At 42.8% G+C, this 66,580-nt stretch overlaps 1 protein-coding gene across 1 annotated transcript; it reads left to right on the top strand.

The window, feature by feature from the left end:
- The first annotated feature begins 20,086 nt into the window (after positions 1-20,086).
- GMPS (guanine monophosphate synthase) lies at positions 20,087-65,659 on the top strand. Its single transcript, XM_063132065.1, has 16 exons — positions 20,087-20,322; positions 35,254-35,435; positions 38,993-39,107; positions 46,434-46,531; positions 46,790-46,893; positions 49,068-49,261; positions 50,770-50,935; positions 52,067-52,218; positions 54,456-54,629; positions 56,693-56,798; positions 58,011-58,126; positions 59,823-59,948; positions 60,489-60,604; positions 61,610-61,740; positions 62,760-62,932; positions 65,013-65,659. Exons 1-16 carry the CDS (start codon positions 20,296-20,298, stop codon positions 65,112-65,114), a joined length of 2,082 nt encoding a protein of 693 aa, XP_062988135.1. The 5' UTR covers positions 20,087-20,295; the 3' UTR covers positions 65,115-65,659.
- Positions 65,660-66,580: the final 921 nt, after the last annotated feature.

Raw genomic sequence — 66,580 nt, 5'->3', positions numbered from 1 at the left:
TCTTGGATCACATCTCCCATCAGCCCCAGCTAGCATAGTCAATAGTGAGGGATGATGAGAGTTGTAATCCAACAAGATACGGAGGGCCACGTATTTGGGGATAAGTCCCATTTAACACAGTGGAACTAACTCTCTTGTTAAAATGCATAGGATCCGACCATAAAGCAGACATGCCCAATCTGTGGCCATCTAAATATTGTTGTTGGACTACAACTCCCAATGGCTCTAGCTAGCATAGACAATGGGGAAGGATGATGGGACTTGTTGTCGAACAGTGTCTGGCAGATCATGTGTTCCCCATCCGTGCTTTACAGCTCCTCCTCCCCCCCCCCCCCCAATATATGCCAGGGCACTAAGACAGTCATAGGGACATAGGAAGCTGCCTTATACTGGGTCAGACCATTGGTCCATCTAGCCCTGTATTGTCGACATGAGTAGCAGCCTCTCTCCAGGCTTTCAGGCCAGGATTTTTCCAGCCCTACCTGGAGATACCAGGGATTGAACCTGGGACCACCAGTGCTCAAAGCATCTTCTCTGGCAGTGACCCCCGCCCCCCCACTCCCTCCACCATCATTCTGCTGCTTCCACCCAAGAGCCAATCTTGCCTTTCAGATGTCTGTTTTACAGCCCAATCCCTAATCATGTTTACTGGATTTCAGTTAAACTATTTCCCTTTGAGTGTGCTTGGAACTGCAGAGAGAGGGAGAGAATCCAATTCAATTTTAGTTCTGTTTATTTCAGTGGAGTTCTACTTCCAAGAAAGTGTGAGTCAAAGGTTGCAACCAAAAGGTCATTGTTAATTTACATGGCAGCTACTGTACTGTGCAGGGATGGGACGACCCACAGGTGAGTCCTTTTCTTGTCATGGAGATGTAAGGAAGGGGGAAGCTTCGCATGCTGAATTTCCACATGTTGTGTAGTTATTAAATTCATTTTTTAAAAACAAAACAAAACCCTAAAATATTTATTTAAGTGCCTCTTCTCAAGATGGTTTCCAAGATAAAAATTCAAAACAATAAAATACAACGGTCTAAACCAGCAGCATAAAACACTAAAAATAACAACAGTAAAAATTATAATATAAAAATAAGTATCCATTCATTTAAGAGCAGACTGGACCATCCAAGACTTTACAGTCCCTTTTAAAAACAGGGAGGAAACCACACGAACTAACTGATAGGGCATTCTACAAGGATGAAAAGATATTGAAACCCTGCCAGAACAGAACATAAGAACCATGCTTGATCAGATCAAGGGTCCATCTAGTCCAGAATTCTGTTCACACAGTGGCCAATCAACTGCCCAAAGGAAAACCCACAAGCAGGACAGGACTCCAACAGAACCCTCCCACCAATGTTCCCCAGTGACTGGTTTACATAGGCATACTGCCTCAGATTTTGGAGATATGAGGCCGCCAGGACTAGTGGCTATTGCTAGCCAGATCCTCCATGCATTTGTCCAACCCCCTTTTAAAGCCATCCGAATTGGTATCCCTCACTACATTTTGTGGCAGTGAATTCCATAGTTTTAACTATGTGCTGTGTGAAGGTTCTTCGTTTTATCTGTCCTGAATCTTCCACCAATCAGTATCATGGGATGACCCCAGTTCTGGTATTATGAGAGAGGGAGGAAAATGCCTCCTCACCCACTTTTTCCATACCATGCATAATTTTGTACACCTCTAACAGAAATGTCACAACCCTATTCAGGGGACTGGGTTGCTGTGCTAGAGCAAAGGAATGAGCTGTCTACATCTTGCACGAGTGAAACACCTCAGGGGCCAAGGCAGCTACCAAAGGCCCTAGCATCCCGGAAGGCTTACTGTTAATCCCCCACCCACCATAGTGTAGTAGGATCTACAGTAACTTGCCATTTCTCTCTCTGGATGGCAACGTGATTGGGGCCCTTCCAGAATGTCCCTTCTTAGCAGTGGCTCCTCTCTTCCTCCCCATCCAGATACAGGGCAGATAGTGGTTTGGCCTCTGAGCAGTGATTCCAGCTGCTGCTTTATCACCAATTTTTCACCTGCTTGGTGATGTATTGTGAGGGTGGCCATTGTAGGGCTACTTGCTCAAAGTTCCCTACATCCTGGAGACGTCCTAACGCTTGCACAGGCATTACAAGTATTGTGCTGTATTTTAAATTCCACTTCCACTGTGCATTATTTATTTATTTATTTAAAACATTTATATCCCGCCCTATATCAATAAGATTAGAAGAACACATTGGCACTAATGAAGTTTTTTAAAAAATCATAGGGATATCAGATAATTTGGTACAGTTGTCATTCATTCTTCTGTAATATGCTCTACTAAATTTTGAATAAGTTTCTTCTTTTCCAGACATATACTTAATAAAGATATTTCAATTACAATAGAAGTATGACCACATCGAACCATAAGCTATTGTGTCTCTTGAAACTACGGATGAAGTACCATCCATCTAATCCTAAGTACGAATGAATAAATGCATTTATTCATGAGAAAGTCCTTCACTGAAGAAGGATGTTTATAGCTGGGCTATTAATATATAATATTAGATGAGCTTTCCCCAACCTGGTCTGCACCAGATATTTTGGACTACAATTCTCAGGATTACTTACTATTGGTCATGCTGGCTGGGGCTGATGGGAGTTGAATTCCAAAAAATCTGGAAGTCCCAGGTTGAGGAAGGCTGGATTCGACTGTTCAGAAAGGAACATGAGTTCATAATCCAAAAACAAACCATGGTTCCTCTTCCCGGATTCTTTGTAGTTAGCAACCCATAGTGAAGGGTTTGCACATACTGACAACCCACAATTCAAGGACAACCCATACCTAACCCTACTTTGGGTTGTTGTTATGTACAAACCAGGCCATTGTTTTAAATTTTTACCTTAAGGAATAAGTGAAGTGATATTTTTGGCAGACTGAGCCAATGTTGTTATTATTATTATTATTTATTTATTTATTTATTTATTTATATAGCACCATCAATGTACATGGTGCTGTACAGAGTAAAACAGTAATATGCAAATTCCATTAAGTTAAATAGGGCTATTCCCAGCTAAGTGAACTAGGATTGTAAACTTACACTGCAATCCTATCCATGTTTATGCAAAAGTAAGTTGCACAGTATTAAATGGAGCTAACTCCTATCCTCTGTACACTTTGGCAACAGAAGTAACCCTCAGAAAGCATGTGGCTGGGGCAGGCACCTGCCATTTCTGTGCTTTAAATCTCCTCTTCTCACTTTAGAGGAATTCAGTATGACCTGCATTCTCCAACACATGGATTATGCCACTATCACATACAATTAGGCCCTTTGATGCTAGTGGAATTTCCAAGGCTACTCCAGAGTAAGGGATTTGCAGTGCACCGTCTCGAGCTTGATCGCTATTGATTATAATTAGAGCACAGTATCAAATAAGGCCTGCAAAGGTCCCAACTCCATTCCCCTGGTGGCCACTTTTCATCTTGAATCACTCATCACTGCCTTGCTATGAGCAGCATTCAGGTTGCCTTGCTGTAAAAGCAATATAACTACTTCAGCCATTCAGTGGTATTAAAGCTAATTTCCTACTAGGTACCGCAGCCTACACAGCCGGGACAACAATGGCCTTGATTTGCATGGCCTCTAATGCTGTGGGTGCAATTCTGTACTTGCCTTTGGCCTCCCTACAGGACTGCTGTTACTCTGCCCAATCTCTGAGCAGATCTTAATTCCCTGCCTGTAATCAAAGGCTGGAAAATTAATGTCTGTGATTGGAAACACTCTAATCTAGAGGAGGAGCAGCACGAAGGGGAAGCCCCACTGTTATACCCAATCACAGATCGGAGATAACAGTGGGGATTCTTCCTGCTGTTCTTCTCAAGCTCCCTAGCATGGGGAGAGGGAGAAGCTTTGCCTGAGACCCATTGGCCAGATGGGTCAGCCTGGTAGGGCATTTTAAAAACTAAAAAGTGTTTATAAATAGCTAAAACAATATATAACACCATTATACAATACAATCAATATACACATCCAATTACATTAGCTACTCAATGAAAAAAACAACAGCATAGCATCACATATAAACATCTAGGAAGAAGTTAAATATCAAATAAATTAAGAGAGCAATCTTATGCCCACCAGATAGTGTCTGGGGTGTGGTGGGGATAGTATAGTTCAGTTACCTGGCTCCAAGCTCAGAGACAGGCCTCTAAGCTTGGAGCCAGGGAACTGCGCTTCCTGCCCCCTCCCCATTCACCTCATAGCCAGTGTGGAAAGAACCACTCCATGCTTGAAAAGCAGAAAAGGGAGTGTACCTGGAGGGGAGGAGGTCATGGTAAGTATAGTATGCCGTTTGGCATGGCTACCCCAGCCTCCTTCCCTTCCCCTCTGAGGCACTGCTGCTAGACAGGTGTCTGTCTAGCAGAAATGTAGGGCAGTTGAAGTGTGAATCCACCGCTCTCCTACCGCCCTACTTTGGAAACCCATCAGCCTCTGAGTTTGAAGGCTGCCAATTATTTGTATAGGGTTATGCCCTATATAGCAAATAACACCACGTATAAACCTCTAAAAATGAGCTAAATATCAAATAGATTAAATTGATTAAAAGTACATATCATAAGAACAGCCATACGGGATCAGACCAAGGGTCTATCAATGGCCACCAGAAACCCCATGCTGCCTCCCTCTGTCAAGATTGCTTGCTGCAACCCCGCAGCAGCGATACCGTAGGGTTTGACGGCAGAAGAGCACCAACTTGGTGCCGTGAAGGCATCTCTCATGGCAAAGGGAGGACGAGCCTGGCCTCAGCCTTTGGCAGCGAGTCAGACACTGCATGGAGCTTACGTCTTGCTTCCTGCCAAAATACAGATTCCAAACCTAAGCTCTTCCACAATGGTTTGTCCAGACAGAACTGGTCAGGTTGTTGTTTTTATCATTCCAATTATAGGACGATTATGAAGGTGGTTTTAGCCACTAAGGGTGCAAGTTCAGACAAAAATAAATAAATAAATCCTACAACTCCCAGCATGCCCCAGGCTGCCTGGTGTAGGGCGTTTGCATCCTAAGTAATTTTTTTTATTTGCTGACTTGCATCAGGAATGGAGGGCATCACCCCATTGGACCAAATAGCAGCCGGTCTCTGTTAAGGAGCTGGCTTTTACTGAAGTCAGATTCCTAGAAAAGTAAGAGCTGGCTCACTCCCCCATCATCTTCCATTTAACATCTAATTGGATGCCAAAGTGCTCTCTCTCAGACCACCCGCTCTGCAATGAAGTCCGCCTATACTCTGGAATGACTCTACTCATGTAGGCAAGTTGTATCTAGATAAATTAGATTGACTTTATCATTTTACTTGGAATTTCGTGTGTGTGACTGTTGCAAATAAACTCCTTTTTTATTATTTGGATGTTTGGCTGTGTTGTTTTTAAAGGGAATTCTCACAAAAATCTTCTTGTGAAGGACTGCAGCATTGCAAAACGACCACTTGTGTTCTTCAAATTATCACAAGGTTTTTTTTAAAAAAGTTCTGGACAGGAAATCCAAAGCACCCTTTTTTTTTAGTGTTTTTTTTAATGTATGTAATGTACTATGGCCACTATCAGCATTGCCTTGAATTTTTGAGTGAGGTAAGACCTGGAATAGATCATACATTTCCTACACCATTGTTTTAACCCTAGACTTGTTTTTCTTTTAGAAGTAGCAGCTGGGGGCAGAGAGGGGGACTGATCCTCTCCCCACACTCCCCTATGGTATTCTCCACCCAAGCTGGTGTTTACCCCCAAATGGGCCATTGCAGCAAATGGCACCTTTGAAGGAGGAAAACATTTTCTGTAGGGAAATTGGACAGGAAAGTATAAATCCCACCCCAGTCTGGATTGGGCATAAATGTTCCATCTGTTCCAGGTCTGACAGACAACATTTATTTCTTTGAAAAGGAAGATAAAAGTATTGTAAAGAAATAAATATCCTGCAGAAGTTAAATGCAGCCAAGCAGAAAGGTCCACTTGAGGCACAGCGGCAATTCCATTATCTGAACAGCAAGCGACCACAATACTTATCTGTAGGCATAACAATAGTGGGGCCCAGTCCTATTATCAAAAATTGATATAGGCTTATCTAATAATTTAATTTAAGAGCCATGTTTGGTGTTTGATATTAGCTCTGTAATAGATCCAGATCTGGATAAACCGGTCAAGAATATGATTTTATAAAGAAAGCTGGTCTAATATAAACTGAGTGTAATTTCTGAAGTGGAACAGAGTCGTGGTGAAGAGAGCTATAAGATAGCTCTTCATATATATTATTTTACTTAATTCATTTTGTTAGGTTTGAAGCAGGTATGTGTTCTCAATGAATCATGTTGCATTTGGTAGATATCTCTAGAATATTTGTACTTCTGTTTACAGAAGATATTAATGTGAAAGGAAAGAATCAGCAACTCGGTTTTGTGACGGGTGAATTGTACATGCCTGGCAGTGAAAATGCCTGGCAGTGAAAAACTATACGCATCTACTCAGATGTAAGCCCTATGGAGTTCTGTAAGACTCCCCTCCCCCCAGTTAAGTGTGTGTCAGGGGTGGGCAACTTGTGGCTCTCCAGATGTTTTGGTGTACATCAGCCATAGCCAGCATGGCCCAAACATCTGGAGGTCCACAAGTTGTCTACCCCTGACCTTGAATTCCCTAAATGGGGTTCAAGAACTGCTTTTGCTTGATGGAATTTTGATTAATTCACAACTGAAAAATTAAGTTTTTATATGCATTTTGTTATGAGAGTATTTACATTAATCTGTGTAAAAATAGAACAGCTAGCATCCTCTAGTGAGTAGAACATAGAAATGCATGGTTATGATGCACAGCACAAAATGAAAAAAAATTAGTCTCCAAACATTCACATTTTGTTAGGAGTGTGCATCATCTGCAAGATCCAGTTCAGAGCTGGATTCGGCTCAAGACAAATTTGGAGGCTGCCCAGGTCCGAATCTTGATTTGGAAATCCAAACCTTCATGCTTCCCATTGACTATAACTGAAAATCAACAAAGAGCTATAACTTTTTAAATTTTTCATGGAAATTGGATGCAATTTGCAGGAATAGTTGTTCTTTATGTTGGGGGTTGTGCCCACGAAATTTAAGACAAATAGGTGTAAGGGGTTTGTGCTATGCACCTTTAAGTTATGGGAAATTACTGATCATATTTTAATTTCTTGGTAGAATTGGATGAAATTTACAGGGATAGTTGCCCCTCCTGAGAGGATTAAGCCTGCCAAGTTTCCAATGAGTAAATACAGAGATCTTTGCATTTACAATTTGGGCATTTTCAATCAAGGAAACTCCCCTCGTCCCCCAATACTGGTGTTTTAATTATATAGAGCTCCATCACACCTACTTTTTTCCCTGACACGCACCCGCAATTTTGACCTCCGTTTCATTAGCGCAGCAAGTACCGGTCAATTTCACGCTTGCCAAATTGTCTTTAATGAGAGCCTTTTCTTTTTCTTTTCGCTGTGTACCTGAGAATTGTTTGGTTCTGGATCCAGCGATCCAAAATAAAGAGTTCATTAAAGGGATATGCCCATCAGCAAAGTAAAGGATAAAACCTCCCTCCATAAATGCACAGGGGAGGATTAATGGAGAATCAGAGAGGTGTGTGTGTGCGAGTGCATGCATGCATGTTTATGGGGAGGAGGAATGGTTTGAGAGAGAGAATTTTTTTTATAAAATCCTTTAAAACTCAAACTTCGCATGCCTAAAGCCCTACTTAAGTGCTATCATGCTTTAAAAATGAGGGAGCTGTAAGCATTTTGGAGCAGTGAAAGCCCATTCGACCGGCTCAGGTTGTTGGACATGGTGTGCTGGAGGAGAACTGCCCTACCCTCCTCTTTTGTCAGCAAACACACGTTCAAAACACATGCCCCCAACAACAACAAAAATGCAAGGACAGCAATAAACGGGGGCAGAAGAGCGCTTTAATCCCGCATGGGGGAAATAAACCAGACTTTCCCTGCTCCAAAATAAGATGGAAAAGGGAGGGGAAGAGGTGAGATGAGTGCAGGACAGTGACATCATGTGAGTACTGCGTTGCAAAACCACAAACCCGGCATGACAAGAGTGCGATAAAATACTGGTGTGATGGACGTCTTGTGGAAGTGAATTCCATAGTTTAACTATGCATTGTATGAAGAACTACTTGCTTTCATCTGTCCTGAATCTTCCAGCTGTCAGCTTCATGGGATGACCCTGGGTTCTAGTATTATGAGAGAGGGGGGGAAATGTTTTCTTATCCACTTTCTCTACACCATGCATAATTTTGTACACCTCTATCAAGTCTCTCCTCACTTGCGTTTTCTCTTCAGTTAAGCAGTCCCAGATATTATATCTTTCTTCATAGGGGAGTTGCTCCAGTCCCTTTATTGTTTTAGTTGCCCTTTTCTGTACTTTTCCCAACTCTACAATGTCCTTTTTTAGGTTTGGTTGATGGCAAAATAGTGACAACAAGTGAGCCAAAGATTTCTCCTGGGGCAGGGAGTTCCAAATTTGCATAGTGCAAAGAAAAGGCCAGAAAATATGAAAAAAAAAAGTTGATACCTGAATCTGCTTCTGTTCCTTTTCATTCCCATCTGCTGTGCTGCATTTTTGTGATATTCAGTCTTTTATTGGAAATGGTTGTTTCCATGTGTGTGGGAAAAGGTCTGTAGAAAAATCCCTGCCTTCTGCTCTTATGCACATTGAGTTTCATGCCTGTTCAAAGCCATTGTTTTCAAGGTCTGCTTCTTTGTCAGCATCATTTGAAAAAAAATATGAAAGGACAATTGTCCACAACTTTCCCCACCCCACCTGCTGTTGCATATAAATTCCTATTCATTTTTAATTGCAGAATTCAGTCTGCAATTTTGTGCACATTTACGTGGGATTGAAGTTCCACTGAGCATGGTGGGACTTCCTTCTGAGTAAACATGCATAGGATTTCATTGCAAAATACTCGTTTTAAGCTTTCTGCTGTGTGTTGCTGTGTATGAAAAGACTTTTTAAGCCCATTGCTGGGTTTCCCTCATGAATGGTGGGGAGTAGAAGGCAGTGCTTCTAATTTTGTTGGGGGAGGGGAGGGAAGTGTTGGAAACACATTACCTCTTAACCTGGACTGCCCTGGAGCTTTATCAGCTTTCATGTTGATAACATAGTGTAAAAAGGATGGTAGAGTCATGCTAGACTGTGACAGTGAGTGTCCTTACGTCAAGGGAAATCAGGTTGTTTACCTGGGGCTTTTCTGCTGCCTGGTTCTTTGGTGTGATTGTTTTGGGCTGCATTACATAGGAGGAGAGAGGTGACAAAGGGTTTGAATTGAATGCTTCTCCTCCGTTCAGTTCCATTGAGTTCTGTTGAGACAGTGCTGTCTAGTGGCAGAAGATCCTCCTGTTTCCAGGCCATTACCACTTTAAAAGTGGTTTTCTTTTTCCTGGCATTTTGAAAGGATTCAGCGGGAAACATCATGGTTGCTGATGAAGTCATGAAATTGACCCAAAACTTCTGTGAGTGGCCAATCACAAGCATCAATAAATCGCTAGTTTAGAGAGCACAAAGAGACAGAACTTTGCGAATTGGCTGTTCCCATTAAGGCTACCTATTCTGTAAAGAGTAACATATGAAGCAGTCCTTAGACAATTTATTAAGATACTTGCATAGCAACCCATCTCTTGTGGGTGACAGAAAATGAATCACAGAGCACTAATGTTATAAACAGCTTTACTTTTAAAAAGTAGGAAATTATTTAAATTTGTCTTGGTCATATCACCTCATTCATCTTTTTGATTGGTTGTTCAATTAAGTTTCTGCTAAGGCTTCTCCAGTCATATAATATACATAATAATGTTTGAGTTGTCATTGTTTTTAAAGGCGAGTATAAAGCAGTTACCAGTTTCATTGTTCTCTTTTCATTTTTCTTTCGCTAATCTCTCTATTTTCAGTCTTTCTTTCTTTCTTGCTGGTTTGCGGCATGAGAAAACACCGACAGGCAGCTTATGTGAGATCACTGTGTTGCACAGCTGTCCTTCACATAAAACTCTGCACACATTTCTGCATACATTTAAAAAAAAAACACCATTTCTCCATACATTTAAAAAAAAACAACATTTCAGGAAGACCTTCCAATCCAAACAAAGGAAGAAACATTCTGCAACCTATGAGTCCCTTTTTTGGAAGATGGAAAATAACAACACAATTTACTTAAAAATTATCTCTTTTGAAGGTTATGCTGCTTGTATCTGAATCTCAGGCAAAAACTAAACATTGTAGGCGACACAGGGCTGTCCCTCCTCCAGCGCTGGCTCCAGGTTTTTGATGGCCCTTGAACAAAGCACTTTTAATTGCCCCCCTCCCTCAGTGAGTCTACCTACTCATCACTATTGCTCCTCATCTTCAAGCTAGCAAGCAGCCACTTGCTTGCTTAACAGGCAGAGAGCCAGTGAGCAAGTAGACAGCAGCATCTGCTGCTGGTTCTCCTTCTCACCACCACCGTTGCCTGGGCCAGACCGAGAGGCAGGTGAACAAGCAGGTTGTAATGGTGTAGCTCTTTTTCTAAAAAACAAAAAATTAATTTTTAAAAAATATACAACAACAACAAAAACACATGATACATAAATATAAAATTGCCTTGATATCGTATATTCATACTTAAGCTATTAAACATATTCGTACTCAACATAACAGTGCTCCCCCCACCTCGGGATCTCATTCCTGTTTCCAAAAACTCATAGTTTCATCTGTTGGTGGTTTCCCACTTCCCTTAGAAAACACAAACTCTAGGAACTTTTTCCATATACCCTCAAAATCATTCGTTTTTACTAAACCTCTTTTCATTTTAATATTACATGTCAATTTATCATTCATAGCAATGTCCCACACTTCTTTATACCATTCTTCAATACAATAATCTCCTTGGATCTTCCAGTTCGTAGCTACAATCAACCTCGCAGCCGTCAGCAGGTTCGTTATCAGTTCTTTAGTTTCTTTACTACATTTAAGTTCTTCTTGCAGTGAGAGTAATGCAATCCTTGGTGTGTCCTCTATTTTAAATCCCACAATCTGCTCAATCTCAAAGAACACCATCTTCCACAACTTTTGCACATGTTTACAATCCCACCACATATGTAAATACGTTCCTTTTTCACCACAACCCCTCCAACAATCTGCTGAAAGCTGATTATTAATCTTATTTAATCTAACCGGAGTTAAATACCACCTCCATACAAGTTTATAGTAATTCTCCTTTATTCTTACTGACATATTTCTCAATACTCTCTGTCTCCATAGTCCTTCCCAACTCTGCTGTCCTATCTGTATCTTCAAATCAGTCTCCCAAACCACTTTCCCAACACTATCCAACAATCCTTTCTCAGCTAGTATAATATATAGTTGACTCATTAACCCTTTTGTCCCTATATTTTGTCCCTTATCGATTTCTTTTTTTCAATTAATTTCTCAAATTTTGTCATCTCTCCACACTCTCCATTTTCTCTTATCCAATTTTTAGTCCATTGTTCCAATTGCCCATAGTTTAACCACGTTAATTTTAAATCTTTTAAAACTTCCTCCAACCTCTCTCTTGTATTCATCCCCCTTAACCATTCTCTTAATTTCATTTTATTTTTTTCTATTAAAACTTTGCTTAATCTATTCTTTAAGTCTTCAGGAAAATTCTTTAACATTATCACCGGTGTTAAGGAGGAATTACTTGAAAGCATCTCCTTTTTATATTTGTTCCAAAGTTCCCAATGGAACTTCAAAAAGTGGTTGTCCAGATCATTAAGCCATTTACCCTTCCCTTTTTCCTTAAAAAATACATTCTGCAATTTTAAATCTATATTACCTGATGTATTTTCTTTCATCCAATCTAAATCCCCTACCCCTAAAATTGCTTCAACAATATGTCTTAACCTATTTGCTATATAATAATACTTAAGGTTTGGGAGACCCAATCTTCCCTTCCTTTGGCTTAAATACCATTTACTTTTATTGATCCTTGATTTCTTCTCAGCATTACAGTAATTATTTATAAGATTCTGCCAACTTTTTAACTCTAAATCTGAAATTCTTATTGGTAACATCCTAAAGAAAAAATTAATCTTAGGTAAAATTTTCATCTTTATTAAAGCTATTCTTCTAAACCATGAAAGGTTCAGTCTCTTATACTTCTTTAACTTTTCTACTGTCTCTTTTTTCAATCCATTTAAATTCTCACTTTCCAAATCTTCTAAATTTTTAGTAATCTTAATACCCAAATATTTAATTTTTTCTTTACTTTTCAAATCTGAAGCCTTCCCTTCCCATTCCTTTTCTTCCTTTTTGGTATAATTAAATAACATCAATTCCGATTTTGCCCAATTTATTCTTAACCCCGTAACTTCTTCAAATTCTTTCAACTGCTGTTTAATTCTTTCCATTTTACCTATAGGATCTCTAATAGTTATTAATGTATCATCTGCAAACATATTCAACTTTATTTTGTTACTGTTACCTATCCCCTCTAACTCCCCATCTTCTCTTATTGCGTTTGCCAACAATTCCATCACCAATACAAACAGGACTGGCGAGAGTGGGCATCCTTGTCTTGTCCCTCTGGCTAGTTGTATCGAGGGAGGGAGGAAGCAGCAGCCAGGCACCTCTCCTCCATGCCTGGGTCCAGCTCCAGCTGAGAACCCCCTCCCTCCTGCTACCAACTGTCTCTGCAGAGGCCGCCAGTGAGGGCGGGAGCAGCAGCCAGGCACCTCTCCACCGTGCCTGGGTCCAGCTCCAGCTGAGAGCCCCCTCCCTCCTGCTACCAACTGTCTCTGCAGAGGCCACCAGTGAGGGAGGAAGCAGCAGCCAGGCACCTCTCCACCGTGCCTGGGTCCAGCTCCAGTTGAGAGCCCCCTCCCTCCTGCTACCAACTGTCTCTGCAGAGGCCACCAGTGAGGGAGGAAGCAGCAGCCAGGCACCTCTCCACTGTGCCTGAGTCCAGCTCCAGCTGAGAGCCCCCTCCCTCCTGCTACCAACTGTCTCTGCAGAGGCCACCAGTGAGGGAGGAAGCAGCAGCCAGGCACCTCTCCTCCGTGCTTGGGTCCAGCTCCAGCTGAGAGCCCCCTCCCTCCTGCTACCAACTGTCTCTGCAGAGGCCGCCAGTGAGGGCGGGAGCAGCAGCCAGGCACCTCTCCACCGTGCCTGGGTCCAGCTCCAGCTGAGAGCCCCCTCCCTCCTGCTACCAACTGTCTCTGCAGAGGCCACCAGTGAGGGAGGAAGCAGCAGCCAGGCACCTCTCCACCGTGCCTGGGTCCAGCTCCAGCTGAGAGCCCCCTCCCTCCTGCTACCAACTGTCTCTGCAGAGGCCACCAGTGAGGGAGGAAGCAGCAGCCAGGCACCTCTCCACCGTGCCTGGGTCCAGCTCCAGCTGAGAGCCCCCTCCCTCCTGCTACCAACTGTCTCTGCAGAGGCCACCAGTGAGGGAGGGAGCAGCAGCCAGGCACCTCTCCACCGTGCCTGGGTCCAGCTCCAGCGGAGAGCCCCCTCCCTCCTGCTACCAACTGTCTCTGCAGAGGCCACCAGTGAGGGAGGAAGCAGCAGCCAGGCACCTCTCCACCGTGCCTGGGTCCAGCTCCAGCTGAGAGCCCCCTCCCTCCTGCTGTCACCTGTAACTGCTGAACTTTCCAACTAAGATTGTAGTGCCTGAATTTGCTTTCCTTTTCCCCCTCCTCTTCCTCCCTCCCAATCCCCTTTCCTTTTGTGTCATGTTTTTTAGATTGTAAGCCTGTGGGCAGGGACTGTCAAGAAATACTTTTGTAAGCCGCCGTGAGAGCCTTTTTTGGCTGAATGGCGGCATAAAAATCCTTAAATAAATAAATAAAATAAAATCTTATCCGTTCTTCCATCATTTACTACTACTACGGCTGTGTTTTTGGAATATAACTGCTCTATTATTGCTCTAAATTTATTACCAAATCCCATTTTATTTAAAACCAACTTTAAAGTTTGCCAACTCACACAATCAAAAGCCTTAAAAATATCTAACGCTAAAATACCCGCTTTATTCTTTGACTTTCTTATCCCCTGTATTACATTCAAAACTCTACCTACTAAAGTGTGCATCTGTCTTCCTGCTATAAAACCACATTGGTCTTCCCCTACATATTTAGCTATAAATTTATTTAGCCTTTTAGCCAAAATAGTTGAAAAAAATTTTGCATCTTGATTTATTAACGAAATTGGTCTATATGAATCAGGGATTGTCAAGTCCTTATCCGGTTTTGGAATTAAATTATAGAATGCTCCCATGATTCTGGGATCTTCTCCCCTTCCATTGCATTATATAATTTCAACAACTTTGGCACTACTAATGTTTTAAATTTTTTATAAAACTCTGGTCCTAGACCATCTACCCCTGGTGATTTCCCTACTTTAAGCTGGTCTATGACCTCCTCTATTTCACTTTGCAGTATATTTTTGTCCATTATTTCCTTATGCTCTTTTTCTAATCCTTTCTTCAAAAATTTATCCACGTACCCTTCCATCCTCTTCATTTGGGTATCTCTTTCCTTATATAAATCTTCAAAAAATTCCTGAAATTTTTTTATTTTGTCCTTCATCATGTGACAATAGTTACCTTGCTTATTTTTTACTGGCCCTATCCCATTTTTAGCTTTTTCCTTTTGTGTGAGTTTGGCAAGCATCTTCAAGTTCTTGTAATGGTGTAGCTCTGAATGAATCTATCTATCTATCTACATTGTGGCTATGCTTTATTTTTCTTGTAGTTTTATATTATGATTTTAAGCTTTCATATTTTATACTTTATGCTGTACCTTGTGGTTTTAATTCTGTGAACTGCCCAGAGAGCTTCAGCTATTGGGCAGTACAGAAAATAAATAAATAAGTAAGTAAATGGTAATGCTAGAAACCCTCCATCTGGAGGCACACCTATTCCCCCCCGCCCCCCCCCCCCCCGGGTTTACCTTAGCTTTTTTTTACCTCCACGCAGCAAGCACTTCTCCCTTGAACTCTTTTCACTTGTTTGCTCTCCCCATTATGCCCTCCCCACCCCTCCACTTCTCCTTCCCCCTCCAGTTCATTTGGTTCTTGTCATTGATGGACATTCTGATCAAGTGGCAGCCTTCCCCCCTGGCTCATTGGAGCTCCTATGGGAATTAACCAAAAATGCTTACAGCTCCCTCATTTTTAAAGATAAAGGGATGAAACTTGGGACTGTGGGAACTCTGAACTAGGGCTTTAGGCATGCCAAGTTTGCATCAGATTGGTTCATCCCTTGATTTTTAAGGAATTTTTAATTCCTGCCATCATTCCTTCCCATTAACACCCCCCCCCCACTTCAATTCTACGCAGGGGTGGATTAAGGCAGAATCTGAGGGGGAGGGGGATGTTCAATGGAGTTTGTTTATTGCCTGGGCTTGATTTCCTTACTCAGGAGTAAATCTGATTGATTTCAACTGCATTTACTTCCAAGTCATACTAAAATCTGATGCATGCTTACTTGTGAGTAACCCCATTGAACAGAGAGAGACTTACTTCTGAGTAAACAGAAGTAAGACCTCAGAAGTAAGCATAGGGTTGCAGAGCACTTCTTTCCAGTTTTCTGTTTTAGACTTTTCTTAAAAAAAGCTTCTGAGTGACCACACTATTAAAAGTCAGTTCTATATGTGTTTACTCAGAAGTAAGTCTCTCTCAACATAGGTCCCAGTAAGAGTAGACCCATTATAATGAATGGGATTTAAGTTAGTCATGAATAACTTCAGTCCTATTAATCCCAATGGGTCTTCTTTAACTGGGACTTCTGTTGGATTTGAACATACATAGTGTGAGTTGGTCAAATAATAATCACACAGATACATTTCGTTTTGAAGTGGTGCGGGATGGGGGAGATTTAAAGGACTCCTGTGAAAGTAGTCAAAGGCATTGGGATGATTTAGTGAGATCTTTGGCCACAAGTGTGAAAACATTCAAAGGCAGCAATACAAAAACCTCCTGGGTCCACTTGAGACTTAAGAGACTGTTTGAAAGTATTTTCAGACTGCAGTTGAAATGTTTGATTTGCTTTTGGTAAGTTCAGCTGTTTTGAAAAGCTAGATTTTAAGTTTGATTGCTCACACAACCAACCAACCAACCAACCAACCTTGAACTTCAGCTTTGTTAACCTGCCAAATTGATCAAGCTTGAACTTTCAATTTGTTAAACATCAAACTACCATGTTGAAGTCGAAGATGAATCGATAAGTTACATTTGGGGACTAAACCCAAATCTGAATGGTTGAAAATATCATTGTATAGTATATCAGCCTTAATATGAAGTAGTGAAATACTTTAAGAAAATTGCAAAGGAACTAAAAGAAATGAAGCTATGATCTAAAAGTCCAAACAACTCCCGGTCACTCTCTAGTGTGACCAGGAAGGATGAGCCTGTGCAGATAGGGAGTGACATTATGAAATTGTTCCGGCCAGGGCAGCCAGTTCTCAAGGTCTGTTCCTGGCTCGGAACCATTTCAAGACTGACTCCAGCTGCAGGGAGAAAGGCTTTTTTAAAAGGGCAATTGCCGGAAAAGAAATGTGAAGTCTCCCCACTTCACCTCCCTTAGTTGCCCCAGGTCTCAACGGCCGTGTTCAGAAGACACTTTAAATCACGGTGGCTAAGCCAGAAAGCCAGGCTGTGTTCAGAAGACACCTTAAATCATGGGTTTAACCATGGTGAATTAGGCTTTCTAGCTTAACCACCATGGTTAAAGCCATGGTTTAAGGTGTCTTCTGAATGGGGCCATTGAATAACAGTGGAGGTTACTTCTGAGTCAATATGGACATAGGATTGGATCAGTTCTATATACTTGTGTAGTACGAGATGTTACAGGAGGGGAGTGGAAGGTGGGGGTCAGTGTCAAGGGTTGGCATGGTTGGGCAGCTGCCGATGGCCCACACACCAGTGGGGGCCCAGTGACAAGAGTCCCCCGCCCCAGGTTTGCTCCTCCTCTGAACCATTACAACCTGCTTATTCACCTGTCTCTCATTCTGATTGAGACAACAGTGGTGGTGAGAATGAGGTGCATAGGATTATACCCTAAAGCAGATACAAGGGTGGGGCAGAATTAGATGGGGATCTCCCAGTAGATCTAAAAATGATTTGCATTAGGGTTTCTGACTGCCAAGGGTTTAACATAGCACCTCCTTCTCCTCCTCAAATTAGGCTGCTAAAATCAAGAAGGGTTGTGGGGAAACTGGGCTGAGCATGACTAACTTAAATCCCATTCATTATAATGAGTCTACTCTTACTGGGACTTACGTTGATGATTTTACCCTTAGGGCTCCATCACACTGTGTCTGCGTTCCTGAGCCACTATTTCATTATGTGGATTTTGGTATTTTACCCCTGGCTCCAGTTGGTGGACCTTCACATTCTAATGAAAAACCAAGTAGGCCTTGCAAGTCTGAAGTCTGCCCATCCCTGGGCTAAGACATGGGTGTTGGGCCTCCCTTCCTTGGCTGAAGTTGGAATTTTCTGCCATAAATATTAGTGGAACCAATTTACGCCTATGGCAGAGCGTAAGTCTTGATCACCACATGCAACAGTAGTCTTCTTCTCATGTTCTATCTACATGTTCTACCAAGGCAAGGCATTGTGGGAGAGGGGGATTGTGGCCACTTGCCCTATCCCCAACATCTACACATTTAGCTGAAGGAAAGAATGGGCCCTCCATGTGTACACTTGCACACACACGTAGTATCTGTATTTGTGAACAGGAACCCTGATGGTGCCTGAATTCCTGATTGCACATACAGGTAGGCTCCATGAGTCTATTCTTGCTTTTGACTGAACATCTGGAGGCTAGCCAGGGGGTGAGGTCAGCGCACAGGTGGTCAGGGATAGGACCAGCCAGCATAATCCTGCTCCTACTCTAGAGCTTTTATTTATTTATTTATTTATTACATTTTTATACCGCCCAATAGCCGAAGCTCTCTGGGCGGTTCACAAAAATTAAAACCACAAAAAACATCCAACAGGTTAAAAACACAATTACGAAATACAGTATAAAAAGCGCAACCAGGATAAAACCACACAGCAAAGTTGATTATAAGATTAAAATACAGGAATTAAAACAGTAAAATTTAAATTTAAGTTAAAATTAAGTGTTAAAATACTGAGTGAATAAAAAGGTCTTCAGCTGGCGACGAAAGCAGTACAGTATAGGCGCCAGGCGGACCTCTCTGGGGAGCTCGTTCCACAACCAGGGTGCCACAGCGGAGAAATTATGAGGTGGTAGAATCCTGAAATAGTAAAGTTGACTGTGTCACTTCAGACTGTGAGGGATGTCACTTTTGAATGTTTCTCTCTAAATACTTGCTGGTAAAAATTTAGCATATCAGTGAGGTTCTAGCTCAGTTTGGTTCCTGCTATACTGGCTTTCTATTTGCAGGGAATTTTGTTGCTGTGTATTTTTCCACAAGTGGAGCATTAAAAAATGCCGTCCTCCCCCACAGTTTAAAGTGGTACAGTCCTTTGTGCCACCCAATTGTGCCACATTTAAAGGCCACATTTAAATTGCTACTCTTGGGGACCCCACTAGAGTGGGACCAGTTTGTCCCTATATTGGTATCAAGAAGAATGCTTTCTTTTTTCTTATTCAAGTGGATATCATCCAAGGTAAAGTTCTTTACTACTGGATTAAACAACTGCTGTTTGAGAAAAGAGGTGCAATGCACCCCGATAATGAATACCAAATTCAATAGTTGGGGCTGGAGTTTTCATTTAATGTGATGTGATCAAATTCCTTCATTTGTATTTCAATTCCTTGAGGATTTGCTTGCTCCAGATTTCTCCCTGGATGGAGAGCCAGCATTGTGTACTGGCTAGGGTGATGGATTAGGAGTAGGGAAATGGAAGTTCAAATTGCCACCTAACCAAGAAGCTCACTGGGTGATGTTCGGACGACACACTAATCAACTGGGGCGGGGTAGTTGGGTGGGTAATAGAAACAGAATGGGAAACAACCCTTGATTAGCATGTTGTGCGAACTCAGCCAGTATCTCTCAATCTAACCTGCTTCATAAGGTAGTTGTGATGATAAAGATGGGGGCAAGACTCCTTCGAGCAGAAACAGTGGGATATAAATGTATTATTATATACTTACCTGGAAGTATGTCCTATTGAACTCAATAGTACTTACTTCTGAGTAGATCCACATAGGATTGCTGTGTAACTATCTTTAGTGAGTCATAGCCTGTCTAGTGGGGTTCACAAGAACAGAATTGGGATTTAAAACTCATAATATATAATTTTAACATCTTGCCTTTCCTTGTGGGGCCTTTAAAAAAACAAGAAATTGTTGATTTGTAAGATAAGAAATCAGATGATGAAATGCAGAATTCGGGGTATGGAGTGCTTCTCAGTCCTATGTTCATGTTTTCTCAGAAGTAGCCCCCTCCATTATTCAATGAAGTATATGGTGCAATCCTATGCATGTTCAGACAGAAAAAAATCCTACAACTCCCAGTACTCGCCAGCCAGTTATGGCATGCTGGGAGTTGTAGGAGGTTCCCCCCCCCCCCGTCTGCACATGTATAGGATTGCGCCTTTACCCTCCGAGAAGTGTGCAGCTCTAACGCAAAAGTGGAAAGATGCAGATGTAGTTCTTTTATTTCCAATCTCTTTCCAATGACAGCTTTTGCGCCAGGGGCTGCGTCTCTTTCCAAACCCAATTTCTTCCCTTCCTCAGTGGGGCAGGAGCAGCCCGTGTGGAGTCCTTACGACTTTAGGGTGCCCCCCTTAAGACTCCCTTTAGAAGAAACCAGCCTCAATCCGCCGCCCCCCCCCCAGTCCCCGTCCCCCCCCCCCGGTTTTTCAAACACAGCAAGCCGCTTCTTCATGCACTTCTTCCCCTCCTCCGGCGGCCTCCTGGCGCCTCCGGCGGCCGTCAGTAGGCGGGTTCCGCGCGTCGCCTGCTTCTCTCGCTCCCTCCCTCCCTCCCTCTCTCTCTCACGCCCGTCCGGCCCCGAAGAAGGCGGGCCGCGGGGATCCGGCTCCTCCTCGCGGGAGGCGCGTATTCGGCGGGGCGGGCGGCCGGATTAGCTCATCTCGGCGGCGAAGGCAGCGCAGCGGCAGTATCCACGAGCGGCGGCTCGTCCGCGGCAGGCAGCCTGGTTCGCAATCTCTCCCCGTTTCCTCGTTCCGGCTTGCAGTTCTCGGCGGCGGCGCTCTTCTCCGTGCCGGCGGACGGGCGCGGAGCTCGTCCATTATTATTATTCCTCCCTCTCCTCCTCCTCCTCCTCCTCCTCCAGCCCTCTGGTGTTTCCCCGGCCGGCTCTATGGCTCTGTGCAATGGAGAAGCCAAGGTCAGTGCCGCGCCGACGGGAGGGACGGGAAGCCGCGAGAGGGAGAGGGGCAAGGCAGGCGGGAGGGGAAAGCCGCGCGGCTCCGTTTCCTCCCCGCGTCTTCTCCCGGCCTGCCAGCTTCCTTCCTCCCTTCCTCCGGGGGGCTTTGTGTGTGATGTGTGTCGGAGGCGAGAGCCGTGTGGGCAGAGTGGACCCTCTTTCCCGCTCCTCCTCCTCCTCCTCCCCGGGTTCCCACCGGGCTTCGCCTGCAACAGCAGCAGGATTTCTCTCTGGCGCCCCCCCCCCCCCTCCTCCTCCTCCTCCTCCTCCTCCTTCGGCGTTCCCGTTTGGCCCCTCTCTCCCCTTCCTCCTTCGCCGGAGGAGGCTCCATGCCGGGCACATGGGAAAGAAGGAGGAGGGATTGAGAGGCGGCGGCGGCGGTGGAGGGGGGTGGCTGGGAAGGAAGAGGAATGAAGGGCGACTGGCACTCGCCTCCCCCAGCAGCGCGGGCACCAGGGGAGAGGAAGCAGGCAAGCGCCCGGGCCCGTCTTAGCCCGCCGCTTGTGCGTAGTCCCTCCCCTTCAGGCACATTCCCGCTGCCACTTGTCCCACATGGCTTGCTGCTCCCTGCTTGCCTGGCAGAGCGAGGGCCCTTGTCTTTTTTGTGTGTTCCTTCCCTGTAAGGAGAAAGGCGACTAGCCACTGGCATGAGGGGGGGGGGTTGGAGTCCAAGGAGGGTGCTGCTGTCGAAGTAGACTCATTTCTCTGACGCTCCTCCAACCACAAGCATGCAGAAACCGGATGCTTGTTACGGGTTAGTTGCTCCCTATTTGGGCAGCTCATATTTTTATTGGTTTGTCTCCCTAATCTAAAAGAGTGGGTTCTTCCTCCAAATAATGTTCTGTGCTGGGTTACCACACACACAAACACACCCACCCACCACCACCACCACCTTTCTGAATCAGCTTTTTGGCAGCATGCTCAAGATTGCCGTGCGCATGAGTTCTCTTAAGAGCACTTAAACCCTGCTTATTGGGATATTGAAAGGATTTGGTGTGTGTCCCGTCCCCTGTCCCCCACACTTTTGAATGCCTGCCTGTGAAGTGTGGACTCAATTCTGTTTGAGTAATTCTGAGAACAGGAATTTTAAGAGTGCTTTTTTTTTAAAGAAAAGTGAATATTGGTGCCGTAAGAGATTTCAAAGGAATTGCTTGCCCTGGTTGTTTTTGTGGTTGCTTCCATGTTGTCTAATAGCTGGTTTTATTCCCTGAAAGAAATAAACATATAAACACACTTTTCCACATCAACTAAATAGAAAACTTTTCTTTTTTACGTTTCAGTACTGCAAATATGTTACAGTGTGTCTCATGTATTTAACTCCCGAATCATGTAGTTTTTAGAACTTCAAAGTTCTGTATGTTTGGGCAAAGTTAGATCTGATTGAAAAGCAAGTAAGTTAATATTCTACCAGCCAAATAGATACAGATGAATGATATAATCCAGTATTTTGAATAATTTCAGAACCTGCTAATATTGAGTACACCTAAGAAAATAGTACCTGGAGATGTTTAAAATGTCAAGATGATTGGTGTGGCTTATGTCTGTTGATTCAGACCTTGAGCACTACTCTTGTTTTGTTGATGGCTGGATGAAGCATGGTATATTTGGTTAAACAACATATGTGCTACTAGAGTTGAGTAGTGGTGGGCAAAATAGCACCCCTTTTTGGCCACCCTACCTGCCCTGAATTGTGGGGGTGCACTCTCTCTTCTTGGAATATAATTCTTTGAATAAGCAGTAATTAGAAGTGCAATAAACACATTTCTCTCTGAATGGATACATATGTGCTACGTGCAGACTAATGGCTTTCAAAATGTAGTTGGGAGTAGGAGTAGATCAAAATGAGGTGTCATTCTGTTGGTGTTAGAATAGTCCAGGAGTAGGCAATCTAGTGCCCTCCTGATATTTTGCATTTCAACTCCCATAATCCCCGACCATTTGCCATGCTGGCTGATATTGTTGAGAGTTGGAGTCCAAAAACATCTGGAGAGCAGTTTGCCTGACCCCGGACTAGTCCTTTTGACAGCTTAGTTGCAAGTTCATTCTGTGTACTCCTGGCATTTTATTTATTTATTTAATTATTGCATTTCTATACGGCCCAATAGCCAAAGCTCTCTGGGCCGTTTACAAAATTAAGACAATTCAAGTATAAATCAACAGTATAAAACCATAATATGAAATACAATAGAAAAGCACAACCAAGATAAAAACAACAGCAAAAAATACAAATTTAAAATACAAATTTAAAACAGCAAGTTCAAATTAATTTATAGACTGTTAAAATACTGGGAGAATAAAAAGGTCTTCACCTGGCGTCTAAAAGCATATAATGTAGGTGCCAAGCGAACCTCCTTAGGGAGCTCATTCCACAGCTGGGGTGCCACAGCAGAAAAGGCCCTCCTCCTGGTAGCCACCTGCTTCACTTCCTTTGGCAGCAGCTTTTAAATATAGGTGTCCAAAACCGAGAAAAAATAAGGACATCACAGGGTGACAAGAACAGTTCTTATGTCACACTGTTGGGGGATGGGAAGCGGGGGCTAAGACATGTAAAATTAAAGGCACCCATTGTAGGGAGGAGATATTTGTCCCAGATGTTGGCCTTGGCTTCTGTTAAGTGCCCTGCTTCTACTACAGGCTTTCCCACTCAAAGAAGCATTCAACTTCACTTCTGGCTGGTCATTTTTGTCAAAGTTAGGGAAAATGGGCCTTTTGGTTCTTTCTTTCTTATTTATTTATTTATTTACAATATTTATATACCGCTCCCCATTGAAAATTTTGGAGCGGTGTACAAGATAAAATAAAATAAAAACAGAATAAAACACTTTAAAATAGATTTTAAAAGATGCAAAATGTACAGTAAACCATGGCTACTTCTTTCACTTCCCTGCCTCTAAATCGGCTAGTTGGAGGTGAGTGGGTAAAGTGTGTGTATATATACAGCGCCCTAGTAACTAGCATCGATTGTGTCAAATGTCCAATTGCTATTTGAAACTGACCACATAATTCCGCTTTGCTTTCTTATTGCTCCATATAAATCTTTGCTTCAAAGCTTTCCCCAAAATTATTTATGTTGGTTAATCGCCCCATAACTTAATTAGTTATCTGGGTGATGTACAAATATTTCAGCTACTTTTTCTTTGTTCTCTGTGTTCTTGAGGATATGCTGGTCAATATGCAATACTCATTTTGCAGCACCAGCCTGCTTCTGAGAAGCTGTTCAATTTTTGAGAAATCTCAAAAGTATGCGCTTGTTTCATTGTTAGATCCCTTCTCTACATCCTCCTCTTCAGTCTATGACATGACAACTCAGCATGGCCTAATTTGGTGGGGTGGCTGTTGTGTTGTGTGAACCCAGGCACTGTGGTTGTTCGAAGATTAGACAACCTTAAATAACTCATGGCTTATTGTAGGGTTATAAGGCATCTTCGAACTACTAACTTACTGTCTATATCTTCAGACTAATTTTGGCTTTATATGGGGCATTGTATTTTTTTTTCCTGGAGAGGTGTCTTCCTTTTTTGTTTTGTTCTTCAAGAAGCAGTTTCTTCAGGCCAGGAAGTGCTGTTTCGGTCCATGTAGTCTCATTCAGACAATTATTTGTAGCCTGATTCTGTGCAGAGTTAAGTGTGCTTGTAGAAATCTAGTGAACTGTGGCCACTGACTTTTTTAAAACATGTGTGCATAATCTAAAATATTTTATAGCCAATCTGCTGCCATTTGCATGTGTCTGATAATGCAAGGATTCTAAAATGTTTTACGGCAGGAAGAGAGATGAACAAGGTGTTCTCTACCATACCTTTTCTAAGCTTGCTGTGTTCATTGACACTAACAAGGCCTATCCCAACAGAATGGTAGGGTGCTCCCTGCCCCCTCCTTCATATCTCCCAGTGGGATAATTCTTTTCTAAGGCTTTTGACTTGTTGCTGGTAATGGTGGTTCAGTTTTCTCCATGATGTCTCCTTTCTCTTTTTTTCCCTTTTGTAGACAAAGACTTTGAGTACTCAATTAGTATAAAGCGTTCAGATGAAGATGACCTCTTCTCTCCCCTCCCCTCAATTTTTACCCATCTCTCCCCGATCAGTGGTCATCCCACGGGAGCCTGTAGTCACTGGGCTTGGGAAAGAGATGTGAAGGCTCAGGGGAGAAATGGGACAAGGAAGAACCAGAAAAAAAAATCTGTTTTTTCCCGAGGAATTTTTTAAAATATGGGTGGGAATTTACCTGATTTCCCCCCCCCCCCCATTCCTTCCCCCCTCCCAGGCCTTCACACCTCTAGTGGGGGGAGAAGGACATTCATCTGCTCATTGGGTGACTTGAACATTATTTTCTTGACTGAAGTTTCATTCCCAACTTTATTTATTAAAACATTTGTGTCCCAACCTATACCATTGGGATTTCAGGCCGATGTACAGATAAAAACAATTAAAAGAGTATAAAACTACAAATAATGTACACAGCTAAAAACGTATTAAACTATTAACAAGCTAAAACCAGTAGAAAATTTAAAAGCAGTTAAAACCATGTGCAGCTTTTAGGCAAATTTAGCCCTCAAATGCTTTGATAAAAAAGCACGTTTTAAGTTGGCGCAGAAACGAGGCAAATGTCGGCACCAGTTGGGCCTCCAAGGGGAGAGCATTCTACAATCAGGGTGTCACAACAGAGAAAGCCCTGTCCAATGCCCTGCCATAATGTATGTCTCGCATTGTTGGGGTGCAGAGGAGGATTCCTCCAACAGATCTCAAATCTTGGTCAGGCATATATAGGATAAAATAATCTCCCTGTGACTTTCTCTTGTCAGTCCGTGTTGGGAAGACTTGTTATGAACAAGCCTTATCAGTGAAAGGGTTGACAACTGACAGTCTTCCTGATGAGATAAATACATAACTGTCAGTATGTAGGGGACATCTAAGACATCCTCTCCACATGATGTGATGAGGTAAAATCTTGTGAATTTGCTGTGTCAGAAGTGAATGTGGGAATTCAACATTGGAGAGACATGTTAGATCAGCCTTTCTCAACCTGGTGTCCTCCAGATGTGTTGGACTACAAATACCAGCATCCCCCAACCAGGTTGGGGAAGGCTGGCGTAGACTTTAAAACAGTTTTCCTCAGCCTGGTGCTCTCTGGATGTGTTGGCTTGGAATTATGGGAGTTGTAGTGAACAATTTAAAAACTTCAGTGGTCATAGACCCGCACAAGTGCTCTGTTGTTAATTCTAAGCCACTTGCAGTTTTCAGTCAACCCCTCACCCTGCATCTTTCTCCCATAATGCTTATAGCTGTACTGGTGGGGATGCTAGGAGTTGTACTCCAACACATCTGAAGGATACCAGGTTGGGGAAGTCTGCATTAGATAAAGAGTACTCCAGTATGGGGGGGGGGGTCTTTGGTACATTCTCTTGGTTAATGTTCAGTTGAAAAATAAAAGGAGAACCTGTTCTGAGGGGTGGAGGAGAACTTATATGCATATTGGTACTTCTGAATCCAGAACAGGTTACTGGATTGAGGTGACTGAACACATGCCTTCCAATCCATGTGGAAAATATGCTTATTAATTCTGGGAATCTGCGTGTCTTAAATAGTTAATCATTTCTGAGTACTGCAGAGTTTTCTGAGCATATTGTGGTGGGAGGATCCAAATCAATCTATATCTGGTCTTCACATTTTATTGGTTGACATTAAAGAAATTCAATTTGGGCAACCCTTCTGTCTTGTGGAATAAGCAGAAGCTTTTACCACCATAGCTGAAATGGCATTTGAATTTACTTGAAATGCCCACTGTCCAGTGCAAAATAATGTAGGCAGATGACTGTTATGAAGGTGAGGCTCCTTCTGCAGCCCTGGGATTTAGTAATTTGTTCATTTGATGTCTCCTGTCCTCCTTCCACCTTTTCCCAACTCTTGCTTAGCGTGCCTATTGCACGCATGGTTTCCCCTAGTGCATAATAAATAATAAATTTATTATTATTTCTCTTCCGGCAGGCCTACCCAGTTGAATTTTAAGATGCCTTTTAATAATGTGCTGCTTTTAATAATGTATTAGTTTTAAATGTTTTAATCAATTATATGTATTTTATGGTGTTTGCATTTATGTTGTACCCTGCCTCGATCCAGACGGAGAGGCGGGTAACATAAATTTATTATTATTGTTGTTGTTGTTATTATTATTATTATTGATGCCAGTGGCAACTGCTAAACCAGTGGTGATATTTTGAGTGTTCCAGCACCAGAGCAAGGCTGTAATCTTTATTTCAGTTTCTGATATTCAAGATCACCCGAAACTTGTACAGATCTTGGAAACTTCTAACAAGGCATAAGATGACTTTAAAATATTGCATCACGTAATTGGTTTATTTGGTTGATCAGCCACAGATAACAGCAAACTTTTCATGAATGAGATGATTTATTTCAGCACAGACACTTGTGATTTAAATTAATCTATATAATCTGATAGCTTGAAAGGGGCCTATTGTAGTTTTACTTTGACCTTCTTCTCTACCATCACAACGTTCTTTCCTGAGTTGTCTTCCAATTCAAATGCCAAAGTGTCCTTAGATTGTTAATGATTTTCTCTTTCATCTAATTTGAGCCACGGACAGGATAGATTCACATGACAATATCATGATATGACTTAACAATTTTCTATGTAGGTGACCTGAACAAATGGCAACTTCCCCTCCCCACCCCATAAGACAATCCATGGCAGTGGCTTCTTGTAAGCAATCCTACCATTAAAAGCAGCAGTAATTTTCTATCCCTTTGCAACAGGGATGGGAAACTTCTGGCCCGTGGGCCTAATCCAGCCTGCAGAGCTTCCCCATCCAGCCCACAGAGGCTTGACCTCCCTCTGCAGGCCCTGCCCCCTTTCCAAGCCACTCCTCCTGGCCTAGAGACTACTGGGGACTCGGAGGAGGCAGGGAGAGGAATCCCTTTGTTACTTCCTGTCGGTTATCTCCCAGTTGAGAAGGGGAATGGTGTTCTATGTGAAATGAATTGCCTTGTTATGTCTGACCTGTCATCAGATAACAAGGGGATTCCCCTTAGCATGCCACTTTCCCTCCCAATTGGGAGGTAATAAGAGGATTGCAGATCGGAGATAACCACAGGGCGCAGCTGACTCTTCAAAGTGCCACCGAAGGCAAAGGATGAGCGAAACCAGCTCCCTGGCCAAAGTAGCAGCCGTCTTCCACCACCTGACAACATCCAACTCAGTCTGGCCCCCAGAACCAATATGGTTCTCCGACCTGCTTTACAATGAAGCATTCCAAGACTGATCAACCAATCTGTCCCCACAAGATGGTGCTTGGAACTCTATGATGTAGCACTGCAAGTGATGGGATTCAGGTTCACGTTGGCTGCTGACAGACTTTGGAATGCAGTTTCTAAACAGTAACTTATTTCCCCAAACAGCTGAGTATGCCAAGGCAGATCAGCCCTGCTGCGATATCCCAGCCACTAAACCAGAGGGTTCATTGTGGCATTGGAACAGATCATCCAATGGTCCATCTTGAGAGGTGGGGCAAGCAAAATGGTCGGGGACCGAGGAAGCAAAAGACAATGTTGAGAGGAGCAGTAAAGCTCAGTGCAGCTAAACTCATAAGAAGAGCTTTGCTGGATCAGACGAAAAGCCTATCTAGTCCAGGTTCCTATTTCCCACAGTGGCCAACCAGAAGCAGAACATTAAGGCAGCCACCCTTTTCTGTGGATGTTCGCCAGTAACTGATATTCAGAGGCATACAGCCTCTAGTAGTGGAGGAAGCATATAGCCATCATGAATAGCAGCTACTGATAGCCTTATTGTCCATAAATTAGTCTAATACCATCTTAAAGCCATCTAAAGTGGTCTCCATCATCACATCTTGTCGTTAATTCTGTAGTTTGGGTATAGTTATAGACCACTTAGTATAACAAAATTAAACAGGCTAAGGGTGCAACCCTATGCATGTTTAGGCAGAAACATTGCATCCTGAGATCCGTGACTTGATCTCCTGATATCTCTTTTCTGGAAAGCGTGTTTGGGATTTACAGAGAGGAGCCCCTGCGATCTGAAACCCAGCAGCTCTGAGCTGAGGAGTGTACTTGTCTCATATCCATTCAGCTTCAGGTTTGCTGACGGTGGGGAGGGAGATTTGCCAAGCTGCTTCGGCTGTGGGGCGGTATATAAATGTAATAAATAAATAAATCATGAATTTGTGTGACACCTGGGAATGTTCTCTACTTTGATCGTTACTGAATATCAGGCTGGATTAAATTGGAACACAGAAGGCTGCCCTAATACTTAGTCAGGCCATTGGTCCATCGAGCCCAGTATTGTTGACTCTTGACCAGCAGTCGCTCTCCAGAGTTTCAGGCAGGAATTTTCCCAGCCCTACTTTGAGATGCTGCAGATTGAACCTGGGACCTTCTGCATGCAACGCGGGAACTTTCCCTTGGTTTGAGTTGCAGTTAAGAGGTCTGACCGCCCCACTTTCAAAACAAAACAAAAAAGGGAATGTGTAGATGGCTAGGTTAAGCAGTGGTCTAGAAATAATATTTTATTTAGAGATTTATATCCCTCCGTTCTAATGCCAATACATTACTCAGAGAGACTTACAGCTATTAAGAATCTCAGCTTCTTAAGACAACAATATAAAACAATAATTTTAGAAAATCTATAAAGAGAGACAGGTCAAAGTCATAAAAAACGTTGTTTGTCTGCCTCACAGAACAAAAGCCTCCATAAAAAAATAAAAATCTTAACAACTGGCAAAGAACAGAGTGGGGTCAACGGGTTTTACAAAGAGCAAGGTGTTCCATAACCTCGTTGAGGCCACTGAGAAGTAGGTTTTGAAGAATCTTGCAATTTTAGTTTCTCATGTTTCCAATCTTAAATTCGGTTTGTCCTGAAGTTTGAGGTTTTTTTTAAAGTATTCATGACAATTCATAATCATTTTTGTGCACATTTCCCCTAATACATGATTTTTGTGTGAATACACATTTTTTTTACAAGCACTTTCCCTAATATAGTGCATTTTAAAAATGTTATTTCTCCCTATATACACAATTTTGTATGCATTTTTTTGAAGTGGGAATTTCAAAGGATAACCGAGTTTTGGCTCACATAAGTGGTTTGAAAGTGCGAAATTAGGTACATTTGCATTGAAATGCAAACAGAATGAATTGATAGCCCATCTCTACTGGGAAGGTCCTCCATCTTGTACAAGGGCAGTTTAGAGGTTTGTCTGTGGGAACCTCCTGACTGCAAGCTACTCTACGTGTGTCCTGTTACTCTGCATCACTCTCTAGTTTAGGCTACACCTGTATAAGAAAGGGAAGATATGCTGCTTTCGCAGAGGGAGAGGCTCTTCCACAATTCTCCGCTGTGGCAAGAAATAGAACTGAATTGTCTGATAGAACAGATTCCCCTCTCCGTCAGTGGTAAAATGTTCTTGTTAAAATTTGATTATGGGCACATACTGATCTTCTGGTGTGACTTGCTGTAAAGGCAACTTCCCAATCCCATAACTGTGGGTAAGAGATCAGGACTTCCCTTGTCCTCTTGGCCTTTTCTTCCCCTCTCCCACTCCAATCCCTCTCCTTTGGTTAGCTGTATGCCTGCACTGCATCGAAAACTACCTACAGTTTGTTTTAAGCCAGAGTCTGAATCCTGGCTGTAACTATGGATTCAAACTCTAGTTTAAAGCTAGCTGTAGTGAGAATTCAACTCAGTGCAGATAGAATGCTAACTAGAGTTGGCACTAAAGATGGAGAAGGTAAGCGGGAGAGAAGAGGAATAGAACATAAACCTTTGGGGAAGGTGAAGGGTGCGCAAGTTTGAGGACATTCCTGATCTTTTAAGGATGGTTAATAGACTGGGAAACCTTGCGTCTACACCAACTGTGTATACACACACACATACACACCCACACCAGCTTAACTATATTCAAAAATGTCTACCAATGTGTTCCCCTGACTTAGCAAACTCTTGCAAGCCTTTTCAGCAAGTAAATGATTGCCTATTAATCATGCATACAAAGCAGATGATTTCACAGGTCCCTTTTGCGAAACATTGGGACTGCATGTGCTTCCCATCTGGCTGAATGCTCTCTCAATTCATTGGACTGCAGTTGTCATTGAAGTTGCCTTTTGCTGTCTTGCTGAGTAGTCTTGATGTCACAGTGGCCCTGATCCTGCATATTTTGTCCTGTTCCCTTTGGCTACCATTTGTTGACTGTCTCTGATGTAAAGCAGAGAGTTTGCCAGGCCTAGCTTAGGCCAGACCTATTACTTAGGGCAGCCCTCCCCAACTTCGTACTCTCCAGAAGTGTTGAGCTAGAGTTCCCATAATCTTTGGCAAGCATGGCGAATGGTCTTGATTATATTTTTACTTCCCCAGAAAATGGTATCAGAAATGATAACAGATGTTAAATAAAAGTAGTACATGGTATTTTTAACCTTAAACCCTGAGGATATTTCTATAACTTAATTCTCTGTTACTTTTTGTCTCAGACATTAATAGTCCAAGATATACTCATGTTACAAGATTGCCTTAACCAGTAAAAAACCTCCCCCATCCTCTTGTATCCAATTACAGTTTTATAAACCCCACGAGTGGAAAGCATATGTTTGGGATTGACTGTAGAATTTTAATGTGGTGTCCATTCTGCACCTTATATCCCTTTTAAGTATGCTTGGAAAGAAGAATAGTGTTTTCTATTTGAAAAGTTCAGAATAATGTTTGCTTACCCTTCCCCCCAAATGTATTAAAAGCACCTTGGTGCGATGGTATGGGTGCCTGAACTAGGGGCTTGTAGCTGGTTACTGAAGACTCAAGTGCACAAACTAAGAGGGATGTGCAACATTGGCTGCTTCAATGTGTAGACTACATAAAGCCTCTAGACTGGCTAGGCCGGGCCTTCTGTGTGGGCCTAGTTAAACGAGCAGGATCTCTTCCATGCTGCACCTCAGCCTGTAGCTGCTTCTCCAGTTCCAGTCATTAGTCTCTGGGATCCTGAGCTGGAGGGGAAAACCCTCCATGTCTACGTCCAGGTTCAAATACCCATGGTTCCAGCTTGCTCAAGACACTATGGCCAGAGCTATTATTTATTTATTTATTTATTTATTTATTTATATAGCACCATCAATGTACATGGTGCTGTACAGAGTAAAACAGTAAATAGCAAGACCCTGCCGCATAGGCTTACATTCTAATAAAATCATAGTAAAGCAATAAGGAGGGGAAGAGAATGCAAACAGTCACTGGGTAGGGTAAACAGGCACAGGGTAGGGTAAAACTAACAGTATAGAGTCCAAACAACATCAGGTTTTAAAAGCTTTAGGAAAAAGAAAGATAAATCTAAGGTTTATCCCTGGATCGTCCAGGGGTCAAACCTGTTCATCTAGGTGACACACAGGGGATCCAGTGCTCAGGCAGGGGCGAACCCTGGATGATCCCAGGATAAACCTTAGGTCTACCTTAGGTCTACGTTGATGTCAGACTGGTGTTTCCTCTGAATAGGAGGTGTTAGATAAGGGATAGGCAACGTAGTGCCCGTGGACACCAGTGTGCCTCCAGACACCTTCCTTGCTGCCCACCAAGACACCTTACTCTTATTATTTATTTATTTTATTAGAGCATTTATATCCTGCCTTTTTTCCTCCAAGGAACCTGAGGCAACGCACATAATCCTCCTCTCCATTTTATCCTCACAACAACAACCCTGTGAGGTAGGTTGGGCTGAGAGTCTGTGACTGGCCCAAAGTCACCCAGTGGGTTTCCATCGCCGAGTGGGGACTAGAACCCGGATCTCCCAACTCCCAGTCTAACACTATAGCCACTACACCACACTGGCTCTTCCCAATTTGTATTTAAAATTTATTTTTATATTTCCTTATTAGTAGCTGGCATTGCTTCAAAGCAGCTGCTACCATCTTCATTTCCCGTGAATGCTTTTGGGCAGATTTTACTTGTCTTTTGTGACTAGCCGGGCCTCCCTATGCTCCATGAGGACATTTTCTCACATTACCGAATGTGCCCACGGGCCCAAAAAGTTCTGTACCCTTGTGTTAGATTACCACAGCACGTAAGAAGCTGGATTAGGCAGAATGAGACTGTTGGTCCATGTGTTCAGTATTGTACACCAAACTGGAAGTGTTCATCCAGGGTTTCAGACAAGAATTTTTCAACCCCTCTCTATTCTTTAGATTGAACCTGGAATCTTTTACATGCAAAACATGTTCTCTACCACTGAGCTATCATCCTTCCCCATTAAAGTGTTGAGCTACCAAAATATATATATTTATATATTACTGCATGGCACAGGGAATGATTCGAAGATGGATCAATGTGTGTTATCTCTCCTTTTCTGTCAACACCCAAAGTACCAATTGCTGTTCAATTGAATTATCACAAGCATAGCGATAAAGGCTCAGCTATAGTTCGGCTATGCTTGGGGAGTGTGTGGGTATGTGGGTGTGTGGTGAATATTAGTCTTGCACATTGTAAAGAAAGTAATACATCAGTAATTTGATCATAGCCAGAGTATAGTCTTTTGCCGTTATTATTAGAAAGTAAGGGCACAGTCCTATGAAGATAGTTGGCAGCCTCCATACTTGGAGGCTGCAGAGTATTATTTATTTATTTAAAACTTTTATATCCCGCCCTATATCATTAAGATCTCAGAGCGGCGTACAGATAAAAACATACAGTATAAAACAATAAATATGCACAGTTAAAAACAAATTAAACCATGTTTAATCCAGTGTAGGGTGGGAGGAGTGTGGAGGTAATCTTCACCTCCGCGCTCCAGCCATCCTGCATTTTTGCTAGATGGCCAATTTCTGCTAGATGGGTAATTTCACCCATCTCCAGCGTCAAGGAGACTGGGACAGTCATAGGAAATGTCATATGACAGATGCCCCAGTCTCTTCCCCACTCTTCCTGTCTTCTGTCTCCGTTTCCGAGCACAGAGATGTAGCCAGAGCCACTCTGGCGGGGAGGCGGAGGGGAGCATGCTTTCTGGGCTCCAAAGTAGGACCCTGTTTCCAACCTCGGAGCTCGAAAACTGAGCAATCCTTTGTCCCCCTATATGCTGTTTGGGGGATACAGGATTGACCCTTTAATATAGTATGGTTTTGTTAAAATTCAACTTTCATGGAAATTATGTATGCAAATAATATTCATGCTAAAGAGCTATTGTTTAGCTATGCTAGAAGGGTAGACAAGACCTGAAAGTTAGAGTACAGTTCTGGCAGCGTGATTTGAAGCACAATCAGGTTTCACCCTATGGCTGGGATTTGTGGCTATGCAAGGTCATCCCATACCATGCAGTGCAGTGATGTAATTTGTTGCAGGCAGACCTATGTATATCGAGGTAGCCCTATTAACTTCCTGTGTAGGCCCCACTTGTATTGCAGTGTGGACACAACTGTAATCAGCCTGCATCTCTTAGCTAGGTTTACAGGTAGGGCCACAAAAGTGGCTAGAACATAATCCCTTTTTTTAACCAACTGGGCATGCATTCAATGTAAGTCATTTGTGGTACATCCTTAGCCTGATTAAAATGAATCGATTATCCCATTTATTTATTTAAAAAATCCTGGTGTGCTTGTCTGGAAACATTTCATTTTTGCCAGAGGTGCAGAGGTCTGCATCCATTCCCATGAAGGTACCAAACCTTCCATCACCAGCTGCTTGCAGTAGCTAATCCCCCACTCCAGTCCTGCCCTTTGCAGGTTACAAATGCCCATTTGACTGGTATAAACTCTTAAAATCTAAGATGCATCTCCTACATCAGGGGACACCAGCCTTTTTTTGGGTCATGGGCATATTTGGAATTTTGAGAAACTATCATGGGTGTTCACAGATAGTCCCTGCCGTGTAGTGGGGTGGTGGCTGTTTTGCCCAGTCACAAAATGGCTGCCAGGGTGGGCATGACACACATTTTCCAGATGACGAACTGGTGAGACTAAAAGAAAAGTAACTTGCTCAAAAATCTAAGTGCAAAACATAAAGCCACTTTCTTGAACCCAAGTAGAGATGATGATGAAGGGCAGCACTTCACTTTGCTTTCCTAAGTTAAAGAAATTCAAAACAATTTTAAGAATTAAAATAAAAATCAGGAGGGGCAGGGAGCTTGACGGGTGCCAAGAGAGGTGCCCGTGGCCACATTGGCCCCCAAAATTATGATGTTGGACATCCCTGTCCTACATAGATTAGAGATATTTTTAAAATATGGTGTTACATAAACCTTCTAAATAAATAAATTAAAGTGGCTGGCTGTTATGGATCTAGTCTGTATAAGTAGTGTAGCAGAATTTGATTCATTGCTTCACTGCAGTGATAGCAACTAACTCTAGTTATATAATTTGTAGAAGTCTGGTTCCCAAAACATATCGTAGGAACGACCTATCTAGAATTAATTTTGTACAAGGAATTTTTGTTGTTGTTTTCCATACTCTCACTGCAATGTATGTTTTTTATATATAAATACTAGACACCTGCTTATTCAAGTGTTTGGGTTTGTCAGTGGGATGGTTGTATTTAAGACCTAGCGAGGGACCAAGACTGACCAACTCTGCATATCTATTTATTAATAAATAGCTCATGCAAACCATCCTGAATTCACTACGTATTGTGTTCAATTCCCTAGTTCAGGAATGTTGTGTTTTTAAACTTTCTTTTCATTTTGTGTTTATTTCCAATTTTTTCATTTAGTGCTTGTTTACAGGTTAATTATTCCAAAACATTTCCCATGCCAAGAGAATGGAAGTATCTCTAATAATTAATTTACTAACTAGTGCTCTTTTTTTAAAAAAAAGACAACCAAAAACAACGTGCTTTGCTTTTCTGTTCTTGCTCTGCCCTGATCTGTTTATGATAAAGTGCTTATATGAATACTGTTCATGTTCACAGTTGGAGAATGCTGGAGAAGATCTCAAGGATGGTCTGTGCCGCTATGAGGGAGCTGTAGTAATACTTGATGCTGGTGCTCAGTATGGGAAAGTTATAGATCGCCGAGTCAGAGAACTGTTTGTCCAGTCAGAGATCTTCCCTCTGGAAACTCCTGCCTTTGCCATCAAAGAACAGGGATTTCGGTAAGTTTGATCATTGTGTTTATTTTGTTAGTATTTTGCTTTAAAAGGCACTGAATTTTATTTGTGAAGCCAAAACAAGAGCTTTCCTAGTGCTTTCAGGGTGGATAAAGCTATCAATGGCTACTAGTCATGATGGCTGTGTATTATCTCCAGTATCAGGGGCAGCCTGCATTTCAAGACCAGTTGCTGGGGAACACAGGTGGGAGGGTGCTGTTTCACTCATGTTATACTTGTGTGAGCTTCTCACAGACTTTTAGTTGGCCAATGTGTGAACAGAATGCTGGACTAGATAGGCCTTTGCCCTGATCCAGCAAGGCGGCTTTTAGGTTCTTTTATTTATCTCAAGCCACTTGGTTGCCAAGTTAATAGAATATTTTCACTACCGTTTGTACTCTGGAACTCTTGAATGAAGCATTCCTAAGGTACACCAGCCTTCGCCAACCTGTGCCCCCAGATGTTTTGGACTACATCTCCCATTATCCCTGACCATTGACCATGCTGTCTGGGACTGATGGGAGTTTGTTTATTTATTTATTTAGCTATCATATTTATACCCCGCTCCTCAGCCAAAAAAGGCTCTCGGAGAGGCTTACACTTATCAAAAAAGACAGTCCCTGCCCTCAGGCTTACAGTCTAATAAAGACATGACACACAAGGAAAAGAAGTCCAAGAGGGAAGAGTTGTAGTGGAAAACACCTGGAGGGCGTCATGTTGTGGAAGGCTGATCTACACATTGACAAAAACGCTCATGGTACACCTGGATTATGCCATCAGGATGCAAATGGTGGTTATTCCCCATCTCACATAGAAAAGTGATTTTACTTCATTGCATGTTAATTTTAATTTTTTCTGTGCTTACTTTTGTGGAAGATGAAAGACACAAATGGCCTGCTTCAATATTCAAAGTGTGTATGAAACGCACAGTCTCTTCAGTGTCAGAAATTCAGAACAGGTTTAAACAAATGGCATTTCGGAATTTATCACAATTCCATAATAATAATAATTGCCTAGTTACTCATTTTATTTGTAGCCTACGCTATCCGAAGAGCTCCTGGTTGGCTGGATGTTTTGTATTAATATTAAAATGTGGTTATTCAGGAGAAGAAAACATTTTAGTGTAAAACTTTGGGCTGTGCTGCTTCTTACACTCGCATCTAGTAACAGTCGTGAACAGTCCTACCTGCAACCTGAATTGTGATTGTCTATGAAGAACTTCACCACAATTCTTTTGATTGTATACATTGGACCCTAAAGCCTAAACATTGCTCGAATAAGAGAAAATCTCAGCTGAGAAGTAAACAGTGGTGGAAATTGTGAGTTTCCTTAGGACACGTCTAGAAGATTCCATGTGCCAGTTTAGGCAGGCAAAGAGTTGAATGACTTAGAGTGCAATCTTATTCATGCCTACATGCAGAAGTAAGTCTTATTGGATTTAATGGGCCTTACTCCTAGGTAAGTGTGTACAGGGTTGCAGCCTTAATGTTTTTCCAGGACAATAATGCATCAGGCTCTGTGCTTGAAGTTAGCATATGAAAATGCTGGGCTGAATTCTTCTCCCTGGCACATTATAATAGCAATAGTAAAGGAAGCATGCTTTGGCTTCTACCATCAGCCAGGGGATCTAGCGCCAGGGACCTAGTGACCCCCCCCTTCCTAGGAATAGCACCAAGCCAAGGGGGAGACCAACCTGAGCCATCTGTATGTTGGCCAGAGAAGGAGCAGTTGCGGAAGGCTCTCTTCCCCCCTCCCTGCCAGAAAGAACTGACAGTTGCTCTGGCAGTTGCTCTGGGACTGCAGACGTAAGGGGAAAGAATGCTCTGGACCCATTCGTTGGGCCAAGGAACAAGAGCCTCCTTCAGTCCGGACCACGAGCAAGGCATGATCAGCCTCGCCTGAAGTGCGTTTAGATGCTGGCTTATAGCTCACCACTTTGTCCAGGCCTTGAAAACTGATCACCCTCCTCTTCCTTTGTGTGTCTTGTTGTGTTAGCTTGTAATCCGGATGGTGGGCTCTGTCTGTCTGTCTTGTCTCTGTTTTTAATCGATGTGAGCACCTTTGGGAGACAATAATTGCCTGAGAAACAGGATAAAAATGCAGTAAATTAAGAAATAGTACTTGTGCTTCTCTGGGTAGTGTATAGGTGTGGTACTCAGTCAGAGTTGATAAGCCTTCAGTCTTACTTTTGAAGCGCTTCTGCTATGGAGGGGAGTGAGCAGAACTGAAGGAAATGCAGATGTCTGAAACTGCCTGAAGGAAATCTTTGTTTACTTAATTGAGTTGGATATTTAGCCTGTCCCATCCCACTGAGTTTATTTATTTGCACTTTTAACCTTGCTCTTCCGGCAACAAGGTTCTCGAAGCAGCTTGCATCAAAACATTAAAATCTCAATCAACAGTACAAAACAATTAAGCAGTGAAGCAGATACAATTCCAGTGTTAAAGCAAATTTAGAACTTGCTCGATCTAAAAGGTCTGGGTGAGTTAAAAGGTCTTCAGCTGGCTCCAAAAGGACATCAGGCTTGGTATCAAGGCAAGCTTCTATGGGGAGGTAGTTTCAAAAACAGGGTGCCACAACCAAAAAGGCCTCTACTTAAAAAATCACCCAAGCCTACAGGAAAAAATGTCTGTTGCAACACTAAAGTACAATGTTAGAAACAAGTTTTCCTCTACTTATTCCCAGTCATTAAAATTCAGCTGAGATAAGAACATCGGAAAGCAATTTCCAGATGGCTAAATAAATAAATAAATAAATAATGGTTCACTAATACAGTGGAAAGGCTTCTATAAAATATTTTTCTATGTAAAACGTAGAATTGCCTTTTTCTTTTCAATATATTAATGTACTTTTCTGGATCTACTGCTTTTTAGGTTCATAAGTATCCTCCTTTCTGGCTCTTGAGTATTTCTACATTGTATTTAGGATTGGATTTCAGAGATTATCCAGAGACAGGGAAGTTTTACCACCTCACAGCAGCTGCTGAAAATGTCTCCTTGTGCTATTAAGGTCCTCAATTGATACCGTTAAGATGGTGCTTTCAACTGACCATAAGATGGCAATGTAATAAGTTGAGAGGGGTAGTTATGAGATGTTGGGACTGGATATGAACCACAGCAGAAGCATTTCCGGTAGTAAAGACTAAAGTGTCTCCCAAGGCAGACATTTACTTAAACAGTTGATGGTTTAAACTGCAATTGTTTTTGGTTGTGGTGGTTTTCATTTACTTGTCCTGATTTTTTTTTAAAGCTTTGCCGATGATAATATTTTTTTAGACCAGACAATATACCAGTCTCAATTTTAAAGATTTAAGATGCTCTATGTCCAAGGTGGGCAGCTTGTGTTCTAGCCTACAACTCCCGTTATCCCTCACCATTGGCTATGCTAATGGGAGTTATAGGCTAAAACATCTGGAGGGCCACAAGTTGCCCACCCCTGCCCTATGCACATGCGCAATTACTATTATAAAGGTTTTGTGCAAACGTATGGTGATATATTATTAAAGCAGTGTTTAGTTCCAAAATCATATTCCGTTAAAAAAAAGTCTCCATTTCCTTTGCAGGGCTATCATCATATCTGGAGGACCCAATTCCGTTTATGCAGAGGATGCTCCCTGGTTTGACCCAGCAATATTTACGATAGGCAAACCTGTTCTTGGAATCTGCTATGGCATGCAGGTGCTACTCACATCTTCTACATATGTCATTCTATGGCTTGGTTAAGAGTGTATGATTATTTCTGGGCATAACTTGTAACAGTACAGTATATGAAAAATTAATTCTGGATGTAGACTTAAGCAAATGTAGGCCATGGCCTTTCTGACAGAACTGGGAAATGGTGTAGTAATTCCTTGCGTATCATTCATAGTACGATCCCAAGTGCATTCTGTGTGTGGATTCAAGGGCTCTGTATGCAGGTCTGGTTTTCTAAGAGTGAGCAGAAGCCCATTGAGTGTTTCATGAGATTTTTGAGGCCATCACTGTTGAGGGAAAATATGCATAATCTTAAAAATGGGATTGCTATGGACTCTCAGTTCTTTTAAATGTGTTTGTTGTGGTATTTAATTTTAGGCCTGATACTTCGTAGAATTTTCATAAATGAATCTGTGACTATGACTAAGGTACTATGAGCCGTTTACACACACAAACGTTATGTTCTTGCAAAAAAAAAGGGGGGGAAGCTTTCTCAACACTATCCTCTTTTATTATTTGTAGAAGTGTTTAAAATATGCAAGGTGCTATACCTGATTTAAAAATTCACAGGTCTCTACCCACAGGCTCACCGTTCAGATAACTTCATGAGACAAAAGGAGAGAAGTGATTTAGAGGGAAACTTTGCACTAGTTGGGTCAAACCAAAGTGAAATGCATATAAAATTTAAGAGGAGAAAAAAAATAAGCTTAACTAGAAGAAAATAATCGAAACAGGACATTATGAAGAATGAAGTGCAAAAGACAGGAGATGTATCTTCATTAATTAAATGAGGAGATAGAAGGGGCCTGCTGAATATCTAGAGGGAGAGAATTCCATGCTTAAGGGGCTGCGAGATAGAGAGAGGGATAATACATAGACAAGAAACAGCAGAAGGGAAAGGAGGCTTAGTAAGGAGATTAGTATTTGATGAATGGGGAGGAGGAGAATAGAGAGAAAACCACTAAGATAAGAGTAGGGCCATGAAGAAACTTGAAAGTTAGAAGCAGCTTTAAATTTAAAATGGGACAATGGAGGAAGCCAGTGAAGAGAAACGTATAGAGATGTTTTACATCAGGAGGAGAAAAGTAAGCGTGCCAGGAGTGTTGAGAATAGAGATAATAGCTTGGTTCGCAACTAATGAGAAGCCATCATGGGTGTATTTCCCTGTTGGGTTTTTTGTTGCGGCACCGGCCACCATTTTGAATATATGTGGCACAGCAGGGGTGCACTGTAGCTTCTTGCTACGTGCAAATTTGGCGAGGGTGAATTGTTAGAATGGTTGACCAAGCACCCATAATCCTGAAACAGCCCATGGATTCTGGGTCACTTGCCAACCACCCATCCTCGCTTGGTTCGCACATAACGAGAAGCGCAGACAACAGGGGCTTTGATCACCAACATGGCACCCGTGGGTACCACAACCCGCAGTGCTTATGGGCTGCGGTGATTGTGCGAACCATGTTTAAGTGGAGAGGTAGGAAAAACAGTAAACAAAATATTATAAAAAACAATCCAAGATAGAATGAGCCTGCCCTATTCTTAAGATCTTCTGGAGAGGCCCTTCTTTCAAGACTGCTGCCTTCAGAGGTGTGTTTGGTATTGACTGAAGAAAGGGCTTTTTCAGTGGCTGTTCCCAGGCTGAAGAACTTCCTCCCAAGAGAGGCTAAGTTCACTCCTTCTCTGCTGTCCTTCCGCCAGCAGGCAAAGACTGCTTTATTCAAGAATGCCTTTGGCCTATAAGTGGGTCTGTTGGGTTGGGTGCTGTTTTGAATTCTTAATTTAAAAAAGAAATCCTTTTATGATTTTATAGGGCAGGATCAACGGCAGCCTTCCACAAATGGCCAGCTCCATTACCTTCCCCTTCCAGAAACAAGTGTTTTCGCTTGTTTTGGGGCTTGTCCTTGGAAATGCTACATCGGGGCTGGCCATGCACACAGTGCCCCTGCTACATCCCGCCCATAGCATTTTAATGTATTGTTTTAATCCATTTTAATTGTGTAAGCCACCTTGAGCGCCATTTTGGGGTACAAATCAGATAAATAAATAAAAATAAATAAATAAATAAGGTGTGAATAAGGGTTTTTAGTACAATGAGTAGACAGGATGAATTTTAGAAATATTAGAGAGAACTGACAGGCCTTAGCTAGTGCAGTAATATAAGGCCAAAAAGGATTAACAAAAATAACACCGAAGCTGTTTAACTTGCTGAGAAGATTGAAGCGCGATTTTTTTTCCAAGGTAGGGAGAAAGTGAAAGCTTAGGAGTAGGTAGAATATATGTTGAATTTAAGACAAGCCAGTATTCAAGGAGGAATAGCTGTTAAGGAGTTCAGGATATTTGTAAGAACAGAGCGAGGGAATAGAAAGAAGGGGGTGGATATTGTCAATGTAACAATTCCATTGCAGGCTAAAAGAAGAAATTGGGCTGTCTATTAAGTGAAGAGAAATGGGGGGCAAAAATTGATCTCTGGGGAACACCAACAGAATGAACGAACTAGAAGAGCTGTCAATGAAAACTTTAAAAGAATAAAGATTTTTTGTTCTTCTGTAAGCCCAGTTTGCTGTTTCCTCCCTCTTGGGCATGGATATTGTTGTTTTGGCTGCCCAAGGCCTGGCACTTGGAGAGCTGGGATCCTGATTAGTATATACAGATGGGATCTGCTACAAAACATTGCAGCGTGAAGTACTTCCATTCAGGCTTCCAGCCTCTCCGTTCCATCACCACTGGTTTTCCATTCCCCACAATGTCAGCTTTCTGTCTCCACTGAACTTGCTCAGTCTCCACTGGGCTATTTTCCCCCAACCTTAGGATTTCTTTATTAAAAATAAATCAATTAAGAAGTGCATGTCTGTAATTCTCCGGCTTCACTGACGTGTGCTCTTTCTTTCCTTGGCGCATGGGTGTGTGTGTGTGTGCGCCATTTTACCATCTTGAGGGCTGGCATTCAGAGAATTAAGATTGTAAGTAAGACAACTATGGTTCTGAGAACCGCAGTTGCTCTAGTACAGCCTTCCTCAACCTGGGGCGCTCCAGATGTGTTGGACTGCATCTCCCAGAATGCCCCAGCCAGCTCTCTCCTCCCTCCCTCCCTCCCTCCTTGACTCCTTTTCCTTATGTGTCATGTCTTTATTAGATTGTAAGCCTGAGGGCAGGGACTGTCTTTTTTGCTAAGTGTAAGCCGCTCCGAGAGCCTTTTTTGGCTGAGGAGCGGGGTATAAGTATGATAAATAAATAAAATAAATAAATTCTGGGAGTTGTAGTCCAACACATCTGGAGCGCCCCAGGTTGAGGAAGGCTGCTCTAGTAGGATTATTATTATTATTATTATTTATTTATATAGCACCATCAATGTACATGGTGGAAGTTTGGGAAAACAGAGGTGGTAAAACGTTAATAGGGTTTTCAGAGAATTAGAGAGTCATGTTTGAAGTAAGAAGGAACAACAAAGCAGAAAGGGGGGAAATGGATATATGAGAGAGGAAAGAACAGAGGTAGGTGTGAAAGAAAAGAGAGCAAGACATCCTGTGTGTGTCTGATTCTTTCTATTTTTATGCCTTTCATAAAATTCATTTAGATTTCTGTGTAAGCATGAACTGCAAGCCCTGAAAGTCATTAAAAAGCCTAATCTTAATTTAGGGAAACGAAAGGTGGCTCCTATTTATATAATTATGAAAGAGTACGTTGTGCTGGGAAATGGAACCGCCCCATCATAGAGCACAAATCCAGAAACAATACCAGCTGCAGGACTCAGCCTGAGTGAGCTTGCACAAGACGGTATGCAGATTGTATTCCTCTCTGCAAAATCAAACACCGCTGCTTAAAATTTGTTGTAACAATGAAGGAACAGTCAAGCGCAATAAATGCCATGTCAAAACAGAACTCCCTCAAATAGCAAGGCTTCATCAGGGATCAAATACAGTATAGTGAGAAATAATAATAAAGCAAGCTTCTAAATTGCTGACTGCCATAGTCATGTTTATATGTGCAAGGCAAAGTCTGTTGTTTGTGCAGCCTGTAATCCAAGATAAAAATTCTGGCCTTCTGGTGGTCCAAGTGGGGACAGATAATCTTTCACCATGATGTGATGTTGAAGTAATAATAATGGCTTTTTTCACGTCTGTCTGATCACTGTAATAACAACATGGAATGGTTTTATTCTGTTATTTTATCATTCAGATCATGAAAGGCGCTGGGTCTCAGAACCAGGCTTAATGAGGGCCTCCATGTGTGCAGGTGTCCAATGCAGACACTTTTACAGACAAAATGGTAAACCTGTTTCTCGGTCGTAGACTGTAGTTGGGGATTGCATGACTGCTCTTCCATACAAAAAGTCCACTGCGCCTAGAAGACCAGATGTTCTGACGTCTAGTTCTTCTCTGTGCAGGGCATCCTTAAAAGGGAAGAGCAATTGTGTAAGCTCCCACCTGCAGCCTGAGCAGTCCAGTCCAGGACAAGGTTTACCAACTTGGCTGTTTGGTGTTAGTTTCTCTGTGCAGGAATGTGGGAAGTTGTCTTTTACTGAGTCAGACCCTTGGCCCACATAGTCCAGTATTGTCGACACTGATTGGCAACGTCTTTCCAAGGTTCTAGGGAGAATTCTCTCCCAGCCTTTCCTGGAGAAGCCGGGGATCGAACCTGGGACTTTCTGCATGCAAAGCATTTACTCTACTGCTGAGCTGTGGTCCCTCCCAAGCATCACATGGGGAGAGAGTGAGGCTGCCTGTCCCCTACCAGCCCCAGTTTGCCCATGTGTTGTGTGGCATGTATATAGAGGGAAGCATGTTTCACCTCACAGAAACAGCCAGTGACCATTTTCAGACGACATGCTAAGCCACAGTGGTTAAGCTAACACAAGGTTTAGGGTGTCGTGTGAACCATTTCTAACAGTGGTGGCTGCATAACCATGGTTTAAACACACTCACTAGCCATTTGCTGCAAAGATGTTAGCGGCCTAACCATGGCTTAGCGTGTCGTCTCAACAGGCCCATTGCATGTTCATTAGGCTTTCCCTTTGCAGTCAGTAGCAAGGGACCGGACCACTGCCACTCTCTCTCTCTCTCCACATGATATTAATTGCATGAAAGAAGTAAATATCCAAAGAAGGCCTAGATATTTATAACTAACAGTGTTTTGAGTTTGGTGGCTTTCAGAAGACCTGAGAGAGTCCACTGGATGTTTTCCTGGGAATTTTGGTTGATGGAGCTGTTGCATCCCAACCTTCAAACTCTTTTTTTAAAATCCTGTGATATGGAGCTAAAAGCAGTTTGAGTGCCTGTGTGGCGTTCCTGAAGAGGAAATTCCTAGGAAACTCAAAGCATGCTCTGCTATAAATAATGGTCCTGCATTTAAAACTCAGCTTAGCCGTGAACACCGGTGTTTCAATCGCTGTCCCAAAATGGGGATGGAGTGGATCAGGGAGCATTCATCTACATAACAGGGCTGCATTTTTATAAAGGGTACATAGCACTTCCATGCTCTAGAGCTGTTCAGAATGTACGTCATTGTGTGCATGGATCCACTATGGTGGAACACATGCTACTTTTATGCCGTATTAGACTTCAGTCCATCAGGTGCATGAAAGTAAACTATTATGCCACAGTGGCATCTAGGGATGGGGTCAGCTGCAAAAGAACTAAGGACATAGAAAATGTCAAGGCATGTATTTATGTGTATTGCCAAGCTTGCTACCAAACATGAGGCTAAATAGTGCTCCAAGCGAACTATACAATAATGTAATTATCCCCAATGTCTTTGGGGGCTAAAGCAGAAGTTGGTACTTTGTACTTAATTCTTTAATAGAAATTATTATCATGGTTACAAACATGCTGCCAACAGATTTTCTGGGGTGTTGTGCACCCCAATGGCATATTCGCTTGGCAGTAAGTTGCGTTGAATTCAGTGGGATCTACCCCCAAGTAAGTATGCATAGGATTGTACATAGAGGATAGTATTGTATTGTGCCTGTGCTCCGCTGACCTATCCAAATCCCGAACTGAGTGTTTGTGCTTGTTTCTGGGGTTAATTTCAGAAGTGTGAAAGCCTTGTACAAATGGTCACTTCCACGAGTGCAATGGAACCAGTGGAGGTGGATCAGCCCCACTGAATACTGTCCACAGTTGGGGGCTAAAACTGACAGACTACATTAACTGGATCTTACAGTTTTAGTAATTCAGTCCTAGCTAAGAAAGAAGTGTTTTGGGGCTCCTCAGGATTTAGCTAAAACAAAAGAAAGATGACCCATTAAACCTAGCTTCTTCTTTTTTCCCCATGGAAACAGGAACATATGAATGGTTATTAGTAATTATTTAAACAAACTTCCCCTCTGCAGAATACTCCAGTGCAAATTACATACCCGAAGAGCACAGCATCAAAAAATTAACGCTGCAGGCACTGCACTTCTGTCCCTGCCCTCTTCCCTGGCATTCTCCAACATTTAAAGAGCTAGGAATCTTTTGAGATTAGCGGAGGAAACAGGAAAGGGGCTGCTGCTCCATAGCAGTGAAGAGGGAACCAGTGCAGGCGAGCAGAATGTCGTGTTTCTCAAAACCTCTTGCCTTCTTGGGAGACAATAATGAGGCCTGCTAAGTAATCCATAAAGCTTTATTCAAGCAATAAACATCTCTTCCCACCTGAAGAGAGCCTAATCTTTAGCAACATTCCCCTAGGCAAAACTATGCAAAGTAAGCGAGACAATTGTCTTTTCAAGAAGAATGGAAAGCCCATTCATTAACTTCAGAGATAGTAGTTGTGATGCAGCTTCTGATGGGACGCCAACCAGGCAGACTTTCTCTCGCCTTCCTTTAGCTCCGCCCATTTTAGTCTGTGGTGTACTCTAGGATCGGATCTCCCCCTCAGAAGAATATTGGCTTCCTACTGACTGTGTATTGTTTGTCCTTGAGGAGATAAGCTCTGGAGAGGGTTCACTCCCAGCTGGTAAAGAGCCTGTGAGAGCTTTCTGCTTCACTGGTACAGGCTGGCCTGGCCTGTCCTGGCCTGTTTCTGGCGCCGACTCCTCTACTTCAGAGTCTGATTCTGATTGATCACCTGAAACACCTTCTTCCAACCCAAGGGGAGCAGGGCTAGTCATGACACAGAGGAGGGGGTTGATGACCAACCCCATTGTAATTATTTGCAATGGTGAACTTAAAACAGGGATTAGCTGCAGCTCTGTAGATTGGTTATGGGTTATGGGCTTAACAAAGGTGTCTGATCCCTGGCTATTTATATACGCAATGATGCTTGTCCATTACGGCATAGTATAACGGCAGTAGCTGAATTGTGGTTGCTCATTGTCTTTTCTGTTTCTGACAGATGATGAATAAAGTATTTGGAGGTACAGTGCACAAAAAAGATGTTAGAGAAGACGGAGTCTTCAGCATTACTGTAGATAACACGTGTTCACTGTTCAGGTATGCAGATACTTTGAGCGCAAAGTAATGGTGGAGGAGACTGGATTGGAGGCAATACTGGGGTTATAAGGGGGAGTCTTTCAATTTAACGGTTTAATCTGGCAGTTTCAAACCATGAAAAACATGGGGAAATTTTCATTGGTCATCCAGTCCCCGTCCCCCCACAATTGTTATGTATTTACGGGTGCATCTTAACTGTTCTCGATTGAGGTCTGTTTATATTTTATTTTGTGATCTAGTTTTTGTGTTTCTACTTAGGGGACTCCAGAAGGAAGAGATTGTTCTCCTCACCCATGGAGACAGTGTAGATAAAGTAGCAGATGGATTCAAAGTTGTTGCACAATCTGGAAGTGTTATAGCTGGTATGTAGTTTCTGCACTATTTTATTATTTGATTGGTTCACAAAGCGCCTGTGAAGCAAAATTTAGAATAATTATACAAAAATGTGTGTCTGTAAATAAGCTCAGCTCCAAACTTTGCTCCTTAGACTATGGAGTTTATGATTTGAGAAATACGTATTTGCAAAGTTCAGTTGATGTGGTGTTTTAGTTTTGTTTTCATTGGTAGGTTGCAAGGAATTAAGTTGTTTTCATTATTTAAATTATATCTGTTTGGATGTGACAGTGTTAAGAACAGGAAACACATATGGTTTGCGATTCCTGTTTCTTTGCAAGATGATCATGTCTAGAGCAGCTCTTAAAGTATGCACACATATTTGCACATGCTTGCATTTAAAAAAAATATTTTTCACCTCAGAAAAGGCTCTGTCTCTTGTGCCCACCAGATTAATAGATCTTACTGGCAGGCACTTCAACAGAGTCTACATGTCCAACCTTAGGGTCCAGGCATATTCATATAGGTCAGGGGTGCACAACCAGAATTGTGGGGGGGGGGGAGATGACCCCCCCTCAGCCTTTGCTAAGCCTAATGATGTCACACAGGCATGGTCACTCAATGCTGACATAATTTGGTCCCTGGCAGACACATCAGGAGGAGGATCCTCTTGGCAAGTCCCCTGGGAACCAGCTTCCCTAGGCCTGGGTCTTTTCCCATTGGAGAATTCGCGTCACCTGCCCTGCACTTTCTTCAGTTATGGAGAGGACAAAAGGCTGATGAAGCTGCTTGCCTGCCTTTTCACCTGCCCTGCAAGAGAAGGCGAAGGATGAGCGAAGCCAGCTCATCCGTCATTTGCAGGAGCTCCTTGAAGTGCCAGACGAGTGCACAGCTGCAGTTCCTCCAATGCCCTTGTTATTTCCAATGCCCTTGTTACGTCCATTTGCTTTGCAGCCATTTGTCCTCCATTGGGAGGGGGAGCGATGTGCAGGGGAATCCCCTTGTTCTTACTGATCACTGATTAGAGATAAGAATGGGATTCCTCTCCCGGCCTCCTCCCAAAGCCCCTGGTAGGCTTCAGGCCAGGGGGCAGGGCCTGTGGAGAGAACCCAAGTCTTCATAGGCTGGATGAGAAAACCACAGGCCGGATTAGGCCCATAGGCTGGAAATTGCCCACTCATGATATTGGTGGATACTGGTGCCAAACCATTTTGGGCTTTACATTGGTTCAGTTCATTCAGCATGCTAAACCACACTCAGTGGTTGAGTGTGGGTGGTTGTTGAACTGTGGGTTGTTTGTTGAACTGTTGTGTAAACCCAAGACATTTCTGCAGGGCGTCTTGGGAACCATGCAGCATTTTTTCCTCAAAATAAGCCACGCTGAGAACCCATGGTTTGTTTTGGGTGTTCAGGGTGACTAACAAGTCACACTGCATGGTTAACAAGCCAGCCTTCAGAAAATGTCCTGGGTTGAGACAGCATGCTAGCCCAAGGTTCAACAAACAACCCACAGTTCAACAACCCACACTCGACCACTGAGTATGGGTTGGCATGTTGTGTGGACCAAACCTTTATGTGGCATCCGGGGAAAAAATGCCAATCAGTGTAGCTGATAAAAAAACCACCGTGTTATGTGCTCTGAGCTCCTAGCCCCCGCAGGTAACCGGGCAGCTGCGGTCCCTACCAGCTAATGCTTCCAAAATGTCTTTAAAGACAGCACCTGGAATTTGTATATTTGGGATCCTGCTTTGGGGTTTACATTTTTTTATACACTTGAGCAAACATTTAGTTTTAATTTGTAGTGTTTTCCCCCCCTTTTCTTTTCTTAGAGAATGACACTATCTGGCTCTGTATCTGCCAACATACTTTTGAGTCATTCTCTTGAGGGGTGGGGAATGTAACAAGCAAGATAAGATGCTCAGGAAATAAATCAAATATTACTTGGTCACTTTAATGTAACAAATAATTCACTGGACTAGTTTCATCTCCTGGCCTGTTTCTGGTAAGAAGTATTGTATAATATTTTGATAAGAGCAGGGCATGTTTAGGTTTTACCAGGAAAAAAGTGCATATTCCAAGAACAAATACCTTAGTCTGTTAATTTTTATTTACATGTGATTCCCCCTCTTTGCTCTAAATAAATAAGGTCATTTTTTCATTTGATGTAATTCTTATTGTGGTTGTTCTTTTAATACTTCCTAAGCTATAGCAAATGAATCTAAAAAACTGTACGGAGCACAGTTCCATCCTGAAGTTAGCCTTACAGTGAATGGAAAAGCGATGCTGAAAAACTTCCTTTATGACATTGCCGGCTGCAGTGGCACCTTCACAGTTCAAAACAGAGAACAGGAGTGCATTCGAGATATCAAAGAGAAAGTAGGGTCATCAAAAGTCCTGGTAAGCTTTGAAACTTTGATCCAGACTCATTCCTGTTAATGAGAGGAGCATTTCATTAGGATTACTTTCAGTTTTGATACTTCAGCATATGCTCTTTTTAAATGTGGGTTGCTTTCCTATGCTGTGGAACAGAAAGTTCAGCGTATTGAGATTTTGCGTTTGGATGACACGATAACCTATGATGGTTTAAATAGTCCACGGTGGGTTGTTTAACCCACCGTGGGTTGTCGTGTCATGTGACGGGATATTTTTTTAACCCATGGTGGATTATTTGTCTTAAATAACCCGTGCAATTAACCAACAATGTGCAGAGTTGGTTATTTAAGCCATTGTTGGTTATTGTGTCATATGGCAGGCAACGTGGGTTGTTTTGCGTTCCTACAGAGTCGTGAGGCAAGAGCGGTAGAAACTCCTGCCACTCTCGTCCAGCGGGTCACCATTGCCATTTCCCCGCACACCCAAGCCACTCCCCTTACCCTCCTTTCCAGCTCCGATTGCAGTTGTGATTGGGTTGGGTCCCCTTTTCTTAATATATTCCCGGTCCCGTTTTTGTGCAAAAACAGGACAGGGAACCTTGCCGGCACTTTCCCGATGGCAGCTAATGGAGCTTCCCATTTGCATACATGGGAAGGGTATTCTTTCGTTTTCCTGGCTGCCCACCCTTGTGCTTTCAAAAACAATAAAAAAGCAGGAAATTGCGAGAGGGGGACTGAACCCCTTGACAAGGACTATGGGGGCAACACAGTCTTTCACAAGGGATTCGTTTTCATCTCCCTCCCCCCGATTTCCCCCCACAAATGGGCTTCTGAGAACAATTCTTTTTAAAATTCTTTTCCTACTGGTTGGGGGAAAGGATTTCTCCTGTGGTTTCGTGCTAAAAGTCAAGAAATCCTTTTCCCCAACTGTGGGAAAAGGCTTCCTTGGGGGTAGGGAGATGTGGGGCACGAGAGGAAAGGGGTGCCCCAGTAGAAAGACCTGAAGGGTGCAGGAAGGTGGATTCCGTTGGGAAGGGTCTCCTTAAGACCCTTCCACCCACCCTATTTCTTCTGAGTAGCACCCTGTTTCTTCTGAAAAAGCAAGGGTGCCAGCATGGAGGGTGGTGGACGCGGGTGTGGGCAACCCCTCCCCCCCTCCCCATGTCTTGCACCTTCGCGTCCACATAAGAAACGTGGTGCTTACCCAGCTCTCTGTAGGGATCTCTTTCTCCGCCTTGCTTTCAAGAGCAAGGGGGAACCAGTGCCATTATTCAGGTGGGAGAGCTGAGAGGTGTGTGTGCAGGGGATGAGTGAGTCAACTCACAGTTGGTTATTTCTCTGATCGTGTGGGGAATACCTGCCAAATAACCATGAGTTGACCATTAACCCACCGTTGACTATCATGACGTCCGAACACAGCTTTGATATTGTCATAAACAATGAAAAGTTGTAATTCCCATGTTTGAATGGGGATATTTTTCTCTTTACTCAATGCATTTCATGATTTCCTCTTCACTCTCTCAACCCGTTCAGGTTTTACTCAGTGGAGGTGTGGACTCCACTGTGTGTACAGCTTTACTCAACCGAGCATTAAATCAAGAGCAGGTGATAGCCGTGCACATAGATAATGGATTTATGCGCAAGAGGGAAAGTCAATCTGTGGAGGAGGCACTCAAGAAATTGGGAATTCAAGTCAAAGGTATTACTTCTTCTGTATTAATCTGACGTTTTTAAAGCCTACTGTTCAAGTCGCTCTGCTAAGGAGTGTCTTCATATTTGGGTGCGGGTGGACAGCTCACCTCATTTCCATCTTTGGCTGCTTAGTCCAGAAAATAAGGCTCCTTTTTAAATTTAGGATTTTTCTTGGAAAATATGTGCTGGAACTTCAAATCCTCAGTCTGGATAGTGTGTTTATTTCTGATTAGCAATAAAGGTGTGGGGGTTTTTTTGATGCGATATTGCAAGCTACAACCCACAGAGCACTGGTTCTCAGCTTCACCCGTTCTTTAATATTCCATATTTCTGGAACTCCCTCTAGCATGCCTGTGTGGCTGCAGGGCCCTCTTTTTTCTTTCACACCCCTCTTCAGAATCAACCACTTCCATGACACCTTTGGTGTCATCTCTCTCCAGGGGTTCTGGGGAGGGATAGCTTCAGTTCTGGAATGTTCCTCCTCTTGCTTACCAGACAAAGTCCAGCATCAAGAGGGATATAAAGGGAGCAGGGGACTTCCCCTCAGCTTTCCAACCAGATGCAGATATTCCTTTCCTATTACCTTTGGTTTCCATACCTCTTGCTATCTCTTCTCCCCCCACCCCCCGGCCACGTCTAAATTTACTGTAAACTCCTCAAAGTAGGTGTCTGACTTTTGGTTGTGTTACTTTGCAAAGCACCATGGATTGTGCAACGTCGTCACCATCTTCATTATTATTCCGCCTACTACTGTCTGACTGCTTAGACATTGAAGTTACTTATACCCAGTCATAGAAGAAAAGGGTACTGTTATTTTTCATTTGTGTTGCGTGTAATGACTGGCTGCATTTTATGTTACCATTTAAACAAATGATATAAAAGTCTGTGTCTAATATGGCTTTAGATTCTGCAGCCTTGTTGCCAAACTGTTTTTCCTGTTTTACCCTGTGTTTTAGCTTAATTTTCAATACTAGAAAAAGAACAGATTGGTAAATTGAGAGGAGAAAGATGTTTTAGCTAGAATTACTTGTCTAATGCCAAATCCTTGGAACTGGGTAAGAGAAGGCCTGAGTGTGTGCCGGTTCTCAAATCATTTCAGGCATTTCCTTAACAACCATCAATCTTGTATGTTGTGCAGTGGTAAATGCCGCTCATTGGTTCTACAATGGTACAACAACTCTGCCCATCTCTGAGGAAGACAGAACTCCACGAAAAAGGATCAGTAAAACACTTAATATGACTACAAGTCCTGAGGAAAAACGCAAAATTATTGGCGACACCTTTGTGAAGGTATCTGTCTTACCATTTAAGAAGAACAGTTTAGTATAGTCTTGATTTCATGAGTGTGGTACTAGGTTCTTTACTGTTACCAACTCTGAAGTGCGCATGTGTACTTGTGGCAGCTAGCTTGTTTTGGCTGATTTTGTGTGTTTTGCTTCCAAATCCAAACTTTATACATGTAGCTTTAAAAATGTGTTGTGCGTGTTCAGCAGTTTCCAAGTTTTTTTGGATGCAATCCTATTCAGAAATGTGTCCACTACTGTGATATAAAACCCCAAAAGATCAAGCTAGTCCCCGTTATGAGATTAGAGATTACCTGCTCACTGCTGAGGTTACCGTAGCTCAGTGGTTGAGCAAATGCTTTGAATGCAGAAAGTCCCAGGTTCAATTCCCGACCTCTCCAGGTAAGGCTAGGAAAGAATCTGGCCTGAAACTCTAGAGAGCCGCTGCCAGTCAGTGTCGACAATACTGGGCTAGATTGAGCAAGGCTCTGACTCTATATAAGGTAACTTCCTATGTCCCTCTGTTCCTATTCTCCACCCTGTATTTCATACAGTTGCCCCAGGCAGAATTCTGTTGGGGTTCCTGTAGCACTCACTATTTGCCCTAGCATCAGTCTGGTTTATTAGTTCCACTGAAGCGTCCTATTGGAGTAGATCATCCCATATTGGTTTTCCTCTGTGTGTATGCTCAACAAGGTCTTAAACTTTTAATACAAGTGAAACGGAACAGGCTTTTGAGTAAAGCCTACCAGTTTGTCCAGTAGGGGTCACCCACTATCTACTGCATTTTGTGTAAACCTCAGAACAACCACATGATAACCCTGTGGTAGCAATTTTATTTATTTATTTATTTATTTATTACATTTCTATACCGCCCACTAGCCGGAGCTCTCTGGGCGGTTCACAAAAATTAAAAACATTCAAAGTATAAAACAACAGTATAAAACCATAGTACAAAATACAATATAAAAGCTCAACCAGATAAAAACAGCAGCAATGCAAAACTACAAATTTAAAACACCAAGTTAAAATTTATTTATAGACTGTTAAAATACTGGGAGAATAAAAAGGTCTTCACCTGGCGTCTAAAAGCATATAATGTAGGTGCCAAGCGAACTTCCTTAGGGAGCTCATTCCACAGCCGGTGTGCCACAGCAGAGAAGGCCCTCCTCCTGGTAGCCACCTGCCTCACTTCCTTTGGCAGGGGCTCACGGAGAAGGACCCCTGAGGATGACCTTAGGGTCCGGGCAGGTACATATGGGAGGAGGCATTCCTTCAGATAACCTGGCCCTAAGCCGTTTAGGGCTTTAAATGTTAATACCAGCACTTTGAATCGGGCCCGGACCTGGATTGGCAGCCAATGAAGCTGGAAAAGAGGTCCAAGAGCACCCCCAAACTACGGACCCGATCCTTCAGGGGGAGTGCAACTCCGTCCAGGACAGGGCAAACATCACCTCGCCGGACAGATGAACCACCCGCTAACAGTACCTCTGTCTTGTCTGGATTAAGTTTCAGTTTATTAGCCAGTTTAAGTCAGTTTTTAAAACGCTTTTGCTTTCTTTCTAACCCATACTCCACTTCTACTTGTTTCACAAATTAGCTATGAAGGACTAGTTACATCCTTAGAAAGCGGTTTCAGTTGCAGCTGGAACAAATTCTTACAAAGCATTTATTGTCAGCTCTGCTTAAAAAGCACACACACACACACACACACACACACACACACCCCTTCCCAGATTCGTAACAGTTTGCATGCTAAAAGTGTGATAGAAACACAGTGGAAAAAAATAAATCCTAAACATGGATCTATTAATCGTGTGGGAATGTGAAAACCAAGAGGGCCTATGAAAAAACAATAATTAGCACTTACTTGTGTTTTATATAGGTTGCTGGACTTTATGTGTGGGAAGAGCAGGATGTAAATAAAATGAATAAATAAAACATGTTAGCCTGTAGTAAAAAAAAAGAAAAAAAGATCAAGTCTGCATTGTTCCTTCCCAGTGTTGTGGAGTCTGTGGCGTTGGTAAAAATTGACAGTAGGCTAAAAGAGGTTTGAAAAATGGCAGTGATTAGAGTTCAGCTTCCTACTAAGTGGCAGATGTTAGATGTTAGTATTAATATCCCTTACCGTGTAGTGAGGGCTGCAGTTCATGAGGTCATTGAAGCCTGCTGTTTGTAAATAAGGTTTGGGGGCTTGGTTGCAGAGAAGTATCTTCTCCATCCCCGTCTCTCTCTTTCCCTTAGATTGCTAATGAAGTTATTGGAGAAATGAACCTGAAGCCGGAGGAAGTCTTCCTTGCTCAGGGAACCTTGCGGCCTGACCTCATTGAAAGTGCATCTGTTGTTGCTAGTGGCAAAGCAGAAGTCATCAAGACTCATCACAATGACACAGAGCTCATAAGAAAGTTAAGGGAAGAGGTAAGTGGAAGCTTGTGCCTAACTTCTCGTTACCCGAGGGCTGATTGAATGTGGGAAGCACCAAGGTATGCTGTGTGCCCTGTCTAGCTTCGTAGGTAGCGTTGAGCATTTCAGGCAGGGTTTTCAAATTATAGTTTTATAAATGTGGCGGTACTTTCACATACGGAGACAAAAAGACTGGAAAAAACCCCACCACCACCTATGAATTATTTGTATACAGGCCCACTTACAATGAGATTTTTTTTTCTGAATAAATAGAAGAACAATTTCAGATTCAATCTTGGATATAAATCAGATTTTTTTTATTGCCTACTAGGCAGCAGGAGGCCAAAAGCAACTAGATTGCATGGAATGTACATGTATATACATCATATGACAGCAGTTACTAATCCTCCCTGCTGAGGGCTTTGAATCAATTCACTGTTGTCTTGGCCCCATTTGACATTTCATTGGAATGGTGGAGGCAGGGTTTAAATTATAGTCTTAGTGGTAGTATTCTGTTAGAAACTAGTGAACAGACCTAGGTGAACATGGGTTGGAATAGCCCTTAGCTTGATATAGCGACACCTTCAAGCCAACTTACACAGCCATCAGAGTTGGAGATGGTGTCCCTGCCCTGTCGGATTGAAGCTTCACCCACTAGGCCCAGCCCCTGCCATGGTGTCCCTCTACAGCCCCCTGAGAGAGGGGTGTATCCACTCCAATCTCCTGAGGGTGGGGGCTGCTCTACAATCACAGGGAGGGAGAAGCCATCTACCTCTGTCTCTTGGCCTACTAATCTGTGAGACAAGTAGCTGCTTCTTGCTCCATCTGACTAGCTTATTTTCTAAACATGAATGGGTGTATCTGAGATTCACCAGGTCAAGAGAGAGTACAATAGCTTTGAAGGACAGACTCCACTCAGGGATAGATTTGCAAATCTTTACCAAGTGTTTCAGGCTTGAAGAATTAACGTACATAGATAGTGGTCCCTTAAACTTCTCTCAAGCCAGACAACATCAATGTGCTATTAAAGAATACATTTTTATTGCTCAAACAGTCTAAGAAAATAAAAAGGTTTAGCTAAGAATGAGGCGGATCACAAACATGACTAAGTACGCACAAGTTATCGCTAGAAGTACAATGAAGATAGTAGCAAGCATATTGATAACATAGCAAAACCTAGGTTCCTCTCAATCTAACAGTCAATATCAAAGATTTATATTTTCCTAAATGGAAGGCATTTATTTATTATAACACTTTTATCCTGCCCTTTAGCCAGAAAAGGCTCTCAAGGCAGCTTACAAAAACAATTCTTAAGACAGCCCCTGCCCACAGGCTTACAATCTAAAAAACATGACACAAAAGGAAAGGGGATTAGGCATGGTGGGCAAAGCCACATATGACGGGGATTCCCATTCTCCCAGGATCTCTCTCCTAAACTCATGAAACCCTGGCCTTGTAACCCTCATGATACCAGTGACCTCATCCTTAGTTTGGATCTGATCATACCACTGTTCCCATTTTTCTCAATGGAACCAGGTCTGCCACTGCTACCTGTAACACCCAGATGGGAGGTATCCCTGCTAAGTTAAGCTACGTGCTGCTTCCAGCACTTGACTAACCCGTTTGTGGCAGCCTCCCTCCATTTCCATGAATATATTCCATAACTCATGGTTATCTGAGAACACATATATGCAGAACACATATATGCAGTCACACCTACAAGATACAATAGATTCTTATCAGTTCTATCCACTGCAATGCATATTCCGCTTCATCTGCACAACAAAATGTTGTGGACTGCAAAGCTATGTAGTTAGGGAAATCTGCCCTAGAGGCTGCTGATGTTACTGCAAGCTTCAACGACATGGACACAGTAAAATTAATTAAAGCATTTAAAAAACTAATCCCTTAGTATGTATGCCAGGTTCCAGGTGTTTAGGTTTCAACTCTTGGTGCGGTGGTACTGACGGACAGACAGACACACATCCTCTTTCATTATTATAGATTGGTTTTCTCATCAGCTGTATGTTACTTTCAGGTGAGGTCCTCAATGCCAACTGCATTGTTTTCTCTTGTAGGGCAAAGTAATAGAACCACTGAAGGATTTCCATAAGGACGAAGTAAGAATACTTGGGAGAGAACTAGGTCTGCCCGAAGAGCTGGTGTCAAGACACCCATTCCCAGGTAAAGGATTACTGAAGTTCTCCAGGCTTCAGTGGGTTGGATCTTCTGCTAACGGGCAGTCTCTTCTCCTCATGGAAAGGCTGTTCCTAACATAGCAGAAGAGAATTGCTTGAGAGAAGCAGCCTCCGAACCCAAATGAGTATTTCAGTAGGTGCAAGCTCTTGCACAAAAGTCTTTACTTCCATTTTGTGTAACCCATGATACGCTGTGTGCACCGCAGTTTGAGAAGCTGAGCTCTTGTGCAGGGCTTCACAGAACAAAGCTAAAGCCCTTTCTCCCCTTCTCATGCTTCTTGGAATCCAAGCCATTGGCCGTGTTCAGAAGACACCTTAAACCATGGCTTAAACTATGGTTAAAGCCATGGTTTAAGGTGTCTTCTGAACACAGTCTAGCTTTCTGGCTTAACCACCATGGTTAAAGCCATGGTTTAAGGTGTCTTCTGAATGGGGCCATTGTCTTGCATCAGTAGTACTCTTAAGAGCGGAGAGCTGGTATGGTGGTAAAGAGCTTGAATGTTCAGTCAGGATAGGGATGGCAGAGGAATCCAACCATCCGGTGGGTGGGTGGGGGGTCAAACCTGCTGAGCTTTGGGTGGCTTGACCCCGAAACTCTGGCTGGCCTGTCCGCTAGCTGGCCTGACTTTGACACAACTCAAGTCAAACCAGCACATGGACATCAGCTGTCATTGCCATGCCGTGTGTTTATGCCAGTGAAGCATTATTTGCTCCAGCGCCGGGGCACTATTGAATGCTTACCCATACAGTGAAAGTGAAACCTTTTGTTAAGCTTACATTTCATTGGATTTTCAAAATCTCTCTCTTGGCAATTCTCACTGAAGACCAAAAAGGTGGCTGAGATTCTTGATGCAGAGGGGAGAAGATAGCCAGAGATGGGGCAAGAATCCCAGGGAAGGGAGAGTAAGGAAGTAGGGTTGGGACAAGCAGGGGTATACAGCCGTTCCATCTTGTTCTGGTGCAACTTTGTAATAAAGAGTATCCAGGATGCACTTTGGTTGTGGGTAAGTAGTGCAGAAATCTCTAGCACCTCAGAACTCACAACTGCTTTTTTATATCTCCAAGCACTCTACGAAGGCAGTTGCAGATAAATGGTAGTGTGGCTCATAGCTGCAGTCATGTGGCATTGCTGAAATATAACAAATCACATTCGTGTTGGTTACTGGATATATTGTGCTGTTCAAATATTGTGTTTTAGGTCCTGGCCTTGCAATCAGGGTAATATGTGCCGAAGAACCATACGTTTGCAAAGATTTCCCTGAAACCAACAACATTTTGAAAATCATAGCAGACTTTTCTGCAAGTGTTAAAAAGGTAATTATGACTAGAATTGAATGACAGAATTGCCTGTATTTCCATATGTCTAATCAGTTTGCACCTGTAGTTTGCTCATACTTCTGTCAGAATTAAGAAGCAGCACTGCAAATGATACTCAACTCCTTTGAAACTTTTCTATCCCCTCTCTTTTATTGAAGAACCCTCAAGCCATTCTGATATCCAGCCCACTTCCTCCTCATTCCAGCTATTAAAACCAGTGTGGTGTAGTGGTTAGAGTGTTGGACTGGAACTAAGGAGATCTGGGTTCTAGTCCCCCCTCAGCCAGGAGGCTCACTGGGTATCTTTGGGCCAGTCACTGACTCTCAGCCCAACCTACCTCACAGGGTTGTTGTGAGGATAAAATGGAGAGGAGGAGGACCATGTAAGCCACCTTGGGTTTCTTGTGAGAGGGAAAAAGTGGTATATAAATCCAATAATTACGGTGACCATATGGAAAAGAGGACAGCAATAAATAAATAAATATCTTTAACAGTTGTATAGAGAAGGGAATTTCAGCAGATGTCATTTGTATGCATGCAGCACCTGGTGAAATTCTCTCTTCACAACAGTTAAAGCTGCAGAAGCCCTGCCCTCTTTTGTACCTGATCACTCTAGTATATAGCTCCTGCAGCTTTAACTGCTGCAACGAAGAGGAAATTTCACCAGGTGCTGCATGCATAGAAATGACACCTGCTGAAATTCCATTTTCTGTGCAACTGTTAAAGATACAGGAGCCCTGTCCCCCTTTTCATATGGTCACCCTACAATAATAAAAGAATTCTCTCCTACCTGGTCTTGTTACACTATCTGCCTCTTCCCTGTCTCCATCAGCTCTCCTTAAGTCTCATTTCCATTGTAGTTTCTACAAACAGGGATGCAGAACCTCAGCCCCCAGGGGCCAAACCTGGCCCTTCAGGATTCCCCAGATGTCCATTAACCATGATCCCTGACAAGTATTTTATTTTATTTATTATTGCATTTATATCCAGCCTTTTTTCCTCCAAGGAACCCAAAGTCACCCAGTGGGTTTCCATGGTCTAGTGGGGACTAAAACCTGGATCTCCTGACTCCCAGTCCAACCCACTTGCCACTACACCACACTAACTATTTGGTGGTAGTTCACAGCTTTCGCACTCTGCCCTTCCCCCATTCGAAAAGATTGAAACGCTTCTCCTATCACTAAGTTACTGGCAGCAAGAGCTTTACACTAAACGATGCTGGTATTTTTGGCCCCACCTCTTCTGCCTTTGGCCCCTCCCACCACGGGAATGTGACCACGAGAACCTCTGTGAAATTGCAATCCGGCCCACGGGCTGAGAGAGATTCAACACCCTCATTTCACAGTGTCACTTCTTCCTTCAAGAATGTTCTCAAGATTCACCTCCTTTGTGAACTCTTCTTCCCCCCCCCCTTGGATTCCATAGTTTCTGTTGTTATTTCCTGATTCTTCATAGCCTAGCAATTTACAACTGCTTCCTTCCCTGTTCTCTTTTGTAGATGCTTTAGAAATAGCATCTACAAATGACAAGGCACTAGTCCTGGGTCATTTGCTTTCAAATGCTCATCTGGCCTCTTGGTTCCAGAACCCTTTTATTCTCCAACCTCTGCCTTGTGCAGAACACTAACAACGAATGGGACAGAGGCCACCAACATACTTAAACGTTTGGATTTGACTTTCTGCTTTGTTGCCCAGCCTCACACACTGCTGCAGAGGGTCAAAGCTTGTACAACTGAGGAAGACCAGGAGAAATTGATGCAGATCACAAGTCTACATTCATTGAATGCCTTCTTGCTGCCAATTAAAACTGTGGGAGTACAGGTGAGTGAAACTGAGTCTGCAGTAATAATGTTACTAAAGGTAGCAGAGGCGTAATAGATTGGCAATTTTGGAGTCAAAATAGAACAAATCTGGAAGAGATGGCATATACGTTTAAGAATAGCTATTTTCACACGAGTGACAAAGGCCTTCAGATGTCTAAATAGTCACTTTTGTAAGGTCTGAAAATCCTGGTTGAATAGAGATATGATTACCAAACGTTCTTAAGAACTGTATTTCATTAAGTTCAGATGGCCAGTGGAGAAACAGCTGGTAAAGTTTCATAGAGACTACCCATTTGCTCTTTGCAGAGAGGTGGCAATGATGGTGATGTCTATATATGGTACCTTAATTCTGTTTTCCTCAGGCAGCCTCAGCACCTGGCTATCTCAAAACCCATTAAAGGCTCAGGGCCACATGTAGTTCTAGGCAAAGAGCTCCAATGGCACTAGATAAAGTTTCCGTTAATATAGTGCACAATTTTTGTTTGAAAGCTGTGCTGTAAGACGATGCAGCTGCTGACCTCAGTTTTCTACTTTGCAGGGTGATTGTCGTTCCTACAGCTACGTTTGTGGAATCTCCAGTAAAGACGCTCCACACTGGGACTCCCTTATGTTCCTTTCCAGACTCATACCACGCATGTGTCACAACATCAACCGGTATATATCCATTATATTTTCAAAATTCAGCTGCTATTGAGTAGTTTGCTTCCATTTCGTTTGGGAAAGTCTTAATTTAGTGATGAGAAGTCAAGCAAAAATGCCAAATAGAAGAATGTATTACTGCCTTTCTTATATGCCTGTTGCAATATTGTTTAATAATACAAGGTATGTTGAGAAGGACAAGTTGGAAGTCCTACTTCAGGCTGACAGTATGTCTCTGTAGCTCAAGCCCTTGATCTGCCATTTGGCCAGGGAATATATATATCCAGGTGTATGTTTTGTTGTTGTAGCAGTAGTAATAATTGATGTCCTCCAGTTGTTTTATACTTGTTGGCCATCTTGGGCATCTAAAATGGAAAGGCAGAATTTAATTCTTTATAATAAATAAGATAAATGAATTTTAAGTTTTTCAGAGCAATAATGTCAGCTTCTGGTGTACTGGAAAGTACCTCCGGTATCAGAGGTAGCAGGCTATGTAAACCAGTTGCTGGGGAACATGGGCAGGAGGGTGCTATTGCACTCATGTCTTCTGGTGGGTTTCCTGTGGGCAGCTGGTTGGCCACTGTATGAACAGAATGCTGGACTAGATGGACCCTTGGCCTGATCCAGCAGGGCTCTCCCTTACATTTGTATGTTCTTAAAGTTAATCACAGTACGTCCCAATTGCTAGAGGTGGTGTGACTGCTTTTACAGCGGGAGCTTTAAAATGAGAGAGGGAATGAAGCATGTATTTTGAGTATTGAACCAAACAAAGGTAATTTTAATTTTGGATGTTCAGAGTTTGGATTTTCCAAACGGGATATGAAAACAAAGGAATGACTCTGAATGAATGACACCGGAGTCAAGCTTTGCATCCATCATTGCTTAAAGCAAGATACGGTGTGCCAGACTGGTAGTAGCTTTGAATGCATGGCTTGAATGAAGATGCATTCACCTGAGGCCATGTTTTATTGACCAGTATATAAAGCACACTGTCTAATGCTCCATTTTCCTCCTCCTTAGAGTTGTCTATGTATTTGGCCCGCCAGTCAAAGAACCTCCCACAGATGTTACTCCCACGTTCCTGACAACAGGTGTCCTCAGCACATTGCGGCAAGCTGATTTCGAGGCACATAATATTCTCAGGGAGTCTGGTTAGTATGTGCATTTGCTCAGTGGGATGGACACTGTATTTCTAACAGGGTTGCATCACACCTGTCGTTTTTTGCAAGGATTCCAAATCCATCAAACAACCCTAATAATAATAATAATAATAATAATAATAATAATAATAATAATGATGCTTGTACAACTGATTCTTATTTTGTAGAACTCTGTCTTCAGAAAGTTGAGTTTCCCATTTTATGTTTATAAAATTTCTTCATTTTATAGCAGAAAACAAATATTAAAATAAAAAGCGAATGATATAAACATGGATAGAGAATTGTTTTCTTAATAGAATGCATGTATCTCAACAAGTGCTGCTTCTATGCCGTACTTTAGGACACAGTCTGTCTGGGTGGTGCCCTTTTAAACATTCCATCCTTCCATCAAGGAGCTAGAGGTGGCACAGATGGTCTCCCCCACCCCCACATATAGGAATATAGGAGGCTGCCGTATACTGAGTCATTGATCTATCTAGCCCAGCATTGTCCATTCTGACTGGCAGCAATGGTTCTCCAGGGTTTCAGGCAGGGTTCTTTCCGAGCTCTACCTGGAGAAGCCGGGAATCGAACCTGGGACCTTCTACATGCAAGGCAGGTGCTCTACCACACTGAGCTATGGACCCTCCCTTACCTTATACCAGGGGTGCACAGCCCCAAGCTGGGGCCAAATTCAGTCCTCTGGGGGTCCCCAGAAGTCCACACGCCTTCCCCACCCACCAATCAGTGCAGTGTTTTTTGATAGTTTGATGCCACCTTTCGCCTTTGGTCCTACCCACCACTGGAATGTGGCCTTTGAGAGTTTCCCCCAGATAGAATTCATCCTTCAGGCTAAAAGAGGTTCTGTCTTCTTCATAACGTGATGAATGTTTTGATGAGACCGGAGGTCACCTGGGGATTTGAACGTGGATCTCTCCAATCCTAGTCTAACCCTCTAACCATTACACCACACCGTCCCTCTTGGTTATTACAACAGTATTAACCGTAATTGTCTTGCTTTTTTCTTGAAGGTTATTCTGGAAAAATCAGCCAGATGCCAATAATCTTAACACCATTGCATTTTGATCGAGATCCTCTACAGAAGCAGCCTTCCTGTCAAAGATCAGTGGTTATTCGAACCTTTATTACTAGTGACTTCATGACCGGTATTGCAGCAACTCCAGGCAATGAAATACCAGAAGAGGTAAACTAAAACACACACACACACACACAAATTTGAAATGTTCTTTTCTTTCTTTGCTAATATGGAAAAAATGCTCTTTTATTTTAAAATGGTAAGATATTGTTTTTAAGCATTGAAATAAATTCATGTTATAGAGAAAAGCAGATTTTCTGGGGCCTATTGACACTCATATTTAAATAGAAATATATAGTTCAAAGTTGTTAAATACCATTCACTAGAAGAATGCCCATACGTTTGGACATCCACTGCATCGATATTGTGAATTTCTTGATCTTACAGTATATATCGATTGGCTACTTTTAATTGTCCAACCCTTTTGAGGTTTTTTCTTTTCTTTTTGCATAACAATGTAAAGCCCCTTTCCACTGACACTGATTCATGTGTGGAAATACATGGCTATATATTGATCTGATCTAGCACGAGTTCATCAAGTAGTTCTGCAGAGAAAATACATCTGCATACTCAGTGCTGCTGTCCTGCTGGTAAGCTTTAGCCAGTGTGTCTCTGCCCCTGTTTCAAACCAGCACAGTTGGGCTGTGAGCCAGGCTGAGTCTAAGCACCGCTTTCCCCCAGATCTTGGCTTCCCTGGGGCAAGTCAAACTGGTGAAACTCAAAGAAAGCTAACTTGTCCAAAAACTTAAATACAAGGCCAGAGGTGAGCTCTGAGTTCCAAAATACACAAAAAACGTTTTTGAACCCAAATGAAGATGACGCTGGAGGATAGCACTTTCCTTAGCATCGCACCTTCGTCCCAGTTATTTTGTGTGTGTGTTTAATTGAACAAAGTCGTCTAATTGAACAGAGCAGTCCTGTGGCCCTTAGATGTTGTCTGAGGAGCTGTAGGATCCTGGGGATCCCCCCTCCCAAGATCGGAGATAGCGCTCTGACCTGGGAAGGGGGAGTCTGAAAACTCACCCCTCCCTTGCACCTGGTGCGGAATGATTGGCCTCCGAGGTTGAAAAGCGACCTTAGAGAGGGACAAAAGGGGGCATTCCAGTGGGTAGATGAGGGGAGGAGGCCAGAGAGGCCAGGATATGAGCTGTCCTTAGGCCTCTCCCGCCTTCTTCCCTCCCCCACCAAAGTGTCCCAGTAAAAAAGCCTGTCTAGCAAAAAATGAAGGGTGGGAGGATGGGGAATCATAGAAAAGCAGAGTTGGAAGGGGCCTACAAGGCCATCGAGTCCAACCCCCTGCTCAATGCAGGAATCCACCCTAAAGCATCCCCAACAGATGCTTGTCCAGCTGCCTCTTGAAGGCCTCTAGTGTGGGAGAGCCCACAACCTCCCTTGGTAACTGATTCCATTGTCATACTGCTCTAAGAGTCAGGAAGTTTTTCCTGATGTCCAGCTGGAATCTGGCTTCCTTTAACTACCAGTGAGGCAACTATCACTGCTGCTCCAGCACTGGATGGTCAGAAGCCTCCCAAGTTCAGGGGCTTCCGATCATCAAGGGTGCAATAGATAGGATCCTTTTGGTTGCACCCTTAAGGAAGAAAATAAAAATCAGGAGGGGCAGGGATCTTTGTAGGCGTCAAAGAGGCAGCTGGACTACCATCTGTCAGGGATGCTTTAGGGTGGATTCCTGCATTGAGCAGGGGGTTGGCCCCTTCCAACTCTGCTATTCTATTCTATTCAATTCAAAAGCGGTGTCTGCAGGCGCATTGGTGCCTACAGCCACCATGTTGAAAGCCCCAGTACAAGCGCTTAGTGGGGAAACAATTTTAACGATGTTTTATTAAAACCACCCTTTAAAAAAGGCACACTTTTTTGTTTTAGTTATTGCAGTCTTGTAACTGGAGGGGGTGGCATTGTGACAGCTCCTTTGGCAAAGAGCAGAGATCTTGAGGGCTGCAGTGGAAGCCTGAGTTCCCGCCGCAAAGCCCTTTGTGTGCCTTTTGCAAATAACAAGCACTTTAAAAAATCGCCAGGCATCTCGTGCGCAGCTTCTGTCTCCTGCTGAAGGATTGGGTAAAACATTCTAATTTATTTAATGCTCCGTCCTGCCTCGTTCCTCCTTTCTTCCAAACGAGGACACTGTCACTTATGGTCTTGTCATCTTTCTCTTGCTTGCTTCTAAACATAGGTTGTGTTGAAAATGGTGACAGAGATCAAGAAAATTCCTGGCATCTCCCGGGTGATGTATGACTTGACTTCAAAACCACCAGGAACAACTGAGTGGGAGTAATTATTTCCCCACCCCACCCCAATGAAAGTACTGTATGCAGTTTTAAATTATATCAGAAACCATTCCCCAGTGTTGACATGCAGTGCTGTGAAACGAGTGACTGGAGCTGCTGCTACATCACATGTGATTTTTTTTTCTCTCTCTCTCTCTCTCTCCTGGAGCATAATCCACAAATTAAGAGTGATGATGTTGGGTGGGGGGCGGGAGGGAGGGAGGGAGGGAAGTAAAGTAAGTGGGGCTGAGGATACGTACGGGTAAATAATTAGGGCAGTGTTGCCTATTGTGCAGATAGATCCATATTGCTTTGCCTTTTGGGGAGGGGGGAGGGCCTTATTGGCTCTTCCCGTTTTTCATGTGTTTTTACCGTTACGTCATTTCAACCGTCTCTTTTTAATTTCTTTTGTATACTGTGTAAAAAGAGGCAAGTTTTATTTACATTTACCAAAACCATTGTTAGAGCCTATTAATAATGTAAAATGAAGAAGAAAAAGTGACCAACTGCTTTTGAAACAGATTTATTATAAATAAATATTTTGCCAAATGGAGTAGTGGGTATTGTTGAGTTGTGGAATCAATGTATATTTGTTTGATGTATACTGTAAACCCTGTTCCATATCGTTTGGAGTATTAAGCCCATGGCAATAAGTGTTGACATTCTAAACAACTGGCACTCAAACAATCACTACATTCCCCCACCCCCCCATTCTCATTTCCCTCCCCCATAATATTTTCAAAGCAAATAACTTTTGTTCAAGCATGTAAATGCATACATTTTTCTCACCATGCAGTGATATCTATATTTAATGTACAACAGTTAAATCAGTTACAAGAGAGCCTGACATAAATTATGTATACAGCTGAAAGCACCTTTTGTGGCTCAGGCAAAATCAAAGTAACAATCCACATTGCAGCCGTCGAAATCTCTGTGCCCCTTTTCAGTTTTTATCTTTATACTGAATAATTCCTCCTACCCTTCCTACAGGTTTTATATTTTATGTGAGGCTGCCTTATGAAGGCAAGGCAAATAGTTGGCTTTGCAAGGTGTGTTCAAATGTTATGCTAAGTTGTGTGGGCTTCGGAACCGGTTTAGCCAATCCGAATATGAATATATTCCTCCATTACTATGATTTGAATAGGCTACCAATAAGTTGGAAAGGTGAATATAGATGCTTCCTGACTTCAGTGTGTATTCGGTTCAAAAAGTAGGTGGTTTGGGATGCATTTCCGAGTCGGCTGAACTTGAAGCATACAGCATACGTTTTGTGTAACTGAAAAGAAGGGATGCACCTAGTTACTATTAAGCAGAAATGGGCAAATTCTGGGGGCCAAGGCGCCAAATTGCCCCTCTCCTGGAGCCCACTATGGGGTGCACCCCAACCCCACAGAAATTGCTACCACCAAATTTGCTGTTGAAATGGGCAAAAAAGCAGCAATTTTGCAAGCAAACAAGGTGCACAGGGAGCACG

The sequence above is a fragment of the Elgaria multicarinata genome, chromosome 8 (genome assembly GCF_023053635.1).
Source record: "Elgaria multicarinata webbii isolate HBS135686 ecotype San Diego chromosome 8, rElgMul1.1.pri, whole genome shotgun sequence".
Classification (NCBI taxonomy): Eukaryota; Metazoa; Chordata; class Lepidosauria; order Squamata; family Anguidae; genus Elgaria; species Elgaria multicarinata.
The sequence above is the reverse complement of the archived record's forward strand: the minus strand, read 5'-3'. Positions and strand labels throughout refer to the sequence as shown.

What these genes read in the sequence shown, in the direction of transcription:
- GMPS (XM_063132065.1), top strand. Translation starts at nt 20,296, where the DNA reads ATGGCTCTGTGCAATGGAGAAGCCAAG. An exon ending in TGTGCAATGGAGAAGCCAAG is followed by an intron (nt 20,323 to 35,253) that starts GTCAGTGCCGCG and finishes TCATGTTCACAG; the next exon opens with TTGGAGAATGCTGGAGAAGA. An exon ending in ATTGGGAATTCAAGTCAAAG is followed by an intron (nt 50,936 to 52,066) that starts GTATTACTTCTT and finishes TATGTTGTGCAG; the next exon opens with TGGTAAATGCCGCTCATTGG.